A 72,089-nucleotide genomic window follows, 5' to 3' on the forward strand; every position below is an offset into this window, starting at 1 on the left:
AGCAGTTTAGAAGAAGGTTATGTCTATACAACCAAGTGGATAATTTTAGATAACGGAGGCGTTGAGCGCGATGGTGACGACGTAGCACGGTCCCGACGTCGGGTCTCCTGGCTCTCATTCCAATCTCTCTCAACCTGTCCCGTACAGTTTGACCGGGTATCCTACGAAGTCCAGGCACCTGGCTGCTGTGCTCTCACCCGTGGCATTACGACCACGACTGGGCTGCAGTGGTGACTCGAGGTCTGCCTGTACGGGGACGGTCATTTGTTTAGTTGTAACGTGCAAGCCGTGATATCGTGCTCAGACTAACATTCAGACGCCTGGTAACAGAAGACTGTTAATCTCCAGCGTGCAGCGTGCATTCTTTCAATGGGGATGTTCGGTGTCGCAGCGTCAAGACGTGGCATAGTGATTTGACCTTGAAACTCCTTCAAAACGAATGCCGACTTCCGGAAGTAATCTGGATTTTTATAGCCAGATAGTGCATGCTCTTTGCTGCACAATTTCAAGGTGATTTCTGTCGCGTTGCGTCAGGTAAAGCCGATTCTCTTACTAGTGCAATTATGTAAAATCATGCTATCAACACTTTTGTTACATATTTTGACGATTGTTTGAACAGAATAGGTAATTAATAGATTTTTAAAATTACAAACTGCCTGTGCGTTTCCTTTGTTGGATAGTATATAGAAACTATTCACATACTAGCATGCTTGCATCAACAACATACTGCCTGAGTGCTTCCACGGTTTGATGTACCTCAGTAATGTTGATACTGGAAATAGAGTGGTATTCGTTTTAATGTTCTGCTCCTGCAAGAGCACTACCACCAATTTCAGTTGAAGTCAAACTTGTTGCCATGGAAACGCAAACATTATTTTATTCAGAAATCCAAAACTACCAAAGGGCACCAGTTCACCATCAGATTTATCAATGTGCCATGTTCGGTGAAGGAATATTAAACGGTTTTTATGTTCTGCTCCGGAACAGACGAATTTGCACGGACGGACACACGGACTAAACAACACACACACCGCAAATGCGTTGCGGAGATAATAAAGGGGGATGACATACTTTACAAGAAGTGGGCACCAGTTGTGCTTTCCATTTATGGTGATGTGTTTCTTGTAGCATTGGTTTGGTTGTTGTTTAACGCGGCATTCACCAATATTCCGGCTATATGGCGGCGGTCACTGATTTTCCTTGTGAATGAAATATGTGATTTTAAGCAAAATAACTATGATGTGATATCGCACAGTATTCGTCGGATAGCTAATTCATTTCCACTTATGTAACCAACTGACCTAGATATTCATAGTACTGGTTTATGTATATGGAAAGGTATGTTATTTACCACAAATCTGCATGTGACAACGTTGTTAGCAACGTCACACACCCTGACATGATGAGTTGAAGATGACGACGGCACTTTCATCACTGTATGCTTTTCCATCATTGGAGACTGACACTAGGTAACCACGGGCAACGTGTGTTGGAAGCGCTCATTACAAGAGGTGCTGCAGGCAGGGGAGCAGACGCTTCAGCAATGCTTTCCACTTCCAGTGCCTGGGGTAACGCTTCACCATAAGTTACACTATTGTTGTAGTCGATCTGTCAACAGCCAATGTATAACGTATATATATTCCGTATAGATTCACGTCTTGAAATGTGTAAATGTCCAGTGTGCAACTAGTCAGATGGATACTAGGCGCTATATAAATGGAATTATTATTATTAAATGAAAACGAACCAACAGTAAACAGTAATAGTGTATATATACATATATATATATATATATACACACACACACACACACACACGCACGAACGCACGCGGTCCTTTCTTATTTCTTGTTTATGTCAATGATATTGCTGATGATTTAATCTGCTTGACACGATTATTTGCTGATGATTCGTCTCTTGGGTCATCTTCTCATGATCGTCTATTCATTGAAAGAGATTTGAATTCAAACTTGGAAAGGCTGCGGGCTTGGGCAAAGCGGTGGCTTATAACATACAATCCTGATAAAACTGAGGCAATCTTTTTCTCCTTGCAAAAGAATGTTGATGCACTAAATCTGTACTTTAACGGGGTTTGTGTCAAAACAGTTAATAATCATAAACATTTGGGATTAACATTTTCAAAAGATTGTAAATGGTCTGACCATATTGATAATATTGTAAAAATAACTTCAAAATGATATCTTCTCTACGTAAACTCAAATTTTATTACCACGCTCTGTATTGAATAGAATTTACGTAATGTTCATAAGACCCCATTTTGAATATGCGTGTAAGTATGGGATGGATGTGCTAAATATCAAGCAAATAAATTAGAACAACTGCAATTAGAAGCAGCAAGAATTGTTACAGGTTTACCTAAATATACTCATCATGAACATCTGTATTATGAAACTGGTTGGGAATCTTTTAGCAGAACGTAGGGAGAAAGCGTAAACTTCGCCTTTTACAAAATACAGAATAATATGGCACCATCGTACCTTATTGATCTTGTTCCTGGGGACGTAGCATCTAAATGTAGCTATAATCTTCGCAACTCTGATGATATCTCACTTCCTTTCTCGCGATTAAAATTTTCCCATGATTCTTATTTTCATCCACAATTAGAATGTGGAATGAACTTCCAGTTGAAGTGAGAAAAAGCGAGTCATTGAATTCTTTTATATCGAATATTGTTATAAAACATAAAACTGCTCCTCAATACTTTGATTCTGGACCGAGAATCACTAACATCATCCTTACAAAACTACGTTACACCTGTAGTCAGTTGAATTATGATCTATTCCGTGCTGGTTTAAGAGATAACCCAAGTTGTTCTTGTGGAAATGTTTGTGAAAATTCTTATCATTACTTATTTGACTGTCAATTATATACAGTACAGAGAGAACTATCATGATGACTAATTTACGCAGTATTACAAATGTGGATATAACCTATGAGTTACTATTACATGGCAATGCAGATCTGACTGTTCACATAAATCAAACATATTTAAAAATTGTTCAAACATATATTTATTCATTCAAAACGATTTTCTTAAATGTTGCAATTGTTCCTCTTTTCACATATTTCTGCTTTGTTCTTCTGTGTCCATCTTGTAGAATGAATGTAAATAATACTATGTAAATACTACGGAGAGGGTGTTCTAAGTTGTATAACTTGTACCCAATCCTTTTCTCATGAATAAAATATGTTTTAAAACAAACAAACAAACAACGCACGCACACATACATACATAATGACACACAACATACCTCAAAGGATCTAGTGCGACAATTGCTGAAACCGTTCTGCACGATATGCTCTGTTAGCATGTGGCTGACGTTGCAGGTGCGGGAGGTGACATCACAGACGCCGTCCTCTTTCAGCCCAAATGTTCTCGGTGGTTCGGTGATATCTACAGAGCAATCCGACGCTCCATATCCAGCCTCACACTGACATTCACCTGGTTGAGAAACATTCTCAAAGTCAATTAATAGACGAGAAGACAAGCTACAAATGCTATGTACAAATATTCTGCATACCGTTCCAGTAATATGACAAAAACATGAACAATACCTTAAAAATGAGGTGACTTTAGAAAGAAGTAAAGATTTTCTCCTCTGAACACCAATGATGACAGGCATGATTCGCACTTGACAGTCAACAGTTACGTTATAATGGAGCCATGTTGGTATGTGCGAGAGAGGGTTTATTGATATTGAACTCAACTGACTTACGGCCTGAATGAAATGGGAGTTGGAGTTAGCGAATACAATTGTAAGTATTAATCTCGATTTCCTAGTTTACCAAATACATCCTTCAAATAAAGAAACGAATAGGTGATTCTGAGAAAATTGGACCTATGTATCTGCGGGAAGAACTATATAAATATACAATCATTCAGCGCCAAAACGCGGCAATTTCAACTTTTCCCTTTGCTTTAGAAGCCTTTGCAGAAATATTCGCCAAAACGTCACCAAGAAAACATTCAAAGCAAAATGCACGTGTAAGTAAGCGAAAAAGCATGCGGTATCGATTACTCTAAAAAGACAAACGTGTTTAATTTCGTCATTCGTTTTTGCATGAAAAAGAGGAAATTGTCATGCCACGACTGAGGCCGCCAGTCAAAACATCGCTATAGACGGCGTTGAATCTGGGAAAGTCGCAGTCTGCAGTTGCCCGACATTTCAACGTTCTTCAGAGCACCATATCTCGCCTTTGGATCGTTTCCTGCAGACCATTTCCGCCAAAGATCGCCCGAGAATGGACCGTCCAAGAGTCACCACCTAAGCCCAAGACCGCTCCATTCGGGCTGCTCGCTTGCATCATCGTCTTGCCACAGCCGTGGAGAAGAATTTCCAACCAAACTGTCAGGAATCGATTGCGTGAAGTGGGAATTCGACCAAGAAGGCCAGTTGTCGCCCCTGTTTTGATAACCTTCCATACGCGTAATCGCTCGCGGTGGTGTCGTAGAGTCTGGAACTGGAACCCTAGGAACTAGAGGCGAGTTTGGTTCAGTGATGAATCACGATTTTTTCTTCACCGGCGAGATAGAAGACGTTTTGTCCCTAATTGCATTCAATGGGTCGACAGATTCGATGGCGGAAATGTCATGGTGTGGAGAGAACTATCCAACACACAACGATCTGATTTAGTGGTGATTCTGGGAAATTTGACAACAAATCGGTACATCAACCTTGCACGTCACATGCTTCCGATTATGGACCGACAGAGGGAGTTGTTTCTGCAGGACAACGCTACTTCACAAACAGCACGCCTCTCGGTCCGCAACTTTGACAGTTCTAACGTCAAAATCTTGCTATGGCCTTCCCGAACAGGATATTTAAACCCAATAGAACACCTATGGGGTAAACGCGATCGATGTGTACGTCAACATCAAAACACGCTCAGACACATCCGCACCTGGCCATCACATTGCAGGAACAGTGGGGAAGAATTCCACAAGAGTAACTTCGTCGACTTATCAAGTCTGTGCCGAGACGGTGCCGAGCAGTAATTGCTGCCGATGGTGGCCACACAAAGTACTGACTTTGACGCTATCTTGTGGACTCAAGTAAACAGTAACACAACAATAAACTGCTGCACTGTTGTGTTGGCAAACTCGTTGTCTACAGACGTGTGAATTTTCACCTTTTTTACCGTTGAAAGTACATGAAATAATTGCTCTTAAACTAATGCAACAAATTCTTCTGAAATGGCTCATCCGTTTCTTTCTTTTTGAAGAGTGTATATGTAACATCAAGTAAATCCTTTGATACATCGCGGACGATGACCAAACTCCCGACCTTAGTTAATGTTCTATTGACTAGACCACAGAATGACTTTGATCTGGCTCCTATAGCAGTACCATTCCTGCAAGCTATGCATGACTTTAATGGTCGACCCTCTTACTGCAAGACGACAACAACGCTAGGCCTCTAAGTTCACGGAACTCCTTAGGCAGCGGGGTGTAGAGCTCGCCAGACCTCAACCCCATTGAGCATGCCTTGGGTGAACTCACGTCATACAACACCAGTGAATCTCTCAGGACTTCACAGAGCTCTAGTAGAAGAATGGAATGCGATTCCGCAAGCTTTTATTATGAACTTGATAAACATGAAAACAAGGTGCACCTGTGTCTTGGACGCGCGAGGAGGGTACACAAGATATTGACTGACCAATCCCGCGAGTGCTTCATGTTTGTTACTTTCATTTTGAGGTGTTGGCCTATACAACTGATGTTTGCTAATACTGTTTGAACGTTTGTAAACACATTAAACATTATCATGACACTCTTCGTTCTTTTATTCCTGAGAAACCTTTCTTTACATGTGCTATATATCATTTGACCCTTATTAATGACGCCTAGTATGTTTTTTTAAAGTTACATTTGCTTCAACGTTTCCCCAAATTATCGATACAATGATGACAAATCAGTGATCATAGCCATGTCGGAGTTTCGCCCATCAGCACATTCGCATCATGGAGAAATGCCATCAGTTCTAAGCAATATGCAACGTGACGAGAATTGTTGCAAATTTTAAGACATGGTCTTCCTTTTTCAGTAACAATATCCAATATATGGACGCAAATTGGTTCTCATGCTACAGCACAAAATGACTCCTCCAGATAAGTCTTACCTTCTACACATGTTCCTCTGTGACTACATTCGTTGACGCAGGAGACCTTCTGAAACTGCTCCCACTGACTCGCTGTGGTTCCATTGGCTGCAGGAGCTTTAGCAGCAGCTGTGGCGTTCATCATCACCTTCCTCCCACATTGTTCCATCGCTGTCGCCACCGCCATGTCCGAGAAGGTGGTGTCGCCCATCAACTGTAGTACAAATATTGGGTGAGTGAGCGAGTTTAGTGTAACGCCGCTTTTAGCTATATCCCAGCAATATCACGGCGGGGGCACCAGAAATGGCCTTCACACATTGTACCCATGTTGGGAATCCAACCCAGGTGTTCTGGATGACAAGCGAACGCTTTAACCCTAGGCTATCCCAAATATTATACCTACAGAAAGCGTTCTTATAGTAGCAATGCTTTGGTTTTGAACAAAAGGGCATTCTTGGTAAAATACGACTTGTAAGTAACTTTTCGAATAAAAGCGACAAAGGGTGTTAAAAGATGTGAAAACAAAACTGACTGTGTGTACGTACTAAATTTCAGATCTCCAGTAGATCACTGATCCACAACTTGAGGACAAATGCTTTTTTCTGTCATTTTCCTGATTTGTATTACAAAATCATTGCTTTTTCGCAATAAAACCTCATGTTTTCTCAACCTGAATGGAATCTAAACTGCTTTGGATTATGTAGTGATTCTATAGTATGACCAGAAATTATTGAGAATTTTAGAAATATGTTTAATTGGATTTCTAGTATAAACAACCTTGACCGGCTGTCAAGTGCTTGGTTTCATTCAAGAGAGACAAATCCGTTAATCCTTTTTCATTAGTTTTGTGAAGAGTTATCCCCCTTTGTTTACTTGCTAGCAGACGACATTTTCAGTGATCTTCAGTATGGATGATTTAGAGAAGAGGAAGTTGATTTCAGAGTATTATAACAAGGACATCAGATCAGCTAAAGTGATTTCAAGTTTTCCTTTTGTTCACTGTTTATCGTGTTTTGAAAAATATTGCAAATGGATATGGCATTGAGCACCAGGGAGGCGCAGGTCGGCCCACAAAATTGACTGTCGGTGACAGGAGGCGGCTTGGTATTCTTGTTTCTAAAAACAAACGAAGGAATTTAGAAAACTTAAGGCTGGATATGATTGATAGAGGAACTGTGACTGTCTGTGAGGAGACAATTAGAACTGAGCTGCATGCACTGGGTTGGCAGAAAAGTCGAGGAATTCCATCACCGATCATGAAATCTGAACAAAAGGAGCGAAGGTTGAACTGGTGATTACAGCATAGAAATTTTAACTGGGACAATGTGATTTTCTCAGATGAAAGTTCTGTGTGGCTGTTTCCTAAAACACTGAAATTCTGGACCAAACAAACTAAACCTTTTTATCAGTGCCCAAAGTACAGTCCGAAATTTAACGTGTGGGGTGGCATATCTTTGTTAGGGGCAACGTCCTTCTGTGTATTTGAAGGGAATATAAACAGTGAGCGGTACACAGATATTCTCGAGGGACATTTACTTCCATCTGCTCACGTGTTCTATGGAAATGTTTGGATTTTCCAGCAGGACAACGACCCAAGACATCGTTCAAAGCATTCACAGGCCTGGTTTCGGACCCAATATGACATTATTAGATTGGCCAAGCTTTTGCCCTGACCTAAATCCAATAGAAAATGTTTGGGGACTTATGAAGGAAAGTCTCATAAGAAACATCTCACAAATATTGATGAAATGAAAGAAGAGGTGGTCCGATATTGGCACAGCATGGACCATGACTTTCTAACTGCTTTGATCACTGTTCACCTGTCTTTGAATCTGGAGTTATGTTCTGCTAATATTCACACTTAATACGTGAGTAATGAGTGAAAAAACTTTAAAAATTTACAATCTTAAATTCTCAATAATTTCTGGTTGTAATGTATTAACCACGAATGATGCCTTTTTGAATAAACACAACGCACCTAATTACAATGTCTCTCGGAAATCCATATTAATCATTTCTTTGAAAGATGAGGGATTTAATGACTGAACCACAAATGACAGACTGAGTGTATACTTCTCTAACCTGTATATCCAGAATGCAGTCCTCTTTACTCCGCTCTATGCTTTCTTCATCAATGTTTTGACACAGGTTGACAGACGCTGATTTGTTAAAGAGTTCTTTAACTCTGCTGTCCATCCGTTCATCCACTCCGTGGACTGACAATATACTCACACAATGTTAAGTAATTATCACATATCAATATTGTCCATCGGTTGACTAACTCCGTTTACTGACAACATAATCGCGATTTTTTAAGTAATTAACACATATCAATATTGCCCATCCGTTGACTGACAATATAACCACACAATTTTAAGTAATTAACACCTATGAAAATGTTACTTTCATTAAATGAAAACTTGTAACTAACTGGGTCATTTAGATCTGTGAAGATCCGGGTGAGAATTCGTCATCAGTAACCCTTGCTTGTCGTAAAAGGCGACAAACGGGATCGGGAGGTCAGGCTCGCTGACTTGGTCGATACATGTCACCGTATCCCAGTTGTGTAGGTCGATGTTCATGCGGTTGATAACTGGATTGTCTGGTTCAGACTTTATTATTTACAAGCCGCCATCATAAAGCCGGAATATTGCCGAGTGCGGCGTGAAACAACCCACCAACCAACCACTGGGTCATGTCACATTGAATTTTGTACATAATTAATCAATTGGTAAGGTCTTCACGCTAAAATGGGAAAACGGTTATTTAAAACTGTTCATAGACACAATGTATCAACAGCTTCCTTTGTGTGCAAAAGAAAATTTTCACATTTACCTAGTAACTATTTTATACTCATAACCAATGCAGAAATTCAGCTATGACCAAAATAGGGTATCCATTTGGAGTGTACAACGTTATAGACTCGTTGTAGTCTCAATGTTTCGGCTCTTATATTCGAAGTGCAAGAGCGCCACAAAAATCACTTAACTTGACCTTATAATATTAACGTGATATTATGAATTCGCTTTCACACTGATCCACAATTCCTGCTATGACTTTCGACATTATTATTTTCATAAGACGACAAACTTCGGAATCCAGCGAGATAATACTTTTTTCCTTTTCAAGTTTGTGTGATGTCGGAATATATATTCTCTCTTTGGAAATATGTAATGTACTGTCAACATTTTGCTCAGTCACTCAGTGAGCGGTCCTTGTGGATTCTCGGGACTATTTCGTTTGCTGCTAACGCCACTGACCATGCAGGACGGGTGTCGCCTTAGTAGTTCTCCCTGCCAAACTTATCTTTGCCCTGATGAAAACAGCCTATGTGTCTGATAAGAAACAAGTTCCTAATGTGGTGTTGTACTGTACTACAATGACAGTTTAGTGTTAGTCCTTTTCTGCAAATACTCGGTGATGTTCAACAACTGTATTTTCAAGAGGTGAAAGACCCGTTTCTATTCTTACTTTTCACAGTTCTACACGGTTTGAAAATATGTGGGAAGAGCATTGGGAGAGGTTTTCCTACCTATTGTCGCTTCTGAATAGATGCCATCGTACAAAAATGGTATATGTTTTATGGGTAAACTATGACCCTTGGGTTTTCAGCAATATGCATTGCTTATGTTTCACCAAATTACAGTGCCCCATGTTCTAAGTAATATTGTATTATAGCAACATGTCATTATATATCGAAATGCTCTTCAGTCAGATGATAGGATTTCACCCACGTGGACTTGCAGTTCTAATAAAAAACGATTACGAATAAAAGACACCAAACCCAACCTTGAATAACTCCAATGCAAACAAAAAATGGGTTACTGACTTTGGCCTTTTTAACAGTGCATGACTAACCTTCACTCAGCCTTCTAAGTTTTCTGGTGAATATTTGATTACTAGCCGTTCCCTAAGAAAGTCAATACCATCCATACACTTCTGATATAACAAAAAGGATTAAAAGTATATAACAATACCCTTCGATTTCGTGATTCAAGATTCGGTCCAATCGATCGTCTTCGTCTTGTCCTGATTGCACAAGAATTCTTATCATTCACTGGTATGTAGTTTGCTGGATATATGCACTGCTTAGCTTTGGTGGCAGGACACAGAACTTTATCGTGGGGGCTGGTTGAAGATTCATTAGGCTTAGTCTCACACGTACAATAGGAGGCCAATACCGTAAAGCTTTCCAGATCCTTTACAACATCGTCGTCAAAGAGGGAATTGTGCTTATCGAGACTGAAACAAATAAATAAATGTTCAATGTCTGGAGGATTTATCACACAAATGCGATACCGAAAATATGATCACATATCCGTTATGTGTAGATGTTTCATAACACTTGCCACACCCAGGGGACCCCCTATTAATACATTAATACCTATCCTTGCTGGTAATATGAGGATTTCAGTGAGTGAGTGCCAGTGTGGGGAATAGAACCCGGGATTTCGGCGTGACGAGCGAACGCCCCTGAGCATTTCAAGTATTGAGATGGTGTAATGTAGTGTAGGTTCAAATAATTACTTCAGAGCCTAGACTGAATCAGTGATGAATAGTGAGTGAGTGAGTTAAGTTTAGCAATATTTCAGAAATATCACGGCGGGGGACACCAGAAATGGGCTTCACACATTGTAGTCATGTGGGGAATCGAACCCGGTTTCATCGGCGTGTGGAGCGAACGCCTTAACTGCTAGAGGCTACCCCACCGCCCCCAGTGACGATTAGGACAGTGGTCATGACTGATGGGTGACATAACAGTCACATCTAAGTACTCCTTGATGCGCTGTATGTACGCTCTCGGTATTTTTTGTGCGGCTCTCCGGGCGAGGTATTTTGATTGAGTGAGTTTAAGTTTACGCCGCACTCAGCAATATTCCAGCTAATAATCGAATCTGGACCAGACCAGTGTTTTGAGTAATCTGCGTCCATTATCTATATTTGTGCGTACTTGACGCACATTTGTGCCTCGCATAAAACACAGACATAAACGGCAATCCATCTTTACTCGATTCAAAACTAATACACGAATGCCTTAACGCTACTTGACAATCAAACAACCCTTTAATCCGTTCGTCCTCAGAAGCCTTCGAAATCATCGCCATGGGCTGCTAACGGCGACCACGCAGTGAATCAAGTGGTGCCATGACATATGCATGCATACCTGATAGACTGACAAAGTTAGTGCTTGCAGCTTCAGAAGACCTAAATATCAATTTAATAACTAGCCAAACTCCTGATAGGTGAGCATTGTTTTGTGCCGCATTAGGCAATATTCCAGCATTTGTGTGGAAGGTGGCTGAGTGGGTTAGATGGCTAACTTCATGAGCTGGTGATTGTTGCCTCACTCTTAGATGGGACTCTACCCAAAACGTACTAGCATTTGTATTTTACTAAGTGACCCGTGAAGCTTAACTATGTGAGTGAGTGAGTTTAGTTTTACGCCGCTTTTAGCAATATTCCAGCAGTATCACGGCGGGAGACACCAGAAATAGGCTTCTGACATTGTACCCATGTGGGGAATCGAACCCGGGTCCTCTGCGTTACGAGCGCTGTAACCATCAGGCTACCTCAACGCTCCTACAAATATTGTACCTACAGGAAGCGTTCTTATAGTAGCAGTGCTATAACAATTGAACATTCTGCGTAAACACGACTTGTAAGTGACTTTTCCAATATAAGCTGCAAACGGCATTCAACCGGAAAAAGTCAAGCTGCAAAACACAGTCACCTATGCAAGAACTCCGTGAGCAACGTTGCTTAACTTCAACTGATTTCTGATTTGGGCTCTATGCACAGGGCCACACCACATTACCACGTTGCCTGCTTCAAAATCCAATATTTACTACAGTCACTGGAATAATAATTTGCTGACTGCTCTTACCCGTGAAGATCCGGGTTAGATTTGGTCTTCAACAACCCATGCTTGTCGTAAAAGGCCACTAATCGGGTGGTCAGGCTCGTTGACTTGGTTGACACCAATGTCATCGTATCCCAATTGCGTAGTTCGATGCTTATGATGTTGATTACTGGGATGTCTGGTCCAGCCTCGATTATTTTCAGACCGCCACCGTTTAGGTGGAACATAGCTGAGTGTGGTGTTAAACAACAAACCAGCCAACCAATCAAACCTTAATCGGTCATAGTAGTATTGTCTCTATGGGCTGAGAGGAATGACAGTTGTAATACAGGTTATACATACCTCCATGAACCTGAAATGTCATCGCAGCAGTGTCCCGTCAGTGTTCCACAAAGACCCGATGAGAGGCCTATGTCAGCCTCGGATGGATAGATGAACACATTCAGATTAACGTATCTTACGTCAACCTTGATTGTTGTTCCCGTAGGCAAATACACCCTAAATTAAATAAAATGCCGTGTAACATATGTAACATAATTACTCAGGTAAATAGCATTTTGTCGTTATATTTCACCAAAATAGCAAGCATCTGGGGATCCCCTACGAAATTTGGCTAAGGTATGACTTGACTCACTGATTTAGGTGCCTCAAATCATCGGTTTGCTGTTCCAATATTCTTTGTATGTATGTTTGTTTTGTTTTACTACTTTGTCAGCTATATTTCATCTAAACAGTTGTGTTCAGTCAATTCAGTGGGTAAACCGATGGGCAACTTATAACGCCGTGGAAATGGTTTTCTCCCTGGTTACGCGTCCGTGCGAGTTGCTTCACCTGGCCCATTTCTGTGACATAACGCTAATATGCCTTGCGGTGGGGTAGCATAGCGGTGAAAGCGTTAGCGATTCCTCACATGGCATAGTGCTAATAGACTGTGACGCTACCGTTCACAATGGACATTCCTCTGTCCATAAATAACCCATTAAATTTCCATAATCAATAACATAATTTTCATGTATAGAGAGACTAAATTACTGACAGTAGTTACTGACCATAATATTAATATTCAAAATTAAGAGAAACTGTCTGATTTACCTGTCACAAGGCTGCTTGTTAGAATCATAAAACGAAGCGATGTTTACCTGATACTGACTGTGTTTCTTGTGGACGGCCATCTCCTCAGGGCGGCCTCCACATGTTGCAAACCCGATTTCCCAAGGTACGCGGTAGCCAGCACACCGGTCGAATCGGAACACAGTCCGTCCTGAACGTATAGCGATCGCACATGGACACGTTGGAGTTGCTCTGTCCCCACATGGAGCTGTTGTCATCTGAACCTGCAGAAAATCACAGCAACTTCCATGTACATGGAGTACCATGATCAAACCATCAAACACATACACCGAATAGGGTAAATAACAAACAGGGAATAAGTGAGTGAGTGAACATGGTTTTATGCCGATTTTAGCAATATTCCAGTAATATCACGGCGGGAGACCCGAGAAATAGGCTTCACACATATGTGGGGAATCGAACCCAGGTCTTGACGAGCAGACGCTTTAACCATGAAGCTACTTCACCGCTCCATGTAAGATTGGAGAACATGAAGTGTGATTTGACTATTTTACGAACACCCATGCCCCTCCTCGTCAGCCCTCCTGATGCTACATACACATGTAAAACTGCACGCAAGAAATCTTTGACAGCAGTTCTACTTTCCTGTACTGATAGGCGGTGGGGTAGCCTAGTGGTTAAAGCGTTAGCTCGTCACGCCGAAGACCCGGGTTCGATTCCCCACACGGGGACAATGTGTGAAGCCCTTTTCTGGTGTCCCCCACCGTGATATTGCTGGAATATTGCTAAAAGCGGCGTAAAACTAAACTCAGTCAGTCAGTCCTATACCGATATTACAACTTACATCCGCGATCTAATGCAAAAGAAGCGGGACACTCAATTGGGTATACATGTATATACATTCAACATGAAATCATACCTATTGGTTATACGTGCTCGGGTTGTCAGTCCAGATTTGGAGAAGCTATTACTCGACTATTTCATATTGGTCATTCTAGATATACCCGTGTGTACCTGTTGAAAGGTGAGGATCCTCCAATATGCATCTCTTGTGATAAAATAATCACGGTCAACCATGTTCTGCATGACTGCGTTGCTTTTTCCATCCGATCAGTATTTCAGTATAAAAAAACAATTAATAATTGTCTGTTTAAAAGAAATGGAAGTGATTGTAAATTCTAGATAAGTATGTATCTACATTCAGTTGTTGACGATCTGAGCTTGTTCTATATTGTGTTGTCTATAGTTTTAGATTTACATGCTGGCTTTACATCTTATCTGTGATTTTCTGGTTGTTTTTGGTGTATTTCGTCAGTGAGTGGGTTATCAGATTCTCGACATATGTGTCAATTGTTTTGATTTGGTCACTATTGCTGAAATACTGCTGATGTGACTAGAATGTCACACAGTATGAAGAATGACAAAATTCAAACTACGACATCCGGAGTCACTTCAGTTTTGAATCTCGACTGAAATCTCCTCTTCTCTGTTGTCCACAAACATCCATATGAACCGCATTTCTTGCACTACGTCCACTTTTAGATCTGATAATAATGTCCACCTTCTTAGATCTGATAACAATGTCCGCCCTTTTTGATCTGAAAACAATGTCCGCCCTTTTAGATCTGATAACAATGTCCGCCCTCTTAGATCTGATAACAATGAACGCCCTTTTAGATCTGATTACAGTATCCGCCCTTTTTGATCTGATAACAATGTCCGCCCTCTTAGATCTGATAACAATGTCCGCCCTATTAGATCTGATAACAATGTACGTCCTATTAGATCAGATAACAATGGGCGTCTTTTTACATCGAACTACAATGTCCACCCTCTTAGATCTGATAACAATGAACGCCCTCTTAGATCTGATAACAGTATCCGCCCTTTTCGATCTGATAACAATGTCCGCCCTCTTAGATCTGATAACAATGAACGCCCTTTTAGATCTGATTACAGTATCCGCCCTTTTTGATCTGATAACAATGTCTGCCCTCTTAGATCTGATAACAATGTCCGCCCTATTAGATCTGATAACAATGTCCGCCCTTTTCGATCTGATAACAATGTCCGCCCTTTTCGATCTGATAAGAATGTCCGCCCTTTTCGATCTGATAAGAATGTACGCCCTTTTAGATCTGATAATAATGTCCACCCTGTTAGATCTGATAACAATGTACGCCCTTTTAGATCTGAAAACAATGTCCGCCCTTTTAGATCTGATAACAATGTCCGCCCTTTTAGATGTGATAACAATGAACGCCCTTTTAGATCTGATTACAGTATCCGCCCTTTTTGATCTGATAACAATGTCCGCCCTATTAGATCTGATAACAATGTACGTCCTATTAGATCAGATAACAATGGGCGTCTTTTTACATCGAACTACAATGTCCGCCCTCTTAGATCTGATAACAATGAACGCCCTTTTAGATCTGATAACAGTATCCGCCCTTTTTGATCTGATAACAATGTCCGCCCTCTTAGATCTGATAACAATGAACGCCCTTTTAGATCTGATTACAGTATCCGCCCTTTTTGATCTGATAACAATGTCCGCCCTCTTAGATCTGATAACAATGTCCGCCCTATTAGATCTGATAACAATGTCCGCCCTTTTAGATCTGATAACAATGTCCACCCTTTTCGATCTGATAACAATGTCCGCCCTCTTAGATCTGATAACAATGTACGCCCTATTAGATCAGATAACAATGGGCATCTTTTTACATCCAACTACAATGTCCGCCCTTTTAGATCTGATAAAAATGTGCATCCTTTTAGATCTAATTACAGTGTCCGCCCTTTTGGATCTGATAACTATGTCCGCCCTCTTAGATCTGATAACAATGTACACCCTTTTAGATCTGATAACAATGTGCGCCTTTTAAGATCTGATAACAATGTCCGCCCTCTTAGATCTGATAACAATGTACGCCCTTTTAGATCTGATATCAATGTCCGCCTTCTTAGATCTGATAACAATATCAGCCCTCTTAGTTCTGATAACAATGTACACCTTTTAGATCTGATAACAATGTCCGCCCTCTTAGATCTGATAACAATGTACGTCCTCTTAGATCTGATAACAATGTGCGCCTTTTTAGGTCTGATAACAATGTCCGCCCTCTTAGATCTGATAACAATGTGCGCCTTTTTAGATCTGAAATCAATGTTCGCCCTCTTAGATCTGATAACAATGTGCTCCTTTTTCGATCTGATAACAATGTACGCCCTCTTAGACCTGATAACAATGTCCACCCTCTTAGATCTGATAACAATGTGCGCCTTTTTAGATCTGAAATCAATGTTAGCCCTCTTAGATCTGATAACAATGTACACCCTTTTAGATCTGATAACAATGTGCGCCTTTTAAGATTTGATAACAATGTCCGCCCTCTTAGATCTGATAACAATGTACGCCCTTTTAGATCTGATGTCAATGTCCGCCTTCTTAGATCTGATAACAGTATCAGCCCTTTTTGATCTGATAACAATGTACGCCCTTTTAGATCTGATAACAATGTACGCCCTCTTAGATCTGATAACAATGTACGCCCTCTTAGATCTGATAACAACGTCCGCCCTCTTAGATCTGATAACAATGTGCGCCTTTTTAGATCTGATAACAATGTCCGCCCTATTAGATCTGATAACAATGTGCGCCTTTTTAGATCTGAAATCAATGTTCGCCCTCTTAGATCTGATAACAATGTGCTCCTTTTTCGATCTGATAACAATGTACGCCCTCTTAGATCTGATAACAATGTCCGCCCTCTTAGATCTGATAACAATGTACGCCCTTTTAGATCAGATAACAATGGGCATCTTTTTACATCCAACTACAATGTCCGCCCTTTTAGATCTGATAAAAATGTGCGTCCTTTTAGATCTAATTACAGTGTCCGCCCTTTTGGATCTGATAACTATGTCCGCCCTCTTAGATCTGATAACAATGTACACCCTTTTAGATCTGATAACAATGTGCGCCTTTTAAGATCTGATAACAATGTCCGCCCTCTTAGATCTGATAACAATGTACGCCCTTTTAGATCTGATATCAATGTCCGCCTTCTTAGATCTGATAACAATATCAGCCCTCTTAGTTCTGATAACAATGTACGCCCTTTTAGATCTGATAACAATGTCCGCCCTCTTAGATCTGATAACAATGTACGTCCTCTTAGATCTGATAACAATGTGCGCCTTTTTAGGTCTGATAACAATGTCCGCCCTCTTAGATCTGATAACAATGTGCGCCTTTTTAGATCTGAAATCAATGTTCGCCCTCTTAGATCTGATAACAATGTGCTCCTTTTTCGATCTGATAACAATGTACGCCCTCTTAGACCTGATAACAATGTCCACCCTCTTAGATCTGATAACAATGTGCGCCTTTTTAGATCTGAAATCAATGTTAGCCCTCTTAGATCTGATAACAATGTACACCCTTTTAGATCTGATAACAATGTGCGCCTTTTAAGATCTGATAACAATGTCCGCCCTCTTAGATCTGATAACAATGTCCGCCCTTTTAGATCTGATATCAATGTCCGCCTTCTTAGATCTGATAACAGTATCAGCCCTTTTTGATCTGATAACAATGTACGCCCTTTTAGATCTGATAACAATGTACGCCCTCTTAGATCTGATAACAATGTACGCCCTCTTAGATCTGATAACAACGTCCGCCCTCTTAGATCTGATAACAATGTGCGCCTTTTTAGATCTGATAACAGTGTCCGCCCTATTAGATCTGATAACAATGTGCGCCTTTTTAGATCTGAAATCAATGTTTGCCCTCTTTGATCTGATAACAATGTGCTCCTTTTTCGATCTGATAACAATGTACGCCCTCTTAGATCTGATAACAATGTCCGCCCTCTTAGATCTGATAACAATGTGCGCCTTTTTAGATCTGAAATCAATGTTCGCCCTCTTAGGTCTGATAACAATGTGCTCCTTTTTAGATCTGATAACAATGTTCGCCCTCTTAGATCTGATAACAATGTCCGCCTTCTTAGATCTGATAACAATACCAGCCCTCTTAGGTCTGATAACAATGTCCGCCCTTTTAGATCTGATAACAATGTACGCCCTTTTAGGTCTGATAACAATGTCCGCCTCTTTGATCTTAAAACAATGTCCGCCCTTTTAGATCTGATAACAATATCAGCCCTCTTAGGTCTGATAACAATGTCCGCCCTTTTAGATCTGATAACAATGTACGCCCTTTTAGGTGTGATAACAATGTCCGCCCTCTTAGATCTGATAACTATGTGCGCCTCTTTGATCTTAAAACAATGTCCGCCCTTTTAGATCTGAAAACAATGTCTGCCCTCTTAGAGCTGATAACAATGTCCGACCTGTTAGAGCTGATAACACTGTTCGCCCTTTAGATCTGATAACCATATCCGTCCTTTTAGATCTGATAACAATGTACGCCCTTTTAGATCTGATATTAATGTGCTCCCGTTTAGATCTGATTACAATGTACGCCCGTAAAACTACTTATATCAAAACGGTTATTAAAGCGACGTTTATATGATCCCCAATTTATACCTCAATGTTATGCTCTTCATTCTTGTACAGGACATAGTGACCAGTATACTGATGTTCGTAGTATCTGAAACAAAACAACTGGTTTTGAAGAGGGTACACACATGCTACATGCGCAAGTAATTTCTGCAGATGTATGTGTTGATATGTACATGTATGTCCCCGTATATTGGGCAATGTGGTCCTTTGTTCATTGCAACATTTTGTGTATGGTTTTCTCTTGTAGTCCTCATATTTGCAACAGTGAGTGAGTGCGGGTTTGGCCATTTCTGTGCATATGTAGAGATACTACTGGAATAAAGTAACTGTGCATTATCTGATGCTAAGCCATTTTTATGCAAAAAGAAGAACACATGATTTGTGGTGTTTTCCGTAATCACTGTTCAACTGTTGACAGGTTAATATAATAAATTATCGAAATCTGTATAATTTAGAACTAGGCATCGTGGCACGTCCTTGAAGAGATGTGGTGTCAAAAGTCAAATTCAGTATCGTGTATGGCCACCAGTGGCGTTGATGCAGGCTTGACAACGCTTGTCCCAATTTTGCTAACGTTAATGGCTGATTCTGGGCTTGACGTAGACGTCTCTCCATTTCATCAGAAGCGTGCTCGATAGGGGACATGTCCGGAGAAACAGCTGGTTAGGAATGTTCAGTTGTCTCAGGAAACCATAAACGACATGTGGGCGGGCATTATCTTGCTGAAGCATGGAGGTACATCTCTGTCCTTGAATGAACGGCTGCACGTGAGGCCCAATGATCTCATCCCTATATCGCAGACTGTCATATTGCCATTGATAATGTCAAGTTGTGTCCGACCATGAGATGTGATGTCCTCCACCCGATAACGCTTACGCCACCAAACTGTCGACGTTGAACAACGCACGCGTCAGCATACCGTTCACCTCACTGTCTGCACAATCTTGTCCTGCCATCTGAGCAGTCCAGACGAAATCTCGTCTCGTCAGTGTACAAAACACTGTCCTAATCTTGTCCCCTGCACCGCAGATGCTGAGTGCACCATTTGGACGTAAACCAGGAATGGTCCGAACAGTCAAACTGGCAGTCTGGAATTGATTCCTTAGATGGGTCAGCTGAATGTGGTTGTCTTGCCTGCACAGCCGGTTCTAGACAAATCTCTCTGTAAGCCGTGACATGACCTACACGCAGTTTAGGTTGAAATTAACGTGTTTTCCACAAAAGTCAGAGGCAAGAGAATAAGCAACCGTTCTTCAAATTTCAATATCAGATGTGTGAACTTCAGGTGTCAAAAAGCATGCAAAAAGTGAGTAAATTCATTGTGCACAAAGTGCACGTGCCACACGCGATACGAGATATTACAGTTCATTCAAAGTGTTTTGTTACGTGTATATTTAGGGCTATTATTAACTTTCAAACTACTTTATATTTTATGCAATTTTAGTTAGTATATAAAGCTTCCATACATTTAACACATTCAGTAATAAGCTGGGTCACCAATTGAATATTTCCCGCTTCACTGGATGCTTCTAGACCAGTGCTTTACACTGATTGTTTTGCCAATGTTTGAAATGAACGATTCTCGTGTGTGTGTTTGTGTACACATGTATTGCAAGTATGCAGGTATGTATTGTTTGAACATCAACATAATCAAGTTTAAAGATAAACAAAATACTTAAATATCTCCCTTTTGACATGGCTGATAAAGGGTACAGTTGAATTTCTACTTTGTCTAAACTTAACTTGCTTTACAACAAGTATTACGATATTAACTGAGTTATTTTTTCTTTTGATACCAAACAAAATGTTCTGTTTTGTAAACTGTAACGGAATATTCAAATCGGTTAAAAGCAATGACTGGAGAACAATTTCACAGTCTGAGAATAGATCGGTAATTTATTCACTGTTATGTTTGCAAAAACAGGAAATTGAGAGCCTATATACTTAATCTTCAACAAAAACTGTTGGTAAAATATCCAGAATAATTCTCTATTATCTAACCTCACACATAAATGTCGCTTTCTGATTGGCTGAGCGCTCTTCTATTATTTTCAACAATAGAATAATTTCAATGTACCCCGATGTCAATGGCAACTCATTTGGTACTTGGTGGTAGTAATTCTTTATCTCGAATAACATTGAATCATGTATGATGTACGGAAATTACCGATGTTTTGCGAATGCAAATCGATGGAAGGGAGATAATTCTAAATCTGCTTTTCTTGTCAGCAAAAGCTACCCAGCAGGCACATCAACGTTGTTTCAACGTTGAGAATAGGTTGATCCTCAACGTTGAAAATAGATTGAAAATAGGTTGTATATGAAAGTTTTTTTGACGTAGATATCCGACGTGGAATCTACGTTGAAGTTTGACCGATTATCAACGTTGAAAAAAGGTTGTATATGAAAGTTTTTTAGACGTAGATATCTGACGTGGAATCAACGTTGAAGTGTGACATATTGTTAACGTTGAAAATGGGTTGTTCCGTGGTTGTATATGAAAGTTTTTTAGACGTAGATATCCGACGTGGAATCAACGTTGAAGTTTGACATATTATTAACGTTGAAAATGGGTTGTTCCGTGGTTGTGTCTGGGATTACGCTTTCCTGTAAATAGACTTGCACTTCATCTTTAAACTACACTAAAGTAGCACCAAACTCCTGCATCCAGCTAAAATACCCAAAAAGCTACCTGCAATAAACAGTGTTCAAACAGAAAATTGCAGTAAAAATATTTACCTGATAAAATACTTGGTTAAAATTCCACATTCAATATAATGTTCATTTAAGTTTTATGTCAGTTGGACGTATAATTACAGTAAGAAGAAAAGAGTATTCCAAATTAAGAAAAACTATTTACTGTTGTATTGTTATCTTGAAAAGGTGGAAATTGTCCCCAGAAGACATTTTGTCTGAGTTTCAGCTATTAGACAGACCCCTGAATAAACACAATGCAATTACTTTCACCATGAAAGGGATCCAAGATGACCAGGAACTATACCTTAAAACAGCACATAAAACAAGTCACTTTTCATGAAATCTTTATGAACACACACGCACAGAGAAACGTGGTTTAATGCATAATGTAAAACATCACACATGACATAGTCTGTAGGTGATCTCTGTTGTGCTAATAACACAATATCATCTGCATATAGCATCAAAGTGACATTTACGCCACCAATTTCAATACCACAGTTCAGATTTTTCAACACAATTACAACTCCAAAAACACAATTATCAGCTCCTCTTCTTTCTGCCACTCCCAGCCTGGCGGTCAGGTGGATATTTCAGAAACGTCCCTAACTCTTTCTTGAAATTTGCTTCGGATGCATTCCCATCTCATTCCCATGAGATAGGACACATTCTGAAATTTTATATTTAAATACATGAATAAGTTATATGGAAGATATATTGTCTTAAATAATTCAAATATTTGTTTAATCAATCACTTGAAAGGTTCCTTTCACTGCTGTAACTTGGCATGTGGACATATGAACAGCATCAATACAAAATATGACGAAAAGTGTAAACAATTTATATTTTCAACCGAAGGAATGGAAGTTTTCTTAAACATTTTCAAAGAAAATCCTCAATTGCAAGTTGATTATTCAATTAGACTATGAATTAAATGCTGCTTTACTGTCATATATTATTTGCTATGGTCATGATGAATATGCTGCACTTGGTAATTAACTTACCAGAGATGATTGAATACAACCTTGTATTCTTAAAAGAAAACTTGCCGTTTTGCCGATCAACATTCACTCCTGACATCAAATTGTTTGACATTGTCCTGCAAAACAATGGAAGATTGTTGTTATTCTGTCAGATTTAGTTTTCTTTAGAGATTCTCGGAAATGATTATTTCAAATTAATAGGAGTTGTACTGATGTAGCAATTTTGAAGGTGAAGGTCCGGGGTGGAATAGCCCTTCAGCAACCCATGCTTGCTATAAAAGGCGACTATGCTTGTCGTAAAAGGCGACTAACGGGATCGGGTGGTCAGGCTCGCTGACTTGGTTGACACATGTCATCGGTTCCCAATTGCGCAGATCGATGCTCATGCTGTTGATCACTGGATTGTCTGGTCCAGACTCGATTATTTACAGACCGCCGCCATATAGCTGGAATATTGCTGAGTGCGGTGTAAAACTCAACTCACTCACTCACTCACACAAGCCATTTTACATTAAATGATAAGAAAACAAAATGGGTGGTGGTTCACAGGTCAAAGAACAAGTCTATTGTGGGAGGTCTCCCAACACCATTTGTTCCCAAACACAAGGAAGTATGGATCATGGAGTTCTGAAAACAATAATGAGCTCTCATAAGTATACAATATATTCTCTATTATCTACTCTCTCTCTCTTTCTCTTTGTCATTTGTACACTCATAAAACTCAGATAAATAACTTCTTTATAATTCATAAATGTTTACACTTAATCTCTTATAGAAACGCTTAGAAAATCTCTCATATAATGAATTATGTGGGCGTATTATCTGCGACGTCATAACTATGCTTCTCTGAATCATGAACAATAGAATAATGAGATTAAACTCTACACTGCCAGAAATAATCTATCATACCCTGAATAATAAGACATTGAATAACATCTCTTACAACTCCAATCTACACTCAAAAAGACTTAAACGTACTCGTAAAAAAACATCGCTGGCACACGCAAATTCTTGGAAACAGTGCATTTCTGACTCTCAATTCCAAGAAATGGAAGTCCTACTCTATTTGACCAAAGGGGTGACAGGTGGCCAAAACATATTGAAATGTAGGTCATACACTGAAAATAACTCTGATTTAAAACACTACAAATATACACCTTCTCTAATATACTCGATAGATGATCTTAACAAGGGAACATGTACATAAAATGCTGATATCTAACAACACCTGTACTTTAAATACTGACTCTTCCAAATCTCAGTATGTTTCACTGCACACATATTAGATTGCAAATAATGAAAAACCTACCCTTTGACAATAATAAAAAACATCATATTCAAATTCTACAGCTGACCAAATACCTGAAGAGTGTGTCTTCCAGCAATAAACATCTATATATATCTATAAATGTATGACTTCTGTCCTCTCGCGTGCTATCTCCCATCCAGCTGTTTACGGCGAAAAACAATATGGCGCCAAGCAAGGGAGTGCTCATTAAACTAAACATCTCCGGATCATTGTCAAATTTTTCTCTTAAATGATCAACCTTAATATATAAATGAAAATAAAGTCCAACTATTATCACCAAAAATGACAAAACATTATCACAAATATTCAAAACAGGTGGTAATGAAAGAGCATTATCATCTTTCTATTAAACTTTGTGGTGGATATACTGGAAACAAGTGAAATGTTAAAAACGTGTTACCTTAGCATTGCTCCTTTTATTTGATCCACAAAATTGCTGCCACCCAGTCTTCGAAGATGAGATTTCTGCAAATTCCATTAAAATTATACCTTATTTCATAATTAAATGTTCCTTACTTTAAAATTACTTCTTTTGTATGTAAGATTTTAACCTCTAAGAGACATGAATTATCATATCCCTTCCAAACAAGTGTAAGAATTAAAGTCTGTGGGTGCAGTTTTGTTAATTGTCCCATCAAAGAATCATTAGTGAAGTTACACTTTTTGTAAATAAATAAAAGTTCAAATAAGTTATATACAATTTCATCCTTAACAAAGACTTTCACAAGACATTTTGATGTGAAAATTTCGTTGCATTTCCTTACGCCATTCTCCACCACCCCCCTCCCCCCAAATAATATACATATGTTGACAGGGTTCAGGGCGTGCTCAATGCATAATAGTTTACTGATAGATCTATTCAAACGAACAAATGTTCATAATAATGGGATGCAATATAAAATGTTGATTAATCCTATCCGATTTTGTATAGCTGCCCTTAGGGACCGTTATTAATGTATGGCTTTGGGGTGATGTTGATTTTTATGGAGAAGCATGTACAATGTGAATTCCCCCAATGTGAGACGGCCCACCCTACATGTCATGTACATTATCTATGACGCCCTCTCCCCTTCCAATAATTTCTAAGCATCATATTAAACATAGTGCGTGTGTACAAAAATGCTGACCCCTTAGCTCCCCTGAAAAAAATGGGTGACACCCCACCCCTTACAATCATCACCCCCACCCGCAGATGTATATTTAATTATGAACGGTTCCTTATATTGATGTACTTCATTGATTATTTGAAAATGTATATTTGCAAAATTCAAATCAGGTGATGGGTACGAAAGGAAATCCTTTTCGATTATATAATAAAATGCCAAATATATGCATGTAAATATATTGAAAAATAACAAAACAAGTTCATGGAAAACACGGGCTTCCACTAAATTTTGAGAAACATGTACTGTGACATACCGGTAACCTTGTGAGTTAAAACATGAGCCCTAATTCGGAGTTTCTTGCTACTTTGACCTGCTAGATTCCTACGTTTTCAGAATACATGAAGGACATACTTACCAAATAAACACCAGCATGCCGTGAAGATGGCGAAAATAGAACGATATTGCGTTGAACTTCGCCAAAGTGAACTGACAACGATCAGCTGCCTTTGCGCGCGCGATAATTGTGCGCATGTCCGGATATGGCCAAACGAGGCGATCGAAAGGTCAACATCTGGCATGTGTTTGAAAGCAAATTGTCGGGAATTATACAATTTTCACAGTTTTGTTGGAAAATATCAAATGTACTGCAATTTGGATAACTGATAACTTTATACCTAAAATTGCGATTTACGTAATATTTCCGTCCCTTGATCGATGCACAATCCAACAATATATAAGATTAAATCTGTCACTAGCTCGATCTTGATCTTTTATGAAAATAATGTTCCGAAATGATAGTTGCTAAGTTGGATACCTATTACCAATATGAATTATGTATCAAATTTGCCAAGGAAACAATTAGTTGACATTTTGTTGGTTCCTTACGTTGAAACAACGTTGACAACTAAACGAATCTCGACTAACTTTCTTTGGTCGCATGATAAACGTTGAATCAACGTTTAGGAAAGGTTGATCAACCAAACAACCAAAATTCAACGTTGATTCAACGTTGATTCAACGTTGTGTGCCCGCTGGGTAGCGATGGCTACAGATAGATTTGTACCCGTGCTTCAAGTAATTCAAAATTAACATTAAGGTGTTCGGTAAGAGAAATACGTTGTTGACTGGTCCCTCGGAGCCCATTGGTTGATGTACCCTCGATGTTTGTTTATGTTCCCCTTGCCCTTCGGGCATAAACAAACATCGAGAGTACATCAACCTATGCCCCCTCGTGACCAGTGAACAACTTATATTGTAACCATCTTAAATCAATGTTATAGGAGCACTTTCATGTGATAATATTGAATATTTCCCAGTCTTTTGGTAGGAGATTTAGATTCAAGTATGCTCCCAGTTTTTATCATGATGTTTTGTCTCGTATAGTGTAAAAGTGTTCCATAAAACATTTTGCAACCTGTTTCACTGAATTTTAGTTTAGACAAATTAAAAGGCTAAAGGGGATAACGAGGAAATGTTTATCTTGAGAACGGAGAGCGCGGCATGGCCGGTGCAGCGTGAGGAACTGGGCAAGATACGAAGAGGCAGATCCAGACAGACAGCGAAAAGTGAGGCACAGAAGCATGAATTGAATCCTGTAGTGACTGGATCACTACACGTGCAACTGCGTTCTGCATATCTGTGTCTTAGTGGCACCAGCGAGAAGAGAGTTACAGTAATCGTTCCTGCTCATAACTAGAGACAGGACAGGAGTGGTGGCAGATTCGGTGGTGAGATATGGTCGGATATGTCCAATAGTACGAAGTTGAGCAAAGCAGCTCTGAACTACATAGAAAACGTGATCATCCAGTGACACATCTGAGTCGATAATCACACCAACTCGAAAAATGTAAGACCGCATTGTGATCTCCTTTTCTGTGGCCCTAGGACAATGCATTCCGTCTTCTCGCTATTCAGTTTTAGTTTGTTCTGATACGTCTACGCATAGCATTGACTCCATGAATCTGTAGACTTGAGAGTCATCAGCATAGGGATGTCTATACTCTTCATGTATTTCCACGACATTTCCAAGGTGAAAAGAACCGTTCCCACGACGGATCCTTGTTAAACCCCACACGTTAGACATGATGGGTCAGGAGACACACTGCCTTCTATCGGACAGGTACGATTTAGACCACGCTAAAGCTGTTCCATCGATGGGAAATTCCAACTTCAGACGTTCCAGAAGATTGCAGTGATCGATGGTGTCAAATGCACTGCTTAGGTCAAGAAGTACCAAAACTGCACGCTTCTTGTTATCAATGCTAAGTAATATGTCACTGATCACTTTCAGCTATGCAGTTTCCGTTCTGTGATGGCTACGGTAGGGGGACTGGAGATGATCATGAAGGTCATGTTTATCAAGATGTTCAGAAAGTCGTGTGCATACAGCACACTCAACTAACTTGGAAACATAACTGAGATTAGACACTGGCCAGTAGTTGCAAAGCAGATCTAAGTTGGGCCTTTTCAGGAGTGGCATCACTAGAAGGAGACGGTACTATTCAATATTCAAGACTAGTGTTGATGATGTTTGTAAGACTCGGTATTAAAAGATCAGTATGATCCCGGCCAGGCTTTGGAATAGGGTCAACAATGGCATTACGCCACGAAGTTGGGAAATTCCCTGAAGTCCACATTTAATAAAAAGAATTCTCAAAGGATTTCTAAACATGATTCTGGCAAATGCTTCAAGAGCTGATGGTGAATATTATAAGCTCCTCTTGCTGTATCATGAGCTTGCTCAAGGGCGGTATGGAGCTCATGTAACGAAAATAATTCTTTATAATCTTCACCAATGTCTGAGTTAAAATGTATTCTTTTATTCTCCGTTTGTGATAGTTTTGAAACTCAGGGACATAATTTGATGAAGCTGAATGCTTGTCAAGGAATTTACTGTTTATTTGCAATATCAGTTTTATTAGTTAATAAATTGGATTTTGAACCTTTGTCTTTATTCATTGGATCTTGTCCCACACCTTGGACATAGGTGTACGTAAATGTATTTTGGAAACATAATTTCGCCACGACTTACCCTTTTTTTTGTTTAAATATCCGTCTAGCATTAGCATTAGCAATTTTGACTTTGTCTAGATTATGGACAGAAGGACGTCGGCAAAAATATTTTTCGGCATTCTTCCTACAATTTCTGGCCTGTTTACATTCAGTATTAAACCATGATTTATGAATATGTGGACTTGCAGAGGACTTAGGAATTGTTTTGTCAGGAATACCATTTAGTATATCCGAAAAAGACTGTATAGGATCTTCACTGTTCCTAAAAAGATCACACAGTCTCATATAATGACCAATCAGCCCTGGCGAAGTTTCTTCTAGATAAAGTGGATCACCACCAGGGTTGATTGTTTTGAGAATGGTGGGGAAGTGATCACTCACACATAGGTCATAATGGACCATCATTTCCATCAAATTCATTTTACAAGTTGGAGTCGGCGAGAGGCAGATCCAGGAAAGAATATGTTCCCGTTGCTGGATAAAGATAAGTGGCTGAACCATCATTGCAAAAACATAAATCATTATCGGAAATGATTTCCTCAAGCATTTTACCTTAGTGTTAGTATGGACACTACCCCAAAGGGGGTTGTCTCCGTTCAGATCGCCCATGATGAGACATGGCTTTGGGAACAGATCCGACAGTCAGATATGAGAAGATGGAGGGACACAATTAGCTATAATTGTCTACCAGTTTCATGCCCGACTGGTTCGGGAATCGAACCCGGGTCTTCGGCGTGACCTATGGCTACTAGTCTACTAGTGAGTATTATTAATCTGCAGAGGAGGGGGAGGATAGAGTTATTGAGCATCTGCTCCTGAATGCCCAGATTCAAGACAAACTCCGGGCCGAGTACAGTTCGCGCTGAAAGGAAATCTGGAGCTCAGAGCTAAATGCTCAAAACAACGTCAAAGCCACCGATACTTTTGCTGTGCCAGTCCTGACCAGAAGGATCATGTTTGACAACAGGGCCCCACCACCATCCTCGTTCCTCTCATAATCGTTTATATATGACAAACAATTCGGGAGGTCGAGGTTGATTAATGTGGAGGCTCCTCATGATAGATTGTTTTCGTGTTCCTTTGCACATATCTGTTTATCAAATGATCGATCTTCTGGTGATGCATGTCAAGGCTCATGATGAAAGCAAGGAATTCCAAACCTATTTTAAGAGTGCCAAGGTTGTTGGACAGAAATTTGAGGTTGATTTTGTTGATGGCGATGTCCTGCTGGACGGTACAGCGAAACATGACATCCACAATTAAGAAACAGGAAAATGCATAAATATTGCAAGATTAATGTGTTCCGCAGCTCATAAATGTTGCCGTCACGACTGCTTAAGGAGGCCTCACTTATTACTGATTTCTCCTGTTCCAAGAGTCTATTCAATTAGGGTTATGGCATATGCATTATTTGTTAACTAGACTGCTGTAATCCACTTTTCATGGTCTGTATTGTTACCTAGATAATACATGTAAATCTCTTTTCATAACAATTAATACATTACTTCGAATGTGAATTTCAGTTTAACAAGTGGCAAGTGGCAAGTTTGTACGTTGGTTGGTTGAAAATGTTTTGATGTCAACCATTTTGTAGAATCAATTCGTTCATAAGATTATAGATATAAGATACCGACCACATTATGTGTACGTATATTCCTTTACCTGCCATCAAATGTCAACATATGAGGGTCACACACAGCATGGCATACACTCCCATCGGCAACAGACCCAGATCCGTCCTTCGAGACCTCGACCTAGTGAAAATATTGAGTTCGATATGAGAAGTCGGGAGTCCAAAACGTCCTTAACATGCATTCTAAGATGCCTAGCGGTTAGAACAATCGAAAAAAAACAACATTATCAGACAATAAAGGTATAGTTTTTTGATGACGTAACAATTGAATGACGTTATCCCGTCACTGCGCCATTCTAGTGGGCCCCCTCGTAATCGAACCATTTTACATTACGTCACGATGAAAGCAACGTCACGATGCATGTCAGTTGTCATCGCCTCGTACGGCCTCCTACAGTAAACTACACCGTTGCATCCCGTTTCTTGGTTTGCTGTTGCTTCACCAAGCTAATATCACTGGTGGAAACATTACGTTTATGTTTTACGACGGTTAAAATGTCTCAGTTCGTCTCACAAGTTTTCAGCGACACGGTAACGTTCGCAATGTTTACATTCCCACAATGCAATCGTGGAATGTCGCTTGACTACTCAACTTCCTCTGGATGTACTGATCTAAACTTACGTTGGTAGTAGAAATGCAAAGTTCATATTGCCCCATATTGTTTATGTTAATAACAGATGTATTTAAAATAATTCAGAGAAGATATTTAATCCGAACGTAAACCGTCATCAAACTGTTATCATTTGTTTTTTTTCTGGTGACATTCGTCTTAACGTAGGGGGCAGACACATCAATAGAACAGTGCGCCAGTTAGCCCTGTGCGAGGATTCTTAATTTAGGTCACAGACACCGTCGTTTGTTTTCTGCCTTAAATTAATCGTAATTATCCTTAGAAAGTATTAAATTTGGCATCTTAGAAAAGAAATACAGTTCGCCCTACCACCATGTATAGTTTAATAAAACACACTTTCGCCCTGAACTATTATAACGTTAAAGCACTCGGACGCAAGCGTCCTCGTGCTTTAATTATAATAGTTCAGGGCAAAAGTGTGTTTTATTACACTATACATGGTGGTAGAGCGAAGTGTATTTCTTAAATACAAGATCAGGTCAGAATCCGCTCATAGAAAAATATTTGTTTGAATTCGTACCTACTGTAGTTGAAAAGAAAACAAAATGTTCCTTTCTTACTTATGAATCAATGTCTGCCACATTTCAGAGATAGCGATACATATCCTGATGAACTCGATCTGACGTGTCTCTAGTTCATGCATTAACAACCCGTGAAGATCCGGGATAGAATTGGTCTTCAGCAACCCATGCAACCCATGCTTGTCGTAAGAGACGACTAACGGGATCGGGTGGTCAGGATCGCTGACTTGGTTGACACATGTCATCGTATCGCAATTGCGTTGATCGATGCTCATAATGTTGTCTGGTTTGTCTGGCCCAGACTCGATTAGTTACAGCACGCCGACATATAGCTAGAATATTGCTGAGTGCGGCGTTAAACAACAAACATTACCGTTTCTGACTTATTATCATGTTTGAGTTCAACAACACATATTTTTCTTATATTTTTTTCTCACCGTAGCTATCCCGACGGTGTATTCATGAAAGAATGACATCTCATTGGATATTGTCGTCAGATTCAGTTTTGTTAAGCTGTAAAATGCTCCATTATCCAGTGTAGTTTCTCCTGTGACTTGGAAATGATACCGCGTGTTCGTATTCTGGAGAGGTAAATTGCAGTCTGTTTGTACCAATGGTTTGGGGTTGCATCCTGTGTTATCGTCTGTAGGTGGTGCTCTCACTTCCAGATTGACACGACAGTCCCCAAACTTAGTGCCACATTTGAATGGCACAGTTGAAATTACAGAAAGTTGTTTTGTTTCACCTTGTTTTACAGATAAGGTGGGGTTCTCTATCTGAAAATGAAAACAGATATAAACATAGGAGATCATGAAATGCAAAGGTAAAAATAGCAAGTATACTACTGGAATAAAGTAACTGCATTATCCTGTCTCCTGTGCCTGTGCACCAGGCAAGACGTGCCTGTCGGTGACGGCGTAGCAAAATTGGACGTATTGCAGGACGTCGGGTCCGGATATTGTGCTCCCTCAGTCGGTTCCGTACAGTCCTAGAATTGATTGGACGTAAGCCAGGAATGGTTCGAGCAGTGAAACTGGCAGTTTGGAATCCTTTCTTTTGATGGGTCATTCGAATGAGGTTGTATTGCTGACCTGACTCATCGCGTGGGCGGCAAATCTCTGGTGTTCCCATTGTATTGAAAATGTCTCCATTGAGAAGAGATCGTGTTTCGATTGGCACCAACATTTCTGGCCACTATATTTTGGGCCTTTCCAGTCTCCAGCATACCCATGGCACGGAGACGCTGATTTTCAGTAAGCCCTGGCACAGCGGATGCGCAGTTTAGGTTAAAAGTATCGTGTTTTCCACAACATTTAGAGGCTCGAAAATAGTCAACCGTTCTTTAAATGTCAAAGTCCAAAGTATGAAGTTCAGGTGTCAAATAACGTGCAAAAAGTGAGTAAGTACATCGTGCACAAAGTGCACGTGCTATGCGCAATACTTGACATCAAATTTCATACAAAGTGCGTTGCTACAGGTTTATGTAGAGTTATTGTTTTTTAACTTTTCAAATAACTTTTACTTTATGTTATGTATTTCTTTTTCCGTTAGTATCGTATGAGACGACAAACTTCCCATACCGGGACGTTTACGTTTGTAAAAAAAAAAAGGCAAATCGTCTACCTGCAGTTCATCTCCATGCCAGTCGTAACACATTTGCCTTGTCTTGGAAATGGTTCATGGCCGGGAAAGCTAAATTCGCGACGTTTCTCGGTTGAATGAGCATAGCCTTGGCGGTACTTTCAATGCAGTGTTATGGCTGAACGAACACAGCGCGCCTCACTCGGAGACTCACACAAATTACAAGGAAAACAGGATTAACGTGATTAATTTGGGCACATATAAAAATATAAATAAGTATTTACACAGGTTTTTCAGGCCTATTCTTCCCATACATTTTCTTTAATTCAACATTATATAACAGACTACTGTCAATGTGCTTCAGGTTTAGGAAAGTTTGAGCAGATTGGACACGTGGCCTGTGTAGTTGATGTCCCCGATGATGTTGTTCACAGTATCGTCCTTCAGGGCTCGGATTCGGGATCCGGTTCCCACCGACCTGTTCGGCAGCAAGCAGAATACAAGAGGAAACATTTGACACTCTGCCTCAGGCCGGATCCGGATGACTGTGGGTGTGCCCCGAAGTCTGTCCCCACTTGTCACTTGAACATCAAGCCTTTGTGAACTTCAAGTAACCCGTGTCTCCCTCATATCCGTTCAGACGAAACTTGTTTCTAGCAAAATAAAGTGATCTTCCTCCACGAACTGACTCGATGAAGTTAACTCTAACCTGCGCATCTGCCATCACTGTTACGAGAGTGGTTTTTTTTATCATCTTTTATCATTGATTAAGTGATAGTTATAATGGGTCACAATGTTTAAAGTTTTGAGTGTGGGTTGTGGGTTACATTTCGCATCATATATGTTCAATGGCAATACTATTTTTAGCCGTACGCCTTTTTGATAGCGCTCCAAGGTTACCTGCCCTTGACAATATTTTGTTTATTTTGTTGACTTCCGTCATTCGAGAATGTACTGAGTGAATAATGATACAACTGGGCTTTGCTCGAATGTTCTAGACACTGTTTCAGTATATATCAAGGCTGCTTGTTGTGTTGACAACTCAAGGAATCATACACGGAATTACATTGGAGTTTTCTTATCACTCGAATTGTGTACATCTGTCTGCCGTCATCTGCCTACGCTCGTCGACTGTCTGTCAGCATTGTCAAGACCGATCGTCTGCTGATACTGTAAACAACCTTCAATTAATATATCTGATCTCACTGTAAGATGTGTCAACCAGTTCAGCGAGCCTGGTATCCCGTTAGTCACCTCTTTCGACAAGCATGAGCTACTGAAAATCAATTCTAGCCCGGGTGGTCACAAATAATGCATCAAAAGAGTAGTAATGAGCCTCAGAGTTACTATGGATGATTCAACATCGACAATGCTGACGGAACAGGACAACTGTCACGCCAAAGACCCGGGTTCAAAGTGTTAAGCTCATTACTGGTGCCCCCCTCCATAGTGTTGAAATACTAAACTCGCTCCTATTCATTGTTGTACAGTGCCTTAATTGTGTTACAGCGAAGATCAAGTCGATGGCAGTGTGCATGTTATTAAATTTAGACGCGGCATCTATAAGTTTCTAGAGCAGACAGAATATTATGACCCCGCATGTTACTGAACGTTTCATTTCTGGAGGGAGTGAGTGAGTTCAGTGCCGTTCTCAGCAATATTCCCGCTATATGGCGGCGGACTGTAAATAATCGAGTCTGGGACAAAAAATCCAGTGATCAACAGCATGATCATCGATCTGTGCAATCCGAACCGATGACATGTGTCAACTAAGCCAGCGAGCCTGACAACCCGATCCCGTTAGTCGCATCTTACGACAAGCATGGGTTACTGAAAGTTCATTCTAACACGAAGCTTCACGGGTCTCCATTTCTGGAAGTTTTATATATACATATGTTGGGAAATGGCCACACCCGCATTCATCAATCTATACTTCATTTTTGTCATTCCGACTTGATGTTTGTGTCTGCACATAATGCATTTATCATTAGTGTGGCAAACATAATCTTGCCTGTTGCTTTCTACGTCTTTCTCTATTGTCACTAACAGTCTCTCCATAAGCATTGTGACGACACAAATACTGTTATTGTTCGTCGCCAATTACTACGTCTCTGATTATGGAATGCACCAAACATAGTAAAGAACTTGCTGCAACATTTGGAAAGGTAAAATAGGACAATTTTGTCTTAAGCTTTGTTCACATCTAAGAGATCTGCCAAAAGAGTTTTAATGTACCAAAATGTCAATCAGATGGAAAAGTTAATCATTCATCATCAGCAGATACACCCAGTGGCCTTTATTCCTCACCAAAATGTTATCATTGAAATGATTATAGCAAACTGGAACCTTGCCACCACCTTTCAAAGAGGGTGCCCTATTGGCAAGAACTTGGAGTTCTGAGTTTGCTTCCTGCAACTTAATCAACTGCTTCCTGCCCAGAACCGTTTCTCTAATGCCTAAATACTCAACAGTTTGAATGATCGAGGAACGTGTTAGCCATACCGTAAGTGGGATCATTCTCTCAAGAACACTAGAAGGAAAAATACCTGGAATTTCTTTTTCAAGGGTTTCCTTACTTTCTGAAGTGCTAGGCTAGGCCCTATGGCAAATCAATCCACCCCTTTGACAGTAGTTTCTACAACCCGCACCTTAGCAAGTCCAGACATCGAGTCAGCTGTCAAATCCTTAAAATTGAGAGGCACACTTGTAAACCACATAAAGCAGCTCTCGCATAAAGGACTCTAGTGACAGGTCTACAAACGCTAACTTCTCCTTAGCCAAACAACAAGTAGGTTCAAGAAGTATCTTTAGAATCAACTGGAGTAGAACTTTAGAACTTGACCATTTGTCACCAAACTCAGAACCAGACTTTGAAATGTTTGAACAAGAACTAGGAGAGTTTACAACCTTGCACTACTGCCTGAAAACCCTGTTTGCACATAATCCTCCAAAATCAAACCAACTTCCTTAATATATCACAATCACTACTGATCCCTTTAGAAGAACATTTCCTATCAAATATTTATTTCTCCCTTGAAAGAGGTGTACCAAATTGCTATCCACATTTCTTAAATGTAGGAAGATGTAGTTCTGTGAAAGACGGAACAAGGCTAATTTGCTTGAAAGATCAAACAACACATCACCTGTTATGAGAGAGAGAGTATAAGATAAAGAGAGAGAGAGAGAGAGAGAGAGAGAGAGAGAGAGAGAGAGAGAGAGGTGTGTGTTGTGTGTGGGGGTGGGGGTGGGGGTGGTTATAAATCTCACTCTACCTTTATTCCTGCAAACTGCGGTTCACTCAGTCTTGATGGTCCCGGGAAGCCACCTGCCTTGTCCCGCACTCTGACACTGCACCGCACCTACCAAAACAAATGTAGGAGGCAATGTCTTTCTTCATGTTCAGAAATTTACCAAAGTACCCAGAATACACAGGATTAAAGTAGTAATTACACTATCACAGTTTCAAATTTAGTTTCTGATTTTTAGTTTATCCTTCTAATGCACATCCTCGTTGAAGATTTACGTGACAAACAGAGATGGATTCCAAAATGGAAAGATGGTAAAACAAAACACACTGACCTATTCTATCCAAACTTAGTTGCAAGTGGGGATGACAATATCAAGTCGTTAACACTTCGAAAGTAATGTCCGCCAATGAATCTACTTTGAGTGATAGTGGCTATACTTAATGTGAAAGGAATAACATATGTAATGTGTGCAATTAGTTTAATCGACGTACATCAAATCCAAACTTGTGGAACCCAGCTCTTTTCAGATCATCTTCTGTCAACCGGGAATTTTCAACGTAATTTCCAGACCAGAGAGCAACTTCCTTGACAGCGACATATTTGTCATTCACAAACCAGTATGTTTCGTAATGAAGGGGCATATCCAGTCTTTCAAAGTTGCAGAGGAAAACGGCAAAACCCTGATACTGATTCTCCCTTGTTTGTATCTCCACACTACAGCTGCCAACAAGGTGAGTTGAAGGTGCTGCAAAATAACAATGTTCTACAACAACAACTGCCAAAGATACTGTGGCTTCAGCCTTGCATCTTGTGCACGCACTTAAAGGTCTACATTCTCTGTGAACTGTGACGGAGTTGTATGAGTGGAGCGAGTGCTCACTGATTCATTACCCCAGGAGCTTGGCACTTTGAGCATCTGTTTATAGGTGCATAACAGATACCCATTTGTTTTTTATTATTCATACTACAGTTTAGTTCACGTGACATGTTCCCGAAGCGTCTTGTTTAAAGGTAAGGAAGCTTTCCAACAAGACGCTTAGTTAAAAGTATGCCAGACTGATGCCAATCATTTAACCAAAAGTTAAATATCTTTATAGTTTCTAACAATATTTTTTAAGAATGCTTTAAAGAACATTGAGAAAATCAAGCAAAATATGTTAATACACATATGGAAAAGTATCGCAACAGGTCTATTATGGCGGATATCCTGGTGGAAAAGGGTAGAGTTTCTATGCCCTCTTAACGTTAACAAATCACTAACGGCACTTGCAATGTGACTTAGCAGTGTCGTCCATGAAGCTTGTCCTTTGTTAAGATAGTTGTCATCAGAATGTGAAACACAACAACCCAGTGATGTACCGTTGTCCATTCAGTTTTTGTTCTAAGCAGCTCACCTCTTCAAAATGCCTGAGACAGTAACAACTACTTTGGATTGTCATCCCATAGAGCATAATTATATAGGGTATTATGGATCGCAAAATTTGCTAGAGAGATTTTCCAGTACACAATTGTAATGTATTTGAACAAGCCCTCCACCAAGAATGAAAGGAAATACCTCCAACGTATGATCAGGAATGTCAAGAAGGTTATTGCAGTAGGTTGAACATGATCATAGTTATCAGCACTACAAAATGAGTCCATTTTTTCCCATGTTTGTTTCAGTGAATAAGCTATACTAGTTTTACATTCTTTTGGGGCTTAGACTTGCCATTCATTTATTTGATAAGTACGAAATCATTCAGATAGTTATTTAAATTAAGGTTTGGATACGTCTTTTGCTGTGGTTAATGATAACAAATTGATGCTATAAAAATATAGGGGTTTGGGATACTTTTGTCCATGAAACATGAATTTTCGAATTTGACTTTGCTCAGCCTCTGTAGCAAAATCAAAACATCCACGAATATCCTCCATAACAGACTTAACATGACAGTTATATAAAGGGACCACTGCAAATCAGTAAGGACGCCAAAGAAGGATAATCATAAGGAGCCTGAAGCAAGTCTGGATCTGTTGTAACCCGGACATCTACTTACGATTGTCCTCATTGACATAACCTGAAAATAAATATTAATCGTTTAGTATCCACCAGTACAAGCATATGGATCACAGCAAAATATGTTCAGATGCCGAAATTTGAAAAAATGAAATCAGGTGATAAGGATTTGTGATTTTTTAAAGTAACTACAAACTATGTATTAAGGTGAGGTGAGGTGAAATTGAGTTTAACGTTGTGCTTGAGAATATTTCGCTCATATGACGATGCATGCGTGTGTATGTGTATGTGCGGCTGCTTGTACTAGCCCAGACTGAAGCTGGTTGTATAGTGCTAGCCCACTGAGATACCATGCCGCAGTGAAGCATGAATACCCCACTACTATGTATTAAGACAATGAACGAAGGAAAATAATTTATTTCATATTTAACGCTCCACTCAGCAATAGCAATATTTTAGATTCATGACACTGGCTTGTAGATTGGCTAGGCAGTCTTTCTATAGATCGATATTATGAACATCGATCCAAAACCGAGTATTGATATATTGTGGTGTCAGGTGAACGAACTGTAGAACTGAAATGTATTGTCCATAGAATGTATGCAAATTTATTCTTCTCAATTAAATACCCAGGAAGATATATTATGAGAAGTTAGTTTTCTGTTGCATCCACATCTGCATTTTACTATTTCTTCTAGAGGTTATAGTTCGTCAAAAGATTAGGAGATAAACATCCTTTCTGATAATTAAATTATTGTTTGTTTATGGTTGTGGCTGTACAATAAAATTGCAAACTTACCAACACAGTAAACAATCTTATCCGTCGGAGGCTTGGTCAGCTTGTAGATTGTTTGGTCTTCACACGACATCGCATCGATTGTCCATGTCCTGTAGCAGTCGTCCGATGAATGCTACATGCACATGGTCAGCTGGTGTTTGCCTTCTGGGTCACCGCCCTGTTTACCTGACAACAGTTTTCATTGTTAAGCGTCTTGTAAGTATAGCTGCAGGAGTCGCGGAAGAATACAGTCAAACACCGTTTTGTCGAACTTAAATGGACCTATGAAAATACTTCAAGGGTTGACACAACCGGAAAAAAATGGCAAATCAAACAACGCAAGAACATCGTTGTACTACGAGAACCGATGGACACATCATTGTGCAATACAACAACGTTTGACTGTATTTCGTTTTTGGACTAAGGAAAATAATTCCGGTTATCAGGGGTTCGATACAACCGCAAAATGATGACTAAACAATACGTAGGAACAGTTTTTACTTCGAGACAATAGTAAGTTTGACACAACGGCTGCTTCAATTCGGGTTTTTTATTACCACCACCAAGAATGGGCAGGTGAGCTAAATATACAAAAACTGACAGGTATAGTAAGAGATGCAAATGCGAATAAAAAGGGCACTACCTGAAAATATCTATGGGAGTGACTAGAATTTTAGGCAGTTTCAGGGTACTGATTGCACATGATCAAACCTTGAACCCAGACCGGGTACCTCCCTCCACAATGTAGTATTCCAGGGGCAAACTCCAGCAGCTTGTATCCCGGCTCCCCATACCATGCCCCCTCAGTACTCATGTCGTAGTCATCGAGGACTTCCTCTTGAAACGTGTACATCCTCTGTTCCAAGTTCGTGAAGGACTTGTATTCAACACCACCGCATGTCATGGCTACAATGAAAACTTACATATGAATACTAGAGATACATATGAATACTAGAGATCCAATACTCTTGGAGAGAGAGAGAGAGACAATTGGTCGGGATGTTTTTGAAAATACACGAACACTACTAACGCCAATTCAAGCTTTCCGCCATATTGGTTGGTGTTCACAAAATCACGTTTCGAGAGGTTTAAGACAAAATGTTATGAATGTCAACTGCTTCTTTATTACCGACACAACGTTTCTCGGCTATTCCTTGCCTCTTCATCAAGGCCTTTCGCAAAGCACTAAGGTGATCGTAGGTACTAAGGTAACCTTAGTGCAATGTTAAAAAATGGGAGTTAAGGTTAACCGTAGTTAAGGTTGCTTCGTGAAAGGACCCTCAGGTGAATACTAACTGACAGATATCGAGGATTAATATATATCTTATATATTTACTAGTAATGTACAGAGTGTAAAGAGTAAAGCAAGAGTGATTGCACGCATGATAATTACAATACAGGCTATAATAAGATGAAAGAGGATAAATATACAAAAGCAGATGTGTTGTTGTAACAGAGGATTAAGTGGGCAAGTGATGGAAGCCAATGAGTCTAACTGATGTACAAAAGGGTGGCTAACAGTTTAATTGAGTGATGGTAATTGAGTGAGATAAAATTTATAGTCACATTGACAATATTTCAGCCATATCGTGACTTTCAAACTTATAAATTCATAATAAGCGCAATTAAAATAAAAAACCTGTCGACGATGGACAGTAAAACCAACTAGTAGATCACAGTATTAAGAATTGAAACTAGCATCTCTCTTTAAAAATGGATTTCCAATTAGGATAGTACAGTAAAAAATGGGCAACAGGTTGCCAGAGCAGGGATGAGATACAAAAGGTAGGGAGGATGCTGGTACAGTGGATTCAGAGGTGATTGGTGAGTCTAATTAATTTGCCAGGCATTGGGTAGATAAACTCCTTGATCTCTGTTCATCTGTGGCGCTAGTGACGGTCATGAGGTCGGTCAAATGATGCGTATTTTACATCAAGCATATTTCACACACACTTGCGACAAATATGCAACTGCATTTTGTCACCAAAACCAAGTGTCTAGACAAAATCAAACGAAACATGTTGGTTGTGAAAACGAACGCTGTGCTCGTATGACTGTGCTCGTATGACTGCGCTTGTGTGAAAAGTAAACAAAGTAAAAATCAGATTTTACACTGTAATTTCTCAAATTTTCAGACAACACGTTTTTACTATGCATGGAAAGAGTATCCTAGCAAGATAAAGGAAATTAACATTAGATACATTACAAAAAAAGGTGGTGAATTCATGACGATGAATGGTGATGCCATGACTGACGTAAAATAACCTAAAACGACAAGGGTAATTATCGACATTTCTTACCACTTTTCTGGTTACAATGAGAACAACAAAACATATAAATGATAGCGGTATGTTTCTGATAACTTACAGCACATATTTAACGTAAAAACGATCCCTGAATCAAAGAGGTCTCTTGCAAATTCCTGCTTACGATCCCGCCATTTTGCAAAAAATCGGTAACCGGTGGTGAATGTCACATAGGACACGAGACTCGTGTTGTCGTCAAGCAGAATATACATAGCAAGGCATGTCATAAACAGTCTAATATTAATGTAGATGTTGTAACTGTAACATATATTACATCCTCCTTTATTTGACTACTGAAAGTTGGTGACTAATTTTCAAACATCCAGCATGACCTTTAAATATTCAAATAAACGCTAATGGAATACAAGGAAATTGCTAAACTGGTAATTCTGTCTCTGAATTAAACTGAATTAACACAACTGCATCTGACATGATCACAATGCTATTTGGTGGTTTGCTAATGCGACAACTTCATGTGATGACACTGGATGGTCTGTCTGGATGTTTCACAGTTTCTGACAAGCTCGGGTAGTAAGCTTTCATTGGTGACTGGTGAGTGTCCATTATTGTCTTTGGTGTCTTAGGAGACTTCCCATGGTGTTGATCAACGTCAGGACGTAATCCAGCTGCTGGGGATGCACTGTTGGTTTGTGGCCTAGTAATCAGATCTTTGCAGAAGGTGTGGGGATCCAGCCTTGGTCTGACTGCTAACTGTTTTCGGTGTAGACAAGCAAAGGTGGCGGTGGTTACGTCTGTATTTCTTCTTGCTGCATTCTACCATGCAGGATCTAACACGGTAATGATAACTTATCACCTTGGCTGGTAACCAGGTTCCTGTGCCCGCGATTGGAGCCATTCTCACATGGTCACCCGGTGATAATGGTTGTAAGTCACTGCTATGATTCGTTGTGGTATTTATGCTGTTTTGGTTTTTCTGCATTAAGTGACCTCTAAAAGTCTTTCTTGTCACGTGTATTTTGGTATTAGTAACTCTCCTTTGATAGAAATGTTATTCCTTTGCTGCCTTCCAATCAAGAGTTGAGCTGGTTAGAAGCCACATGATTCTAAGGGAGGTGTGCGATAGTTCAACAAGCAAAAGCTTTTGTCAGTACATTTGGTCCAAAGTTTCTTGACAGTCTGGACTGCCTTTTCAGCCTCGCCAATAAACTAGGGATAGTTGGGAGAAGCCTCTGATTTCTGTCTGTTTTTGTGTGTTACGCTGAACACAGTCACTCACAATATTTTCTATCTGGGATGACATCCCTGGTCGGTAAAGGGCTTCACGAGCTCACTCTTTGCATTTCGTGAATCCAAGATGGGAAGCGTGAATTTGTTTCAGCATTTCCGATCTCTGAGACTGTGAGCTCATTTCTCTGATTCCAGAGTTCTCTAATGGAGAGGGGAGTGTCCTTCTTGTTACTAGGCCAACCTTTCAGGACAATGGCATGAAGTTTGTTCATTTCCTCCATCGTGCATCATTGAAACTGCTGGTATCGCTCAGGGGTCACAGAAATAAATTCCATCATATTGACTAAAATTGGCTTAACATCTGAGTCTAGGTCTGGAAAATTGGCTCGTCTGAAAGCATCACCTATGGGTATGTCTTTGCTTGGTCTGTAGGTTACCTTGAGGTCATGTACATTAACATTGACTGCAGTTGCATGGGTGCTGACAAGAGTCAAGAAACGTCTTACACCTGTGTACTATTGCAAACATTTCTTTTTCGATTTTGGCGTAGCGTTTTTCTGTTTCAGTCAATGGTCTTGGTGAAAAGAGAACCGGATGTCCTTGTTGCAGCAGCACAGTTCCCAATGCGTAACTACCAGCATCACACTGAATCACAGAGGGTTTGTTTACATCAAACCTGGCCAACGCTGGAGCTGTACTACAGAGTTCTTTGAGTTCATCGAAGGATTTTGGTTGGAGTTTCTCCCAATAAAAGTCAATATCCTTCAATGGTGAATCTTTCTCACTCAGGTTTAGAAGAAATTTGGAAGAATATTGGATCATTCCTAGGAAGCGTCGAACTTCTCCTTTTCTTCTGCAGAGCTGGCATTTCTGTCAGAGCTCTCACCTTATTTTGATCTGCCTCCAAATAATTCTCTGTAACTATATGTCCGGCATACTTGACTCATGTTTGTTTGACGGAACGCATGTCAAAGGTCAATATTGTACTTGGTTGCTCTTTGAGTAACTTCTTTCATGATGTGATCATGATCAGCAGCATCCTCTCCACCGAGGAGGATGTCATCCATAATAGCTCTTGCTCCAACTATAACTTCAAGTATTGTGTCCATATTTCTTTGAAATATATCTGGGGCCTACTTGATGCCGAAGGAAAACCTCAGCCATCTGTACCTGCCTATCGGTGTATTTAAGGTTGTCAACAAGCTTGACTCATACTCCTGCTTAATCTAGAGGAAAAAGGACTTCGCGTCTAACGCAGAGAATATCTTAGCATTAGGGAACGATGCAACAACCTCTTCTACTGTGCGAATCGTATAATGTTCTCTTCAGATGGCTTTATTTAAGTGTTCCGGGTCTAAACAGACGCGAACTTTGTCGCCTTTGACAACTGCGACTATTGAACTCACCCAGTCCGTGGGCTCTGTCACTTGAAAATATGACCGTTGACTCCATCTCATGGAGTTTAGCTGTGATTTTTCTGCAAGGTCTAGGACAATGTACGACTGGAGGTATTGTAGGATCTATTTTTAACCTGTAGGTTTCTGTGAGTGCCCCCGTTGCCGACTTCAACTAAGGGCAGTTGTTTATTTCTTCGCCGATGACATATGATCTTTGTAGAAGTCAAGGTTCTTGAGAGGCATTTACAAGTTTGTGTTCAAGTAAAATGCAAATATTATGGATGACAACTTCTTCTTTATTGTATGTCGCAACGTTTCTGGGCTATTCTTTTCCCCTTCGTCAGGTGAATTGTAGCAAACAAGATACATCATGAGTATATATACTAAATGCACAAGAAGCCAGTGTTGCATGTATATACAATAAATTGGATAGGAAACGGGAGATGCAAGAGTGAGATGTACAGATAACGGGTATTGTTTATACAAGAGAAGAGATTATACAAGTGATTAGCAGATGTGGGTAGAAGCCAGTAATGAGCTAATTGACTTCTCAGGCACTGGGGAGGTAGGTACACTCCTTCATCCCTGTTCAGCTGAGGTTGTAATTGTCTTATCGTTAAAGACTCTAATAGTTTGCGCTTGCGCCGATCGTGGACATTAGTGATTAATATGGTTGATTGTTGCCAGTCAATGGAGTGAGTAGGGTTTTTGACGATGCGCTCTGAGAGAGCTGATTTTTGGTTCATTTTTTGTACAGATGTTTTGTGCTCCTTCAGTCGTATATCAAATGGGCGGGATGTTTGACCTATGTATGTGGATCCACAATCACATTGCAGTTTGTATATGCATCCCCTGGGTCTACTAGGGGGTCATAGTAGAGGAAACCCATCTACTGGTTTTCAGGATGATTTTCAGGGTCTTATTAGAGTGGAATGTCACGTCGATGCTGGTAGTTTTCTTTATGAGACGGCTGATGTGGTTACTGATCTGGCCATGGTTGGGTATGTTGATTCTTACAGGAGAAGGTTCAGGTATAGGAGGGTGTTCATCTTGTTGCTGCTGGAGAGTTGAGGCTATAGTTCTTTCTACTAGATGTTCGGGGTAGCCGTTGAGGTTGACAAATGTTGCTCTTAGGTGGTCTATTTCAGCTGGGAGATGGGCAGGGTCACATATGGATTTAGCTCGTCTAGTCAAGGTGGCTACTGTGGCTAGTTTGGTCTGAGGATGGTGGTTGGAGCGGTAGTGGATGTATTGATCTGTATGGGTGGGTTTCCGGTAGACTGTAGTTTTCTTCAGTAACTGGGGTCAATGTGAAGGTTTCATAGATTTCCCATCCTCTGTCGTCAATATAGGTCATCAAATAGTTAACCTGTTTTTTTCAGTTTTTGATGCCAAGGGACCTTGGAATGTTAATTGATAATGCTGTTTAAATCGTCTCCATTCCTTCTAAGTCACTTGCATTCCAGTTCATAGACGGTTTAATTTCTGACGTGGCCATAATTAAATGTTCAAGCGATATGGAAACTTGAGAGTAGAGTGCATCAGAATCATGAAAGGCGTTTACAGTTTTCGTTTGCTACGTGGTTCTCCGTTCGTCGCGAAATCTTCTTAGAAATACTTACAGTAGTGTCATAAAAAGTCATTCGATCGTTCACATATGTGCTAACTTTAGATTCCGCTTACTATTTCAGGACAAGGTGTTAATTTGTTCACGAAAAGATTCCCACTTCTGACTTCTGTGAGTTGTTATTTTTCAATAATAGTTAACTCTAGTAGTTCTCAGTTAAGAGTGAGTAAGTGAGTTAATATTTATCGTCACATCGGCAATATTTCAGCCATATCTTGACGAGAACATTTTATAATTATATTAAAGATGAAAAAGTGAGTGAGTGAGTTAATATTTATCGTCACATCGGCAACATTTCAGCCATATCGTGACGAGAACATTTTATAATTATGTTAAAGATGAATAAAGTTAGAAATTAAAAACACCTGTGGACGAAGAACAGTAAAACTACTAGTGCATCACAGATATCCATTTACAACTAGCAATTCCTTCATCCTTCATCGTTCGTGATTTGAAATAGTTATCCCTTGTGATGGAATATTCAATACAGTCAAGCAGGACATGCTTGACCGTGATTCTTTCATCACAAGGGATGCAAAACGGAGCATCCTCACATTTTAACAGGTATTCATGAGTATATCTAGTATGGCCAATACGACATCGTGGTATGATGACCTCTTCAAATCTGGACTGACAACCCAAGTAGGTATAACCAGGTTTTATTGCATGTAATTTATTAAGTCCCACTTGAGTGTCCCACTTCTGCATCAGATCGCGGATATAACATCTGATGACGGCTTTATAATCAGAGTATGGAATAAGAAGTGGTGTCACAGATTTGTTGAGTGCTGCCTTGGCAGCAAGATCGGCCATTGTATTCCCATAAATGCCAACATGTTGGCAAGATTAAGGAAAAGCATGCTAAGTATGCGGACCGCCTTTGAAAGGTCTCGCTTGCATCCCAAGTTCACTGTGGTCAGGCTCCCCATTGTTCTCGGTGCTCATGATGAGCCTTACCATCCTGACTGTGCAAGGATCACCTTTATTTATAATATACACGGAAAGTCAAATTTGGGGAAAACATGAATCGTTGTCGTATAACATGTTTTGTCAAATATAATATTGTTAGAGATTGAGGTTAGAAATGCTTTTGTTTGCGGAAAGGGAAGGGTTCGCACAAACACAACATTGAAATCGCGGTGCACGTGCATCATGCATGCATTCAGGCATAAAATGCCGGCTTGAATGGCAATCGTTCACTTGTTTTCTGAACAAAGCAGCTATGGTTAGGTTAACGAGAGGTGTTGATGGATGATATGACGGTCCTGGCGACGTGTTATTACACGCGGTCGACCACTACGTGGACGGTCATCAGTGCTGTGGGTGGCGTTGTATCGCTGTTTAAGACGTTCTATCGTTCGTAAGCTGCAATTGAAGTCATTAGCAATGACTCGAGCACGTTGACCAGCGTCTAGACGTCCAATGGCTTGTTGTCGTTGATCTCTCGTTAACCTAGAAGCTGATTTGTAAGGGGGACTACTGCTTTGATTGACGCTCATCTGTCTATATTTTAGATTGTGACCCAGTATTTTAGATTTGTGATCCAATGGTATTGTATTAGAAATCTGTAGTGACATTCATCGTAAAATTGTTTATTCAATATATAATTGAACACTACAGACTTGTCTGAGTTTTATATTGTTGGTTTAAAGAGGACTCACAAGCCTTTTTTCTCACCGTAACACTTGGACGTCTTAGAAGCAGATTTGTATGCATTTCTACCTGCTACATTTACGAAATTAACAGAGCTGCTCAAACGTTTTTTAAAATTGACACGTATTGTAAAACCAATTATGTGCCTTTGCTGCGTGATGTAACAACTTACAAATCTATGTTTACAGATAACTATTCTTCGTACATCCAGGACTCGAACCCACTTTTGGGTTGAGTCCCTCAGAGTCAGGCACCTAATCGCCAGCACACAAAGTGAGTTGCGTTGGCTGAGTATGTTAGGCGGCTGACTTTGTGTGGTTGCGATTAGGTGCCTGACTCTGAGGGTGTGGGTTCGAGTCCTGGATGGGTCTCAACCCTAAAAGTACTAGAATCTGTACTTTAATAAGAAAGTGTAATCCCAATTATAACATATGTTACATTTGACCACTTTCTAAATGGCATTGTGTAATCATATATAACTGTTCTATTAACAATTTTAACATATATATATATATATATATATATATATATCAAAACAAAAGCTATACATAATATATTTCTGACTCTCTTTCGAGCCTTCAAGCTTAATAACATGTCCTGTGCACATCCACTTTTAATTGAAATTCTTGCATTGTAAAATGAGCTTGTTTCTGGACAATATGACATCGTCTTTTGCTGGTTACATTTTGATTTGGATGTTGTGTTTTGATTAGTAAGTAAACTTTAATTTGTTCGAATGAATAAATAAATTTAACTGTTAGTGGAAATACCTTCGTAGGGGGTTGGAGTAATGTAAAATGATTGCATTGAATTAGTGGCTCAATTCGTAAAGCTTAAATACTTAACACGGCGATCTGCCTAATAGTAACAGCATAATCACATTGTAAAACGGTTATACGTACGAGTGGTAAATATAGTATGGAGATAGTAACTAAGTTTTAAATTCAATGGTATGTTTTAATATCTAAAAATCAGCATTTTGTTACAAAGGTCTTAAAATTATCAGTTTACATAATTTTCATTTGTAAATTACTGCGATGTAACTGCCACAACACAACGGATGTAGCATAATAAATAATATACTTACACTGACTTGCGCCCATTGTGAAGCAAAATGTAACAAGAAAAAGAAAATACTTGTTTGTGTCCAACATTTTCCGTGGTTACTAATGGATTGACCTGAAGTTCTACCTGTAAATATCACAATCAGGTGAGACTGTCATTGTCATGGTGGGCGGCGCGATCTGTTGAGAAATGTCTGTCAGGACAAATGTGACAAGTCCTTGGGGTATTGCCCGCCCAGTGTCTGTAACTATTTGACGAAAGCAATGTATGCCTACACAACAGGCTACCATACACTATAGAGTAACATGATTCTACATAGCAAGATTGAATTGATCACTTTTGACGTACCTGGAATACAAATATCTATGGTATATCAATGTCTGCGTTATGACATGCCCTGAAATCGTCAATGCAGTGTCTATTATGAAGACGAGTACAACTGAACAGTGCACGAAACACGGTAATGCTAACGAGGCCCCATGCAAAGGTGTAGGGTTTTTGATCAGATATCATTACTTTTAGTGGCACAGTGCATCAACACACAGGTAGCTACATATCTGACGTCCTATCAGCAGAAGCAAAACAAAATCTTCAGTGTTAACAACATGTGCATTATATATTATAATATGACTATAGAATATATCAACCTATTGTTATGTAACCCCCCACGCACATACACACCAAATGTATGTGTGTGTGTGGTGGGGTGGGAATATGTGTGTGTGTGTGTGTGTGTGTGTGCGTGCGCGCGCGCGCGTGCACACACATACGATTCTTAAGTGTCTAGATGGCATTAAAGATAACCAACAGTATTTGACACAAGAATTACGTCATCCGCAAATAACAATATCTGGAAACACTTACCATGTGATTCTACTAAAACTAAGAGCTTGTAAAATTCTACGGTCCATGTCATATGATGACAAAATGTCCAAAGTTTATCTCTATGTACTGTTACAGTTAAGAAATCACTGTGATAAAATGCCTGTGAGTCCCCTTGAAACCAGCAAAATAAAACAAGAACAAGTCTGTAATAGTCAATTATATATAGAATAAAAAATAAGGTTACAATGAATGCCAGTACAGATTCCTGATACAATACAATTGGGTCACAAATCTAAACCATTAAGTTAATGTCAATAGTCACCAAAGTTCTGATCCATGTATATGTATTGATTGAAGTTTGTTGACAGCTGTTGAAGGTTCACTGAAGACGAGGCCTCTTGTGTGGTCGGTCTTGAAAAACCAATGTTAGCAGACAGCAGTCGTGTCGTACATCTCATCAACCTTCCCTTATATACCTATAATGCAGTTCTAGAGTGTTCTCACAAAAGCTCTGCCACACCCCAATCTTATCAGAGCTTCCACAATTCCACCGAAGATACCAGAAGCAAAAAGCAAAGAGATGTAACTCATCAGCTTACTCTTAACAGATACAATACATAGTCTTAAGTTGAATAAAAGGTGTTAGTTCAAATCTACATTCAGCGCTCTAAAATGTTGTGCATCATAATTACTGAAACTTAATTTTTGTGACATTATAAGTAACAAAAACTCATCATCACAAGAAAAAGAATGTTTCACGGAAACTTTTTATTACAATCATAGTAAGATAATTATTATTATAACATGACTAGACTGAAAAAGCATTTTGCAGAATTACCATAATATCATGCAAATACAAGCATATAGCATCATCAAGTCATATTGCATTTACAAACCGGAAAGTGCATTAGCACAAACATTGTATTTGCCTTTAACAGCTCATTGACAGCTTTCATGTCAGCACAGCAGAGCCAACCACCCCCACCACTCTTCCACACAAGAAGACAAGGTGAACTCCACGGAACGTCATTGGGTTTAATAATGTCATTGTCCAACATGTATTTCACTTTATTACGCTGAATTTCACGTTTCACAGGATTTATCTGATATGGAATTTGTTTTACAGGCACATCTACATCTATATCATGGCTAACAACATCAGTTTGACCAGGCAAATCAGGAAATAAGTGAGAGAACTCATGGATCAAATCTGACATTTGAGCTTTCCGCACAGAGGATAAATGTGATAATGGACATTGACATCTAGCTCTCAGTGGATGACCAGGAATGGGAAGTAAGACTAACACGTTATCACCAGCAATGAATTTTCTTTCTTTTGACTTTCGGTCACAATTTTGTTTCATTTTGGCATGTGAATCTTTCACATTTTGTCTGGCCAACTCACATGTTTTTGAAAGTCTTTTCCGAAATGTAGAAACATTGTCCAAAAGATTTATCTCAGGACTGTGATTGAGCCATTGCTCTGTCAGATGCTTTAGTGGCCCACCCGCACTTTGACAAAATACAAGCACAAGCGGACTAAGCCCTAAAATTTCATGAACTGACTCCCTGACAGCAAACAACAACAAATGCACATCCTCATCCTAATCTTTCTCTGTCTCAAAAACGATAAGACTTGATCATACTCTTCAAAGTTTGATGAAACGTCTCTAAAGCTCCCTGTGACTCCGGGTGATAAGCACTAGACTTAACCTGCTCAATAGGTAACTGGTACATAATTTGTTGCAAGATCTTAGACATAAAATTAGAAGCCTGATCAGACTGAACAACATCTGGCAAAAAACTAAAGGGAAACAATAGATCACGGAATGACAATTCCTGGAACGACAGACAATCCTTTAAGGAGGAATTGCTTCAGGGAGGAAATCTGGTAGTAGCACACCTGATAGCGAGAAGATACTGATTACCAGACTTAGTCTTTGGTAGTGGACAAACACTATCAATGATAAAAACTCAGCTGATATAGTAAATAAAAGAGCAGTAGGAATTTTCTAATTTGGTTTTCCATCAATTTGGCATGCATGACACGTCTTACACAATTCAGCGACATCTTGTCTCAAACTGGGCCAACATAAATTTTCTCAAAAGCTTTGTGTACACCCTGGAGTTCAGAGGTAAATGCTCAAAACAAGGTCAAAGCCACCAATACTTTTGTGGTGCCTGTTCTTTCCTATTCCTTTAGAGTAGTTGATTGGACAAAACAAGACATTCAGAGTCTTGATCGCCTGACCAAAAGGATCATGTCTGATAGCAGAGCCCACCACCCTCGTTCCTCAATCATTTATAGATGCCAATCAATTCGGGAGGTCGGGGTTTCATTAATATAGCGGCTCTTCCTGATATAATCTTATTGTGTGGTGTTGCATATATTTATTTATCGCATGATCCTCTGGAGTTGCAAGTCAAGACTCATGATGACAGCAAGGAATTCCACAGCTATTTTAAGCATTTGTGGTTGTTGGACAGAATTTGAAATTTGAGGTTGATTTTGTTGAATGTGATGCTGGACTGCTGGTATAGCGGTCGGAGTAAATCAGATGAAGTTATTCACCAAAGCTGCCCAGGCTCGGTCATTTGTGAAGAAGCGTTTTGAGAAGCAATTGCATCTTGTGCGTACATTCAGTGCGTGAAGCAGAATAGCAATCCAACTGACTCATTTGCTTGGAAAAAGTCGGCTGGTCTTAAATGTGAAACTGAAGGCTTTCCTTTTGCTGCCCAGGACCAGTCACTTCCCACTCCCAATCGCCAAAATGTGATTCTTAAGGAAAATATAAACATGAAATGTCGACTGTGTAATGAATTTAAAGAGACTCTCCAACACCTTGTTAGTGGATGCTGTTCCTTGGCACAAACAGCAGCTCTTAAAGGACATGATGACATGGCTTGTTGCTTCTGCTATCGTCTTTGCAATGTCTGTGGCTTTGACGCCGAGGTTCATCCATGGTACGACCCTGAACATGTCCAGGGCGTCATGGAAAATCATGCTCTTAAACAATTTTGGAATAGACCTATGTACAGCCTAAGAAGAATTCCAGCCAACAATCCTGAACTTGCCCCCTTTGATAAAAACAATGAGTATATTTTTATATCATTGAATGCGATTGGCAAGATTCAGGAAAAGCATGCTTGCCCATTGTTCTTGGTGCCACTGGTACCTCCTGATCTCTGGGGGCAAATCAGGAGAGTGCCCGGGTTCTCCACCGGGAGCACAGCCCTTCTGACACTCTGGGTAATGCAGAAAGTTCTTGGTGGGTTTCACTAGGCAGCGTATCCTGGACCCTCTCTGCTGCATGTAAAGCTTATGATTTATGAATCCATCCTGTCCTAGAAACTCATTCTTAACATCATATTGTCAACGGAACCCGATTAATAACTTTAAGACATGTAAAATCAGGATATTAGGACAAGATGAAGTTAAATTTCAGGTTCCTAAGACAAGAAGAAGTTATGAATCACACTTCCTTGACAAGATAAAGTTCTGATTGAGGTTCCTAAGACAATTTGATATTTCTAAGGCAAGATGGATTCTATAATCACATTCGCTTGACAGAATGAAATTACTGTTCAGGTTCCTAAGGCAATATGACGTTAAATGAGGTTTCGAAGATAAGATGGCGTTAAGAATGAAGTTTCTAAGACAAGAATAAGCTAAGACACAGTCTCATGTTTAAGACATGATGGAGTTAAGAGTCAGGTACCCTAAGACTAGATGTTGTTTCTGGTGTTACATTCCAAACAGTTTTCGTTTGATGACACTCTAGAGGTTGTTGCCCGCCAGTCCCGTCCGTGTATAGGCTGCTTTTCCCAGCTTTTAAGTAATCTTTAATATATATATTTGTTGGCTTCCCTGACCATATATGGATGTATCGACAAATGGGCTCGGTTGGGTTTGTGACCAGGGTATGACTCAAGCTTGTTCAATGTTTCTTGAATACACTTTGCATAAATACCATGTTAGGCATTTCCTGATACCTTTGTTAACCCTATTTGGAGGTATTAGCTGTTAAACCTCGGTCTATCAGCCTTGCATGACAGAAAAGCTTGCAGCCTCAGGCGTATACCACTGGTACGAAACTCATGTGGTTGGTGCTGACAAATCGCACATATTTCAATTTATAATTATCAGATCTAATAAATACTTCAAAGTGTTTACCTGGACGTGATTCCACTTCAGCTGCAATTAAAGTGAAACGCATTGAATTATCATAACATAGCAGATAAATGTTCCTAAAAATCAATGAATATTATATGAAGTAAGCTACTATCGTATTAATATACAACAGTGTGTTTCAGAATATTGTATTGCTATTATTTGAACGTATCTTTGAGTTTGAGAATGAATGGTTGGTGTAATGTGTTTTATTGCTGTAAGAAATTCTGCCACAACCTCATTTAGAGGAATGACTTTATCCCCCATAGTGGCATTATATTCAGACACGATAAATAATACCTACATGTGGGCATTTAAATTTGACCTCTCAGTAATTTAAACACGACATGATTGGTTCAGTCAGGTCCTGTCAGGCGCTCACGATTTGGAATGGTCAGAATACGTATACCACGATGACAAGAACGTATGTTAGTAGGCCTTTAATTGTCGGTTGATTGTGTATTCTGACTATGGCATGATGTAAGATTGATGTCTTATGAATTATCGAGTTAATTGGACCTAACACATGACACGTATGGTGTATGGTAGAGATTTAAGACGTGAAGCTCAAAACGATTATATCTTCACATATTTGCTTGTAATGTTTATGAATCTCTATGAAATAGTGATGATACCAGGTGATCGCAAAAACGTGATCCTGTCCCACCTGTGGCATCCGCCATTAACAAATGCAAAGTTTAGTCAATTGGTCACCTGATGTATTGTACAAGTCAAATTAGGGAGTAGCATCTGACATCCCGTTTGTCACAGGTGCATCAAATTTGGAATAGTCCCCCATATGACTTTCATAAACCGTTTTGAAAGCTTTGCAGATTCCTTGAATGTTCTAACCTTGATTGAACAACATGCTCGATTTAACCTCAGGGGTTGTGAATGTAAACACCAAAGGGTGGAACTGCTCGAGTATTGCTCGACATGAAAGGGACGTTGAGTATTGGGAAGATGAAATAATCCCTTTTGTCATACAGCCTTGTGGAGAGTTGTTTGTCACTCTGAATCTTTATGCATAGATCTGAATAGTAATGAGTTGGACTTGCTTATAAAACTAAGTTCAGGTGGTTAAATCACTTGAAGGGAATTGGCTATTTGATGGTTATTTAACGATATTCGGTCCTCCATCTACCTGAATCTTAAGTTAAACTTCTTGGTCAATATAGAACAAACTCTATAGAGCAACATCTTATATTTCGTGAGTTTCGGTACAGATTCCTGCTTGACAACGGTACAAGAATCTGTGCCAAAACAACGCCCTCGCGAAATAGAAAAAAATGCTATTGGTTATACTCCTGACCAATTCAATTTAAGTTTGCTAAGAAAGAATAATATAGGAATGTATCTGAGCATGTCCTGACGTATGACAGTTCGCAAGAAATATAGTAATACTGAGAAAGTTTGCTCAAAGACAAAGAATAATATAGAATTATTACTTTATTAAGGCGTATATTAACGTTAAAATTTACGCAAACGGAGGGAGAAGATCCAATTGGGAAGACTTAATAACCAAGAGACCATATGAACTGCACATTTTAGTTTTGCCCTGATATCGACATATATTTGCAACTACAGGGCTTTGTTTTTGCTCCCATACATGTAGGGTTCAGTGCTATCAAGCGAGATGCGAGATGCACAGACAAAAACGAAATGTTTAAACCCCCGTGTGTACATACATACATTGCGTGACCAATATCTCAGGTTTTAGAATGAGTGACTGTTCATCGAAATGAACCCGGTTCTAAAAATGGCTGATAACGCTATGGATTATTCGCACACCAGGCGCTTACAAATACGAAATTTAATGTGTACCTGAAGTCGTGGTTATGGTTGAGCTAATCGTTGTTTCCACTCCCGTGCCAGTGTTCGAGCCTGTGCCAGCGCCAGTGTTCGAGCCTGTGTCAGTGCCAGTGTTCGAGCCTGTGTCAGTGCCAGTGATTGAACCTGTGCCATGATTCAGTAACCACCAAGAGATAACTCCTGCTGGAAGTTTAAAAACACTTTTCAGTACCTTTGATATACAACAACAATCGTATGTCGACAGCAACGTTTTAAACAGGGAATGTGCGAGTTTATAAAACTTTATTAAACCACACAACAATATACTGGAGTAATGCTATCATTGGTCTAATCCAGCTAATGTATCCAGCTTATGGTAATTTAAAGCATATGTTTAAGCCGGCATGAAATATATAAGGCAAACAAGTAAACAGGCATTTCGAGTCAGCTTAGGTACTTAATTGCCTACAATCGCCAACAGCTGAGGGGAATGGTGTAAATCAAGCTGGGTTCAATGCAGGAAGCAAAAGTACTGTAAGTTCCCATGGGACCTTAGTATGGTGATCTACCTTCAGTTTTGTTACGATCTATAGTCTGTTTTATATTATGTATTGTCCAAAGACTGCTATTAGTTTTAACTTTACATGCTAGTTTTAATTAAATCTGTGATAAACTAGTTGCTTTACTGTCCTTTGACGACAGGTTTTATAATATGTACATATTCTATATAAACGTCAAATGTGTTCTCGTCACGATATGGCTGAAACGATGTGACATTAAATATTAACTTACTCACTCACTCACTCACTTTCGTTATGTCTAAGAGTTATACCGAAGCAAAGCAAAACATAGCATTTAATTGTGTTTGCATTAAATGTGTTAAAGGGGTTGGTTTCTTGACGGATGATTCTTATACCCTTCACTTCATTGTAAGTAGTGTTAGATGAGGGTGATTGATATACAAATATACAATACAAACTAGCTTGACAAATAAAACACTAGTTATCCAACCATGGATTGGAAAAGAGTTAGCAAATTATATCAGTATCACTATTAATTATTTCTTCCAGAATCCTACACAGTATTATATCATTTGATCCGGTTTATTTACAGACCGTCGACATTCAGCTGGAATCTTGCTGAGTGCGGCGTTAACCATCAAACAAAACTAAATTATATTTATTTTTCGCTTTTTAGGCACCATTCATACTTTGATACTGATGTTTTGTGATGTTACTGTATTCCCTTTCTATTGATACAGAAAAAAGGATTCACTGTGACATAACAATAAGGAAATACGACAATTACAATATGGAAGCATGAGATCAAATTGTATTTAGAGTAAAACGCGATGGAGGCTTAGTTTCTTAAATTTGATTTGTTAAAATTTCCATTTCACTTTCACTAATGTTAATGGATTCCGGTGAAAATGCTAAATGTAAAGTAGAAACAAGCATGATGAGGAAATGTTTTCATGGAAGTTTAATTCAAATGTAAGTATTAAGTACAATTAAGAACACCTCTTACCCAAATAAGCTGAAAAAGAAACAAAAGTTATTGATAAGTTAAGGAGTCACAATTTTCACTGATGACGTTATGTAAACAAATGAAAACATGCATTGAACTGCAAATTTGATGAACGCTTTCTTTCTTGAAGATAAATTGTTGTGATCTTTATTTCTCTCATTTGTAATAGAAAACAAACCCGGAAATATTTTAAGGAATCATTATCGGTCAGAGAATCATTGCTTAATGTATAACTGTTTATAATTGTGCATGCTTGCCGTGGCGACCTTATGGTGACAAACATAATTTCATTCCTATTCCCCATGGTCCCTAGTGTGGTAATCTACCTTCAGTTGTTGGCGATCAATAGCCTATTTTTACATTGTATTGTCTAAAAATAGTTTTCTACCTTTAACGATATATGCTAGCTAGTTTTAACCCAATTTGTGATAATCTAGTCCTTCGTTGCAGGTTTTTATATATTATATGTATTCATTATGAATTTAGAACTAGTTTTAGTCACGATATGGCTGAAATATTGCCGATGTGACTTTAAATCTGAACTCACTAACTCATTCCTATTCCTGAAAGGAAATTACGTTACGATATTGCCCAACAAATTTACAATAAGACATCTTTGAAAATATCACAGGAGAAAGGCTTTTCGAGATGTATTTACATTGAATATGATTTAAGATAATTTTCTTGAAAATTTATGTTTCTTGATCCTGACTGTGTTAGGATCAGTAAAATATGCATATGTAGTTTATTCCAAACATAAACGTTTCCTTCCACGAAAATATGAAAATAGGCAAGTTGTTTGTCTAACAACTAATTACACTATTTTCATATTATTTTCTACAGAACCCTTATCGTTGTGTTTATAGAATTTACTCTCTGCCTTTGGGAAGAGATCAGAGAGGTACAAGAGAAAGGGAAATGCATTCTAATATCGCCTTAGCAACTGAATGTGACATATTTGCTGCGACTAAACAGAAATATGATAAATGTCCAATATATTATGTCAGAGATTTGTACCCTGATAATGTACAGCTGACTACTTTCAACACGTACACAACATTAGGTAAAATGCGTTTTCATGTCAATTTTTTAACATTAATAAAAGTTATGTTTTGTCTACGAAACAACTAAAATGAGAAAGCATTTAAGTTACAAACTGATGCAGTGATGTAGGTGCAGGTGCTGTCCTGATTCAAGAGTTTGGCAAGTATGATTCAGGAATTGATCACCCAGTTTGTTACTTTTCCAAGACGTTTGGCAAGCATCAAAGACTTATGAGGTGGAGTTTGACTTTGCAAGGGTACAATCTTGTAATTAGGCATATCAAAGACATATACAATGTTTGTTATAATGCACTTTCCAGATTGTAAATGCATAATGTCATGGTGGTTCTGAATATTTGTATCTGCATTATATTATGTTAATTCTGCAAAATGAGTTTTATGTCATCTCATCATTTTACGTTAGTTATCTTAGTATAATTGTGAAATATGGTTTCTGTCAAATAAGGGGCTTCCGGGAGGATCGAGAAGCGATTTTGTATTTGTTTTCTGCCGTCGTATTTTCTAGATTTCTTGAGAACTGTATACTGGATATTAAGTATAAAAGTGGTGGTTTCTGAGATGTTCGACACACGACTTTAGATGTACGCTCACCTGTCTGTCTGCTAACATCGTCTCACCTCGTCAACTCATCTTCAATCAGTGTATCAACAGGAATCAAGACTGCGGTAACTATAGACATTTAGTCAATAGTTTAGATTTGTGGCTCAATAATATTGTATTGGAAATATGTACTGCCATTCACTGTATGTAACCTTGCTCATGGTTTATTCAATATCAAATATTTATATTTTTAACATATGTCGAATATTTTAGAATTGTCTGTGTTCTATTTTGCTGGCTCAAAGGGTACTCACAAACCTTTTGTCATGACAAATTATTTACCGTAACACTGTGCATGGTTTCTGAGTCATATACACTTGGTCAAAACATTAAATACAGTACAGTTTACAAAACATTCTATAGAAGACATCTGGTGGAACGTTCGCAACAGGGTCAGAACTTATGACTATATATGTTCATGCAAGACCTAACTTTTGTCTTTGCTTCCGACCTGCTGCTTCTTGGCTTGCTTCTGCAAACATTTGTAACAGAGACAGGGTGCGTTCCACTGTTACCGAGTACCTTGTGTAGTCACTTTTGATAATGATTCATAAATAGCTGCTCGTGATATCGTCGGAAAATATGGAAAGTGCTTTGTCGTTTGTACTCATGGTGCCTGGGCGTATAATCAAGGGATACGGTATATTCTCAAAGAGCATGAAACGCCAGCCGACCCCTAGACTAATAAACATCTGGCCTCGAAGTAAACTCCGAAGCCGTTAACAGAAAGTGACGGATAGACAAGTACGCCTGAAGTATTGAGAGAAATATAATTAGGAGATAAACCTACTGTGTGGGAAAATCAGAGTATATAACGAAATTATAATAGCTCTAAATTTCATTTAAAACCGAACGCGTAGCGTGAGGTTTTAAATGAACAATTTTAGAGCTATTATAATTTCGTTATATACCTCTGATTTTCCCACATAGTAGGTTTATCTCCATTCTACCATGACAATTTTATGAACAATTTCAGGTGGAGCTCTTTCTTTGGTTACGAGTCAATACGTGAAGCGGCCTCGCATTCCAATCTCAAGTGGTATCGCCCGAAACTTGGGGTGTTTGGTGGCAAACCGTCAATGACTAACAAACTCCAGATTCAGTAATAACAAATCACGTTTTGTTTTCAATGCATCAATCACCAATCATTAACTGATAAGCTGGAAAACATATATCAAATAAGTTTCAAAAGCTTGGTTCACATTTGAAAATTCCACCGTAGACCCTTTCCCCACCAGAATAGTGGCAGCAAACCTCATGGCCTTGACCTTTCTCGAAGTCATTGTTTACATTTGGAAAGATGCGACAGGAGAGCCACTGACAGTTTGCGCAAAGGTTAACCTGATTGTATGACTGAGATAGTCTTTGATATCTAATTACTGGTACTGGTACAAAATTTAAGAGTAGGGGCGCGCTTTTGCTGTAACGAGAAGTCCGTGTTGTACCGAATTTAGATACTGTTGAATTTGCGCCCTGTCAACTTGACGATTTCACGCACCTCTACGTCTGCGTGCGACAGCTGTGGTGACTCTTACACACTCATGTGTGTACTTTGTGCTCAAATTCGATTCTACGGATATTATTTTCTACATTTTGGAAAGTGTTTTGTGACCTAGTGGCTTCAAAGTGTAGTGAATTCAAATTGAATCGGATTGGCTGGCATGTTCGCGAGTCTGTTGACAAAGAGCCAGATTTGTGGGTGATATTTCCGAAAGGATGGATCAGGACACGAGGGTGTACCTCTGGCATAAACACGGTAAGGTAATTAATTATACTTTAATAGACTACTTTAGATCAAGCAGTGTAATGGATAAGAGGGATGCATGACTAAGCTAAATAACTTTTTCAACGATATTATACATTTTAGAAAAAAAAATATGTTGGGCTAAACAGAACGGTTTGCAGATTCTGTAGATCTAATTGTGTTTTACTACCGCTAAATTTGAAACAGTACAAATTTCAAAATATCATTTTGTTTGAATTGATAACCCAACTGTTTATTTATGTGGACGGAAGGCATTAGAATCTAAAATTTCTTCGGCGTTCGATGTTAATGCATCCTCCGTTACCGGATCAAGATCAGTGGCGATATCGTTGACGAAAGCTGATAATGAATTTAACACGGAAATTTTGTAGCAGTCTATTGCTGGATCTATTCTGACATAACATAGAATCAACGTAAACATATTTGTTTTTTTTGCTGAATTTTTATTCGGAAAGCAGACGATGTTTTGATCTTGTTCGACTGAATATTTGTTTCCATGCTTTCGAAGTACTTTTGTATGTATAAACACCTATTGCTGTGATTTACGCAAGTGGTGAGTCGTGCCCGTCATCGCTAAATCCATCTTTAAAGACATATGTGTAATTTCCGACAGTAAAATCGCCGTAATTTATCGATGCATCGGTAGGTTGTTCGGTGTCCGCCATGTTAGTGGGCAGACAAAAATAGTGCATTACCGTAAACCATGTATGATTGCGCATGAAAACAGAGACCTGTATACAGTGATTATATACCTCTGAATGACTTTAATTAACCAATCACAATCCAGTGTTTACTGAAGTCATGGTAGAATTACTGATGCTATAATTACTTACTCCGACAGGGTGTAATGTTAGAGCTGAGAAGGATCATCAACACGAGATAATATCCAGTCAACATGTCTAACCACTTTATTAACTGTACGTGGTTTACTTCTCAACTGTCATATAAATACCTGTGTATTCAGCTCGCTCTGTTGGTCCCCACTGAAGCATGCACAGCTAGTACTGGGGCGTCGTGATACCAATAACGTGTCAATAATTGTTTCTTTCAATAATATGTCCAATTTATGTCACGTTTTAATCTGGTTCTGTATAGGCATATTAAAGTTGATACAATCGACACTATTTCAGTCCTGAAATGTTCATATTTCATGTTCCATGCATGATCGTGTTTCCATGATCGGACTCAATCATATCTCTTACATGCCATATGCTTGGACGAAGTATACATTTTAAAAGTCATAAGGTAAAAACATTTAATTTATTTTATTTGGTTTATTATCAACAAAGAATCAACAGTTCCTATGTTTCCTAAGTTTCCTATGCTAAAAGGGAAAGCTTGCTTAAAACAAGAGAGTAATAATTTCAGTCATACATATGCTTTTATTCAACGCCGGTTGAATGTATGTAATCTCTCCAAGTAAGCTGTTAACAACAACAAACCAGCTTGGAGCTCTATTACAATGTCAACAGAACAATACGAAGGTCATGGACTGAAGAGTACAAATGATGGCTGTGGAGGCATGTAGTTAAACGAATCCAGGATGGGACGTTTTGATTCTTTGTCAAACATAATTATCAAGAATATATGGAAAATGTAATTTACAAACGAATGCATTTCTTTCATAATCAAGCTAAATATGAAAATACGTGACGGTACCCAGCAAGGAATGTTGAAGGTTTAATGACGCAGCGTTTTGTCAACGTACAGGTTCAACGCAGGTTCATAATATGATAATGGTATCTGGGCCAAATATGATGCATCGCCCATGCTCATCACACCATCTACCCATGCCCAGAGGTCACACCGTGTATTGAAGTTGTCTCATTGTGACACATTTTCAGTTTGTCATGGTGAGAACCCATATAACTAATAAGCTTATCGTTAGATCACAGCAGTGTGAAGAACGTAAGAATTTAGCTTTGAGGTCTGGAACGTCTTCATCTATAGGTACCCACATGTTCTCACTGCGCTAGATATCATACGGTTCTTTTTTCCCATTGTCAGCATTTGGTGACACATATATGCGTTCCCTTTAGGAATCTGGGCTAGTGTTGTTTCTTCACGACATAACTCTGCTGGTGATGGACTGGGTGTCAGGCTCGATGACCAGGGCCTCCTTTCACAAAGCACTAAGGTGATCGTAAGTCACTAAGGTAACCTTAGTGCAATGTTAAAGAATGGGAGTTAAGGTTAACCTTAGTAAAGGTTACTTCGTGAAAGGAGCCCCAGGTTGCGGTTCTACAAAACGATCTTAGGGCGAGAACGGGCGATTGTATGTCTTAGTGCTCGGACGGCCACAGACACATCAGTCACTGGTTTGCCTGAACTCGAAGAAATACGTCAAATGGTCAGAATATCATGATAAAACTTAAACTGGGGGCACTTGTTTACATCCAAATTTTATATATCAAAATGTTTTGTCGCTTTCATTTCCATTGTATTGTGACAAATAATAGTGCATGAGGCTTCGTTCCTAAATGCACATTACTTGAACAGAAGCTGACACGCCATATAACAGTAAACTACATACAAAGAATTGTTTTCTTTTGACCACTATAGATCTACTGCACACTTCAGCGGAAATGCGCACAACTGAATTATTATACAGATGAGGGGTATACAACCTCCCCAACTCACTCCACCCCACCCACTCCACACACCTGCCGCACTGACAACTGTTCTCAGATGACGGGTCAGAACAACCTCCGCGCCACCCACGCACAGGTGGAGAAAGTAACAAAAGTACTCTGGAATTCTAAGATGTAAATGGTTCTCCTTGAAAATGAGTGATAGAGCTCGTGATCTGTTCTTAATTAAATATTACGAGATAAATCAAATACAACACGGCGTAAATAGTGATTTCTGCAGGTGTTTCTATATTATTATATACCCTCTTATCTTGCATTAATGTGTTAATTCATAAAACAATTCATGGCATAGCAATGTAGAACCGGCAGGGTTCAATACGGAATTGTACATATAAAAGATATGTTTTCTTATATATATATCGCATATATATATATATATATATATGATATATATATATATATATATGGGTACATATTTCGTACGTATCATATTTTTATGTAATAATTTAAGAAACAACAGTAGTGAACGTATGCATTATGGTACCACCATGTATTTATATATGTAATAGCACGCTTTCGCCCTGAACTATTATATGCGTTGTATTATTATGCGTCCGAGTGCTTTAACGTTATAGTAGTTCAGGGCGAAAGGGTGCTTTATTACACTATACATGGTGGTATAGCGAACTATATTTCTTTTCTCAGATGCCAAATGTAATGCTTTCTAAGGATAATCACGATTAATCTAAGGCAGAAAAGAAACGACGGTGTCTGTGACCTAAATTAAGAATCCTCGCACAGGGCTAACTGGCGCGCTGTTCTATAGATGTGTCTGCCCCCCTAGGTTAAGACGAACGTTACCAGAAAAAAAAATAATAAACAGTTTGATGACGGTCTACGTTCGGATTAAATATCTTCTCTAAAATATTTTAATTACATCTGTGATTAACATAAACCACATGGGACAATATGAACGTCGCATTTCTACTACCAACGTAAGTGTAGATCAGTACATCCAGATGAAGCTGAGTAGTCAAGCGACATTCCGTGATTGCATTGTGGGAATATAAACATTGCGAACGTTATCGTGCCGCTGAAAACACCAAGAAACGGGATGCAACGGAGTAGTTTACTGTAGGAGGCCGTACGAGGCGATGACAACTGACATGCATCGTGACGTCGCTTACATTGTGACATAACGCAAAATTGTTCGATTACGAGGGGGCAGACTAGAATGGCGCAGTGACGCCAATACATTGTGACGTTATGCAAAGTGTATATATATATATATATATATATATATATATATATATATATATATATATATACTCAGCAGCCAAAAAACGTCAGTACGATCTTGACACATCAATGAAGAACTCGGCACAATTTCAAGACATTATGTGAACGTTTGCAGTCCATTCAGTTTGACTTCAATATCTAGTGTGACCACCACGAGCGGCAATAACTGCAGCACAGCTTCTATGCAAGGAGTGCACCAATCGATTGATGAAGGCCATTGGCACCTTGAACCACACTCTGAGAAAGGCCTGGCGCAATAAATCGGCTGTGATCGATCTTGGTATGCCATTAATCAGTATCCTCTGAATTTCATCTCAAAGATGCTTAATTGGGTTTAAATCAGGACTCAGGGCTGGCCACTGCATAATGTTGACACCGTTTTGCCGTAGAAAGTCCCGTGTAGCTCTGGCAGTATGGGCCCGGGCGTTATCATGCTGGGAAATGTTGTTCCGGTGACGTGCGAAACGTGGTATGACGTGGGGTCTGAGAGCTTGGTCGATGTAGTGCACCGCTGTGATGCCGCCTCCTCTCTCTGGACCAAGGTTCTGGAACAGCACAGGACCCACTCTCTGGTTCAGGCCTATTCCACCCAATGCCATGATGCTTGCACCTCCCCATGAGTCTCTTTCTATAACACATTGGTCTGAGTAACGCTGGCCACGTCGTCGCCATATTCTTGTTCTGCCATCTGCAGTTGATACGCAGTACCGACTCTCATCTGTGAACAGAACAGTTCTGCACTGCCTGTACCGCCAGATTTGGTGTTGTAGGGCAAACTGTAGACGTTCACGCCGATGACGAGGGGGTGAGGATAGGTCCACGGTAAGGTCTACGGCAATGGAGGTTCCCGCTGTTCAGACATCGGCGTACCGTACCAGTACTGATTGGTATTTCGTGTGTTCCCACTGTCTGGCGTTCTGTTTCGGATGCCTGCATGAAGGGATTCTGTACATGCTGTCGCCCTTGGTCTGCCAGTACGGGGATGATCATTTGTGGTGTTGCACGGACACGTTGCTGCAGTCTGTAGATGGTCCGAACGTTGACCTGGAAGTGAATGGCAACGGCTTGTGCAGTGTGGCCCAGCTTCAAGTCTTCCTAGCACCTGGTTCCTCTGAGCTGTCGTGAGTCGCGGCATCCTGCTGACGTTGTAATGTGAATGTTTCAACCAGGTTTGGGGTGCATTTTATAGGGCTGGTGCTTGTGAACAGCACGTGCGGCATGAGTTGCATGAAAAAACATGGAGAACACCGTACCATCTCCGAGATCAGGTTGCGTTTTTGAGACCATTTCCTGGGTTCAATTTTGAGTTTGGGAAGGAATGTCTTCGCTTAGTTAAAGTTGGAGATGTTGTCAAAAATATACAATCAAAACATTAAATGAGTTTACAGTTATCCGTTTCTGCGAAGGAAAATTCCAACCTGACGTTTCTTTTGCTGCTTAGTATATATGTATATATTACCTTCATGTAAAATATTTTAATTTCACTGGTCAATGGCGCTTTAACAAGTTTCCGTGTCACCCCTCCCAGAAGGGTAACACCTGAAAAAATAAAACATAATATTACCCGCTGGCACGGTAACGGCCAAACTCTTCGTCGAGCGAAGCTGTATCATTAATAATCGTATGACGTCATAATATAACGCATGCAGAGCACGGAGTTCGAATTCCGTTCGATTAGCTGTTCACTATGTACACATTTATTAAACCGACTTTCACTGCTTTGTGCATTGAATTGTTTGCACACTCAACTTAAACATAATTAATCATTTTTATTTAGCAGTTTTAAGCTTGTCAGAATACGTTTCACTGATGTTAAACATCCAGTCGAGAGGTAGACGCCATTTTGTTCACAGGTCATGTAGTCGGTAGCGAGCTTATCGATTTTCAAAATAAAATAAAATGATATTTTGTACATTTAACATGGCGGTAGGATAAATACGTTGTCAGATTCTCCCTCGGGCAATACGGTCTGATGTACGCCATTTTGTAACAGTGTCATCCCTCGCCTACAGGTTCGGGCGGGGGATGGCACTGCTGCAAAAAGGCGTACACCAGACCGTATTAACCTCGAGAAAATCATACAACTTATAGTATATAAGTACAATTTATTAAATATATATAGATATATATGTTTCGAAACTCACCAAATTTTTTCTATATATTTCGAAACACACCAAATCGTTTCTGGGGTTCATATACATGTTTACAATCATTCACTTAAGTATTTTCGTCTTGTGGCGCATAGCACACTGAAACAACATACTAGTAATCTGTCCATAATGTACAATCTTGAATTATATCTCTTGCTGGTCACGCAATATGTATCTCCTGCGTCCTTTTGTGATAGCTGTGGTTTCTAAAGAGCTAGCTTGGTGGTTTTCAATAATGACAGACAAGTAATGAACCATGCACTTAGAATAAGAACGTAAAACCAATACCTTGATTGCTACAACAATGCAGTTAATGTATCCTTTGCCCCATCTCTGTAGTGGTCTATATGTCAACCTGTATATCATCCACATCTCAGCAGTGTGAATGGAGTCAATGTAGTGTACGTGATTTTATCTGTAGCACGAACTTCAAGCCGTTGTGTGCACTTATACACGAAATGGCATTGTCATGTTACCTCAAACAGTGGATCTGTTCACAGTATGTATGCATCACCTGTAATGCAGGTCCATATTCTATTTCAAATTTTCTTTTCCCCGATGTCACAGATATATCCACGCAGAATCTCATGTAACCATTTCACACAGATTAAAGCTCTTATCAGTCATGCAATCGTTGTTCAATACTATGAATGTTTTTCCTGCGATTACATACGAGACTGACAGGCGCTTTGTGAACGTTGCTGTCTGCCTTGTCCCATTGTGGAACGGGTAACCAATACCTACCCTTGCATGCAGACCGCAGTTGCACTGTTTCCAGTGTTCCACATCGGTGGCCACCAGACAACAGTCTTCGGTGGATTCGCCACAACAACATGGACGCCATCTGGAGGTACGACTGATCTGTTTGCTACCAGAGTCAGAAGTTACAATGGAGAATATCTTCCCCACATCTATGACAGTGAGGATACTGTATATCAGCGTTCTGTTCCTTGCTAAAGGTAAGTGGTGCTAGTGGTGCCATGTATTCACTAGTTGACAATAATAATGAGTATCAGCGTTCGTTCTGCAGGTAAGTGGTGCAACGCCATGTATTAAAGGTAAGTGGCGCCACGCCATGTATTCACTAGTTGACAATAATAATGAGTATCAGCGTTCTAGTCTTTGCTAAAGGTAAGTTGTGTCACGCCATGTATTCACTAGTTGACAATAATAATGAGTATCAGCGTTCTGTTCCTTGCTAAAGGTAAGTGGTGCTACGCCATGTATTCACTAGTTGACAATGAATGAGCGTTCTGTCCCTTGTTAAAGGTAAGTGGTGTCACGCCTGTAATCAGCGTTCTGTTTTGCTGCATTTGATTGGTTCTACGCCATGAATTCACTAGTTGAAAATAATACTGAGTATCAGCGTTCTAGTCCTTGCTGCAGGTAAGTGGTGCCACGCCATGTTTTTACATGTTATATCGCGATGGAAATAAGAAAACAATGGGTGTTTTTAAATAAATGCTTTGTTCATAAAATACATATTAACGTTAATCAAAATACAAGACAGTGAGGTTATTCGTATTGGTCTTTGAAATGGTGTACGCTGTAAGGAAGGTAGGAAGCAATGCAACCAAACCGTCAGAGGATACACCATCCCAATTGGGTTGACTGTACGCACAACACTCGCATTGATACTGCTATTCTCATACATGAAAGACAATTGAGTTGGGGTTTTTAAATAATCAGTGACAAAATGGCTACAACAGGATTTCACTGATGTCGTCTGTTTACAGCATCCGACCCCTGCGCCGACCACAAGTACATCTACGACAACGGGGGACGCAGCCCTAAATGTCCCTACCAGCCGGAGGAGTGTGACCGCTACATCACGGAGAACTGGTACCAGGTGGTCAACTACCATGGGGCTCTGGAGATGCCGACATCCCACGTGGACATCAACAGCTGCGGCGCCAACTACCCCGGCTGGCTGAATGGTTGGTTTCTAAGGGACCGACCTTCTGTGTGTGTGCGTGCGAGCGCGACTGTTCGTCTTTCTGTTTGTCTCTGTGCCTGTCAGTGCGCGTGCTTACATTTTGTTTGCGACGTGATTTAGACAATAACTAACGAGTGACGGGGAATGACAGATTATCTTTCCCGACCTATATTAATTACATAATCAATATAACGAGTTTTCGATCTAAAAAACAGCTCAAATGAAAACAGGTTTCTCTCTAAGGAAAACTGCAATGTGCGGAATCCCCGTATTCCTACGCTTCATTTCCAACATATTCATCGCATTACCACTGTCTTAATACCCTGGATGCCACAGGGACATATATGTCCTTCCCCTTCAACCCTCAATTTCAAGTCCAATAAAAATCAAAATATCTCACGCACACAAATACACTTCACAGTTTTGAATTCTGCGGGAAATTTCCTGTTTCTTGATACCATCCACTATTATTTTAGACAAAGCTCAAGTGCTGAAAATGACCTTACAAAATAGGCTTCATCGAAAATGTCGCGATTTTTGACACAGTACGAAATCGCGATTCACAGCGTTATTTGCTGTATGTTTTGAAATTCGGATAATTACTGCGAGTATTGAATTTCAAAAATAACATATTCATGATCACTGATATCAGTTTTACATGAAATCGCTAATTATAATTCTGAAACGTTGCCGATGAATCTAGAATCGGTTGGGATGTTTTCGAAAATGCACCTACACGAACGCCATAGAGCGTTTTCCGCCATATTGGATAGTGTTTACAAAATCACGTTTCGCGAAGGCCGGTATTGAGACGCCTATTACATCACGTATATTTCATATTCAGCTTCGAAAAATGCATCACTGAATTCCCCATACATTTTAGAATCAAGTTGCAACTGGTCTGTGTCACCAATACCAACTGTCTAGATAAAATGAGACGAAACATATTGGGTGTAAAAACGAACGCTGTGCTTGAAAGACTGCGCTTGTCTGAAATGTGAAATGAAAAGACAAATTCCAATTTTACACTGCGTAGCATTTTCTGAAGTTTTTCAACATTCATCCGTCTATTCATTGCTTGCAATGGCTCATTTTCTTTGGAATATGCATGGAAAGAGTATCGTAGCAAGCAATAGGAAATTATAAATAGAAACAATGCAATGATTTGATAATTCATAAGAAATTGTCAAAGTTTCCGTGCAGCATGACGCCATGACTGACGCAAAATCACGCAGAACAACAACGGTAATTATCTGCATTTCTGTCTTTTTCTCTTACTTACAGTGAAAACAATAAAACATATAACAATACACAGATAGTCAGAATCATTCTGATTACTTACATGTCATATTTATGTACAAACGATCCCTGAATCGAAGGAAGGGTCATCGCAAAATCCTGTGTACCCTTGTCAGCAAACCCGCCATTTTGTAAGAAATCGGTCAGCGGTAGTGATGTCATACGTCAACCTTGTTGTACATATTAGGCAATTTCTTTGAGGTGAAGGTCGGTTGAACAAGAGTAAACACAATCGCCCAATCCTTCCGATTACACTGTCAGTATTATGGTGTATATTTTGCGTATAGTTAAGATACTTTTTCATGAAACTGACTTCAGTATCTACATTTAGCCTTGTTCAATATCATATCATACGTGCATATAGGGTTTACGGTGTTTTATTCTTTGAAAGTTTTGATTGTTTGAATCATATTTACATAAGAAATTGACATATTTAGTGCAATACAGCATATTCTAAACCTTTACACAAGTGTTAGAAGATCAAACGTAGCCCTAACTGCAACTACTTTAGTTCCTATGATGTACAATATTCAATTTATTTGGACTAATATTGCAATTTCATATGAACAGATTAATTAACGGTGATTTAATTCAACCTGATATGTAAAACTGATAATATTAATGAAAATGATTTATCTATGGTATGAAATGTATATGCACACATATTTAATGGAATTGTCTTGTTCATTGCATAATTTTGTGTCGTTTTATAGACAAAAGAATGATGCATATTGATCGGCCAGGGGCGCGTTTGTTGGAAACGTTTTATGATTCTCTATCATTGTTTTCGATAATATAATAAATTCATATTCGATTAAATAATATTGTGATGACAGGATATCAAACTCTAACTACATTTATACGACAATTGTTGAAAAATATTTATACCATCTCATGTGTTAATTCGGACAAATCTTTCATCCTATTCTAATATATAGTTCAATATATAAAAAGCTATCTTTTTGCATCTTTCATTGCATACGTATGAAGAAAAATAGCTACATAATCAAAAACCAACAAAATTCTTATCCCAAACAAAATATTCGGGTGTTGTGAAATATTATTTTTATTTACGTTAAATTGATGCCAAACAGGTGCGCGTGTTGTTCACAATAAGATACACAGTCAAACCGTCTAATTGTTGATATATTCAGGACACTATTTAAATGGAAAAATCAGTCATTTTATGTTTTGTCTAAAGAGTGTTAAATTCTGACGTAGAAGCCGAGACCTTTTATACAATTAATGGAAATTAGGTGAGATATATACTCATCAGCATACCAATGTCGTCTTTTTCCGACGTCGCAAAATGCATAAAACAAGCAATGACGTCAACTAAAATGTTGTATTATTTTCAGCAATTCCATTACATTTGAAGATATGGCTAGTATTCTGGTAATAACGATGCAAAATTAGTCAAATTACGTCTACACAAACAGGAGAATATGGGAATCTAAGAACTAACTTATATATCGGATAGGGCCATCCAAATCGCTATTACGTGCTTTCACATGTAATACGTTGTCATTTTTCTTGTAAATTGTGAAACTACCAAACTGCATCCGCTCACACTGGGGAACTTTGAATTGGAATAGTTTGGTTCACCATAAACATAAAATAACGAAAATATAGCGTCCGTACTCACAACAAATTCTCTCCAAGTGACCTGAGTTACATTGACCTAGTGTTACGCATAACGGAGTTATGCCCCCTTATCATTATACGTGTATGACCTCTCTGTCGTCGTTTGACGTCATAGAAGAAAATCCATTTTTGACATTTATTGCGAGTCCTTTTTAATGTTGAGCGTATAACGGTATGCTCAAGAACATAAACCCAATTCATATACACTTATGTCGTTCAGATATCAGGCTGTATTTCCTTCGCTCACACTTTCTGTAAAAATGCCACATTAGGAAATTCGTAGCACAGTGCTTTTATCGGTGCGCGATAAAAAGCGGATAAATTTACCGTTTTTTAACGCATAACAAACTTTGGACAACAGTTAGCAGTGTCTATTTCTCAAACCGCCAAGGTAGTTGTACTTATATTTATACCAACGGATAGGACATTTAATATTCTACATTTCTGTGTAATTTTATAGCCGTACGTAGATCCAGGACTACGCGAGCGCAATTCTCGCACAACGTTCACTTTTCAAACCGTATGAAAATGTGCGTCACAATGTGTGACGTCACCAATAACGTTGACGTTCTTTGGCTTCACATGATTTCAAGCAGATGTATTGTATTACCTTTTGCAACAATGTGTGTGTGTGTGTGTGTGTGTTTTCTACAACTGTTATTTTCAAGCGTTTACAGTGATGTACTTATAAAGAAAACAAAACTAAGTTTATTGAGTATCTATTTTTCTTATTCTCGTGTTCAAGAAAGTTTGAGTGTAAAACAAACAATGAATTGAAAAGATGAATGAGGTATTTCCGGCATTTTGTTTTTAACCAATGAAATCATTTATTTTCTGAAGCAGCCAACCAACGTTCAACAAAGGTGTAATCTCCCTAGGGACTTACAGGAAAAATACTACCCTGTCTCTTCTTTCCCATATGGGTAATAAATGTGTGTCTGCACTGGTTTCAGGTGGATTGGACATTTTAGTTACAATGTGACCCTAAATCTAAAAGATGTAAAATATCTTCAAACAATATATCGTATCGTTGCTTATAGTTTTGTTCGGCCATTTGGAATATCGTTCAGATGTAACTCCATAAACAGCTTATTTGTCAACAAGGACTGTCTCACTACAAAAAATGATGAGTATTAAGCTAAAAAAACGTTTATGATGAAATTTGAGATATATATATATATATCAGTTTATGACAAATATCAGCTAAGATATAACTATCGACTACGACATAACCGTATCAGAAAAGGTTTAGTGTCTTCAAAAACCTAACTGAAGGATAGTTTGCTTAGTGTTGATATCGGCTATTAGAAAATTACGCGGCTTTTGCGAAGCTCAACGACGTTAATAACGACGGAAAACATACGACGTCATTTCTAAGTGTCATGGTCGCTCTCGGAAGTTCGAGAGCGATCGATACGGACTCTTGTTTCATAGGCTTTTATATAAGACATTTGAATGGCCATTCAACATGTTGAATTATATCATTACTGTTCTGATGTGTGTATGTAGTTTAGGATTAAATCAATCTTATAGGAGCGAAAAATGTTGCAGACAGTTTTCATTTTTGTCAACAGTATGAAGCATAAACATTGTTTTAAGCACTTTCTGTGGCAATGTATTTCATATATAATCCCTCTGAAAATTACGCTGTTTGTTCCTGAGGTAGAGTACTTGTATATACATTTGACATTGGTATACTCAGCAAATTTGAAAACTTGACATTGATAAATTTCGATATTTTTTTCTTTTTCTGTTTACTTAAATAAATTTACAAGTATATTAAACAGTAGTAAATAGTGAGAATGCTTAAATTTCGGGAATTCACGAGCAAACTTTCCCTTTGTAGCCTATAAAGCTGAGAAACACGAAATACACGTGTGAAAAGCAAATTCATAAGGTCATTTCGGTCCATGTTTGTTAAAACTGAACACGCATATTGAATGTGAACTGGAGAAACAAACTTTACATTGCAAGCTTTGTTTGGCAATGTCACGCCTTTTAAATTAAGAATGTCAACGTGCTATGGGGAGGCTTGATGCTGGTCAGCCTGTGGTCACTGTTGCTAGAGCCTTTAATTTCTCACAACAAACAATTTTTAATGTTAGGAT

At 39.2% G+C, this 72,089-nt stretch overlaps 3 protein-coding genes across 3 annotated transcripts in view; 1 reads left to right on the plus strand and 2 right to left on the minus strand.

Annotated features, from left to right (window-relative positions):
- Window positions 1-1,498: 1,498 nt before the first annotated feature.
- Window positions 1,499-36,004, minus strand: LOC124263270 (von Willebrand factor D and EGF domain-containing protein-like). Its single transcript, XM_046697862.1, has 12 exons — window positions 35,801-36,004; window positions 35,334-35,420; window positions 30,918-31,256; window positions 29,357-29,448; window positions 18,612-18,675; window positions 13,118-13,312; window positions 12,321-12,475; window positions 10,096-10,360; window positions 8,201-8,334; window positions 6,140-6,332; window positions 3,272-3,462; window positions 1,499-1,608 (listed from the first exon to the last, which is right to left on the minus strand). Exons 1-9 carry the CDS (start codon window positions 35,948-35,950, stop codon window positions 8,236-8,238), a joined length of 1,446 nt encoding a protein of 481 aa, XP_046553818.1. The 5' UTR covers window positions 35,951-36,004; the 3' UTR covers window positions 1,499-1,608; window positions 3,272-3,462; window positions 6,140-6,332; window positions 8,201-8,235.
- LOC124263269 (tenascin-like) lies at window positions 3,272-6,305 on the minus strand (the record flags this gene model as incomplete). Its single annotated transcript, XM_046697861.1, has 2 exons — window positions 6,140-6,305; window positions 3,272-3,462 (listed from the first exon to the last, which is right to left on the minus strand). Coding segments are annotated over exons 1-2 (357 nt in total), but the record flags the coding sequence as incomplete, so codon positions are not given.
- Window positions 36,005-65,892: 29,888 nt separating the features above from the next.
- Window positions 65,893-72,089, plus strand: part of LOC124263271 (oncoprotein-induced transcript 3 protein-like) — a 10,928-nt gene continuing 4,731 nt past the window's right edge. The window contains exons 1-2 of the mRNA XM_046697863.1: window positions 65,893-66,061; window positions 66,839-67,039. Of these exons, the coding sequence (XP_046553819.1) occupies window positions 65,992-66,061; window positions 66,839-67,039 (271 nt within the window). The 5' untranslated portion in view covers window positions 65,893-65,991. The remainder of the gene's footprint in view (window positions 66,062-66,838; window positions 67,040-72,089) is intronic.

This window comes from Haliotis rubra, unplaced genomic scaffold, assembly GCF_003918875.1.
Source record: "Haliotis rubra isolate DU_JTF1 unplaced genomic scaffold, ASM391887v1 Scf876, whole genome shotgun sequence".
NCBI lineage: Eukaryota > Metazoa > Mollusca > Gastropoda > Lepetellida > Haliotidae > Haliotis > Haliotis rubra.

Bases quoted from the DNA above. Each gene is read 5' to 3' on its own strand.
- LOC124263270 (XM_046697862.1), bottom strand. From the start codon at position 35,950: ATGCCCCTTCATTACGAAACATACTGGTTTGTGAATGACAAATATGTC. The intron at 29,449-30,917 runs GTGAGAAAAAAA...TATTTTCACTAG, and splicing joins ACACCGTCGGGATAGCTACG to GTCGAGGTCTCGAAGGACGG. The intron at 18,676-29,356 runs GTAAAGGAATAT...GTTTTGTTTCAG, and splicing joins ATGTTGACATTTGATGGCAG to ATACTACGAACATCAGTATA.